General features: G+C 47.2%; 4 protein-coding genes across 7 annotated transcripts; all 4 read right to left on the bottom strand.

The window, feature by feature from the left end:
• Window positions 1-975: 975 nt before the first annotated feature.
• Window positions 976-2,404, bottom strand: LOC122370529 (piggyBac transposable element-derived protein 3-like). Its single transcript, XM_043346193.1, has 2 exons — window positions 1,317-2,404; window positions 976-1,018 (listed from the first exon to the last, which is right to left on the bottom strand). The coding sequence occupies exons 1-2, from the start codon at window positions 2,402-2,404 to the stop codon at window positions 976-978; spliced, it is 1,131 nt and encodes a 376-aa protein (XP_043202128.1).
• Window positions 2,405-31,816: 29,412 nt separating this feature from the next.
• On the bottom strand, window positions 31,817-38,459 carry LOC122370532. The gene is made up of 5 exons (XM_043346196.1): window positions 38,310-38,459; window positions 35,441-35,729; window positions 34,439-34,841; window positions 33,610-33,793; window positions 31,817-33,267 (listed from the first exon to the last, which is right to left on the bottom strand). The coding sequence occupies exons 3-5, from the start codon at window positions 34,505-34,507 to the stop codon at window positions 32,726-32,728; spliced, it is 795 nt and encodes a 264-aa protein (XP_043202131.1). The 5' UTR covers window positions 34,508-34,841; window positions 35,441-35,729; window positions 38,310-38,459; the 3' UTR covers window positions 31,817-32,725.
• A 1,455-nt stretch (window positions 38,460-39,914) lies between these two features.
• LOC122370528 (dipeptidase 1-like) lies at window positions 39,915-58,977 on the bottom strand. Its single transcript, XM_043346192.1, has 12 exons — window positions 58,783-58,977; window positions 54,904-55,102; window positions 50,153-50,330; window positions 49,584-49,740; window positions 47,619-47,751; window positions 46,178-46,328; window positions 45,112-45,169; window positions 43,600-43,776; window positions 42,410-42,494; window positions 41,803-41,878; window positions 41,043-41,181; window positions 39,915-40,273 (listed from the first exon to the last, which is right to left on the bottom strand). Exons 1-12 carry the CDS (start codon window positions 58,975-58,977, stop codon window positions 40,160-40,162), a joined length of 1,662 nt encoding a protein of 553 aa, XP_043202127.1. The 3' UTR covers window positions 39,915-40,159.
• A 1,502-nt stretch (window positions 58,978-60,479) lies between these two features.
• On the bottom strand, window positions 60,480-66,695 carry LOC122370537. Of its 4 annotated transcripts, XM_043346204.1 has the most exons (5): window positions 66,529-66,681; window positions 65,392-65,518; window positions 63,146-63,567; window positions 62,616-62,818; window positions 60,480-61,942 (listed from the first exon to the last, which is right to left on the bottom strand). In XM_043346204.1, the coding sequence occupies exons 2-5, from the start codon at window positions 65,405-65,407 to the stop codon at window positions 60,661-60,663; spliced, it is 1,923 nt and encodes a 640-aa protein (XP_043202139.1). In that variant the 5' UTR covers window positions 65,408-65,518; window positions 66,529-66,681; the 3' UTR covers window positions 60,480-60,660. The 4 variants fall into 4 exon arrangements, with proteins under 4 accessions (XP_043202139.1, XP_043202138.1, XP_043202136.1 ...); XM_043346203.1 differs by lacking the exon at window positions 65,392-65,518 and having other exon boundaries at window positions 66,529-66,695; XM_043346201.1 differs by lacking the exon at window positions 65,392-65,518 and having other exon boundaries at window positions 66,534-66,643.
• Window positions 66,696-71,174: the final 4,479 nt, after the last annotated feature.

The following is a 71,174-nucleotide window of genomic DNA, read 5'->3' as shown; positions in this document are numbered from 1 at the left end:
TCCACCCAGCAGAGCTTCCTCCATCTCCAATGGTCTCTTACACTGGCGGATCTGCAGGGAGGGGGCATTTAGGGCTATGCCCCCTCAAAGGCCTAAAGTGGCCTGTTTGCCCCCCCCCCCCAACGATAATGAAACATAGTTCAATCAGTGCGTGGCCCAGGAGCCGAGTTAAACAGGGGGTGTTTTACCACCTCCCGGCCCGCAAAGGTTGCGACAAGCATCGACCCGGAGCGGGTTAACTGGTCGACAAAAGCAATGTGAAGTGTTTATACAAAGTGATATAAAGGCATGGGTCGGGTGGGTTACCATTTCTATATTTTTTCTTTCTAATTAAAAAAAAAAAATGTTCATCGTGTCAGGGCTGTGACGAAAAATAACTGGCCTAAATCCGATGAGAAAATAGGATTTGGGGTTACGCTAGGTTTGGCTCCTAGGTACATGAGTTGCCCCCCCCCCCCCCAAAAAAAATGCAAATCTGGATCGCTAGTCTTCCTCGCACGCAGCTTCCGTGGAGAAGCGATGTTCTCCGATGATTCCTGAAGCAGAGGAATGCTGCTAGCGCAGAAGAGTGTCGCAGAAGCGTGTCGGCCATGACGGCCGATATCATTGTCAGCCGTGCGAAGTCAAGGCTCGACCTCCCACTTATCCGGACAAAAAAAAATTGGAATGGAGTGCGCTCAAGAGCAAGACAGAAACGTAGAAAACGCCGTATATCATGTGTGTTGGCATTCTTACTGCATTTTACCTCGTCAGCGACATGGATATTAGCTTTTAACCCATTAGTGCCGGAAGTAGAATTACTTGAAAAATTACGTTTTCTTCTATTAAAACGGCGTCAACTACACCTACTTAACAGACATTTCGCCTGATTGTGTTTTTATTTGTCTCAGTTCCGGAAATATGGAGCGTCTATATTTAGTACTCTCGGCATTTACAGTACACAAAAATGGACGGGCTATATCCAACGTTTATTGTTCACACAGACATGACCGATTTGATGTACTGAGATATGATGCCTCTGCGAAACAGATCAGGATTCACCATAGGGGTCTCACACGGTTGACACTGCAGTTGAAAGTTGACACAGTTGACACAGTTCAGTCAGTTGACCTTTCGCTGTGCTTTACTTTGAGTGGTATGGGCGGAAGCACTTCACGCACAACGCGACGTTGCACTTGCAGCAGGCTGTTGAAGGCCGTGACTTGCAGGCCTCGCGTTTGCAACGCCTTTGAGACTCTGCCGGGACGACGTAGTGGTGCATGCCGTCATACCGGATGTCAGGGACGGTGGACCGTGATGCTCCCGTAGGTACTGACCTTGGCGGCCCTGTTGCGCCTTCTGTGCCGGCACCGCTGACATCTCGCTGACACCGTGTCAGCAGTGTCGTGGAGATCTGCCGGCGGACGTCTAGGAGGCTGGCGTGTTCATCCTTGGTACGGTGTACGAGCCACGTGTTCTGCACTGCTGCATCCAGCATCCATGAAAATATGGCCCACCACCACTTCTTGATCCTGATGTTTGTGCGATACGCATTGATGCTTTGGTCCATGATGTCCGTTCCGCCCATCTTCTTGTTGTACTCAGACACACAATGCGGCTGAGGCACCTGCACCATCTTCTTCTCCTTCGAGGACCACCTCTTGACTGTCTGAAGAGGTCCAGAGCCCGCCATGTTTGAGGCCACCGTTACAACAGAGTTGTCCTTCCATCGCACGACTGAAATGCCATTGCTAGTGTCTCCACAGACCGAGACTGATCCTCTGACCAGCGCCTTCATCGACTTCACTGCAGCTGCTGGACATGACTTCGGCAGTCGGTTGTCTCTGATCGTTCCAGTAGCCCCATATCCGCACAGGGTGAGATGCTTGATGAGAGGAAGGCTAGTGAAGTAGTTGTCGAAATACAGCTTCAGTGGTATCTTGCGGATGTGGAGTGGCAGCCTGTCAAGCGCATCTGCCAGGGCGGCGCCTCCCTTGCCGAAACGTTCTTCGTACTCGGCTCTACCACGGTACGTAGCTCCCTGATACACATCGAAGGCGATCAGATAGCCCTTTGCGCTGTTCAAACACCACGCCTTGAAGCCGAACCTGATGGGCTTTCCCCGGATGAACTGCTTGCACCCGTGTCTTCCGAAGTAGGCGATCATGCTTTCATCGAATGACAGCTCTTGCTCCACAGGGAATGCAGCCATAAACCTTCCCTCAAGATGGTCCATGATGGGACGTAGCTTAGCAAGCTTGTCCGATTTGTCCAGTCGCTGATTGTCTGCGAAGTGTAGAAACCTGAGGATTTCGTCAAACCGATCTCGACTCATAGCAGACGCGACCAGTTCCACGCCGATGTCACGTTCTCGCTTCCAGTACATGCGCCGCGCGGGTACAGTGTGATAGCCTGACAGAAGCATAATTCCGATGGCAGTTTTTAGTTCGTCCCTGCTGACAGCGAAACGTTCCCCTTTGCTTCCAGCATATCGGCAGCTTTCGTAAGCGATGTGATCTAGCAGGTCGTCATTGAAAAAATACTCAAATATCTCGGTAGGAGAACGTTGAGACAGGTCAACACTGCTCGGGGGATTTTCTTCTGATCGCAAATGCTGCCCGACCTTGATGTCCCTTTTGACCCACTTATACTCCAGCGATTCCTTCTGAGACTTGGCTCGTTTTTTACGTGGCACACCTTGATCTTGATCAGCCTGCGTTGTATCTGCACCTGACCTGTTTTCACCTGTTGACCACCCGCTGTTCCCAGGACCGACTTCCAGTTCTGTACCTGTACGTTCCTGAGACAGGGTGTCGCCGTTCGCCAAGACTACCTCCGCTGTAGCTCGTAGTTGGTTTCGATTTAGGTTGTCGAGATATCCACCGTCATCGTCATCAGCGGAATCCCCATCGGAGTCCTCTCTGTGACATCGGGAGGACAAATGAAGACAGCACTGACGTCTTTCTCCTCTTCCTCGAGCTTGTCAAGCGTTTCTTGAATACTCAGTCTGAGAAAAAAAAACGTAAAAACGTTATTGGCTGCTAACTGAAACTTCACCGTTTTTTGTATACCGTTAGTGCCGAAAGTACTATATATAGACTCTTTCAATAAAACGTCTATAACTGCAACACAAAATTCAGGAAATGTTTCATCTTTGGATAGCAGGTAAGAAAATAAGCAGGCAACACATCAATGAAGTATCAATCGTTTCAAAATCCACTGTAATATATTTTTACACTTACCCTTTTCCCGACGCCATGATGGCACGATCACCTCTGCCGCACCTCTTCACCCTGCCACGATTCAGGCGAGACTGGCTGCAGGCAGCCTGGTCTCACTCCCGCTTGACGCACGAAAACGTTTTGAATCGGAGCAAACGTTTAGAAACGTTTCTTTACTACCACCGAAGTCCGCGTCTATACACTGTAAACTCATTTTGACAAGGGGTTGTCGTACAACGACGAGCGTTTGTCAAAAATACTAATAAAGGTTATGTCGAACGACGAATATCTTGTCATAGTTGGTTGAATCAACAGGGCAAATATAAGTATCAGCCCCAGCACCTAGTCGACCATTCATAAAATTGACGAGGATTATGGAGGCTATTGTGGAAACTACCAGGGTCTTATTCGTAATATGGAACATAGATTTGCTTATGATTTGTAATTTATATCCTTGTCGAAAGAACCAGCTACACCATTGCAACAATACTGATACATACTTATGTAATCTATGTCCTTGTCGAAGGTATCAGCTACACCTTTGCAACACGGACTTAGTTACGCTAGTTAGACGTGTTAGTAGTAACATACACAAAGCTGTTACTTGTTATATAGGTGGCGCCAAAATCGTTTCCGGCCGTTTGATTTTGAAAGTTTCAGTTGCGCACCAACCGCCGTGCAGTGATGTGGCCTCCTGCGCACTTCCGTGAAAATGGTAAGTGATAACAGTGTTCGGTCGTTTTTGTCATTTTTTAATGAAATGTATGTCTTTCAACTGATAGTAATGCAGATTGAATCAGAGAAATTTGCTGAATAAGTGCGTGATGTATGAAAGTAAGCACAATGTGTTCTGCTGCAGGCCATATTGTTCTGCATATGCTTTAATATGGCGATGCTTTCTTTCAGGCTTTCATCAGGAGCGAAAGCTCCAGCTTGCAAACGAGGGTCGCTACACTGAAGACAGCAAACTGCAGAAACTCAAGAAGTCTAAAAATGAAAAAAGCACCTGAATTCCAAGGGGCTAATGAATTTGAATGCCCCTTAGATTCGAATGGGTTTGCCCCGTAAAATTTGTGTTCCGCAGACTTAGAAATAACATATTTCCAAATCAAGGCATTCCTCGATGTTGCGAGTCCCAAAACCAGTTATTGCGAGGCCTTTTCGCATGCGTTATTGCCCTTGCCCCTTGGGTCATCAGTGTCATCACCATTGTGTGTGTAATGTGTATGTACCATTTTAAATACATGACCTACTTTCAGTAATGTTGTTTTGCTGTAATAATGAGACTGCAGAGCGGCGACCTGCGATTTGTGGAGAAAACTGACGAATACAAGGGAGGTCTTTGTAAAACGTTACAAGCCTGAGACTAGTAGATTGCTTACAAGTACAGGTTTGCTGCACGTAGATATTACTATGCTAACTAAGATTTGCATTGATTTGACTTCACAAGTACACGGCTCAGCCCTGTTAAATGCAAACATGCGCAGGTCTTTACCTAGTAGCGGCATGATTATAACTAGGAACACAGTCGTTCACACAACAATGACAAAACAAACTTTGGTAGCTAGACTAACGAACTACATGTGAGTGGGTTGTAAGAACAGCTACCATGACAAACAATAGGGTCGTTCGATGACATGGCAAAGGGTGCGGGGATTTGCGCTAAATAATTTTCCTTGTAAAAGTAACAAACGTTTGTTGAAATGAGTTTACAGTGTATAAGTTGATCGGCATTAATGGGTTAGCATAACCTACTGTCAGCAGGATGATTATCACTCAGGTAGCAATTTTTGGATATGTTGCGCTAGGAAAGTGTTTTAGTAAATGTTTATGCAACAAATGTATTGATTCGTTGAAAGATCGCAAGCTGAAGCGAGAACGCATTTACACGGTTTACGTGAGAATAACACCGAAGAAAGCCTATGGAGACTGCAACGCCTGAAATTGTCAGGAAAGGGTTACAATAGACGAGGTGCGCTGGTTCTTAACATTAAATGAAAATTTTTTTAATCATCATTTCATGTCATAATAAGGCTAGATGCAAGTGGTTTTTGCTATAGGAAGTGAATTAATTTTTTTGTCCCCACTTTCGAGACACCCTAGTGCACAATCCTTCATATAAGGCCTACAAGAGTGTCATATCCATGTAGGGGTCAGTCAAACATATGTCAGGGTCAAGGTCAGGTCAACCAGGTAGGCACATATCCCCGAAAATCAAACTGATATTCGCAGCCTGTGACACATGTTTTATGGGTAATTTTGGGCGTAGAACACGATGGTGACATTAATTGTATCATATGTGCACGTGTTTGGTTCAAAACGTCAATTTAAGAAATGCATGTATCATGGTCGTGAAGTAGTCACGAGAAATTGCCAAGATCAGTGGCGGATCTAGGATTTTAGTTTAGGGGGGGCAAACATTGCGCCGCCAGGCAAGTCGGCGAGAATTTCAAACGTCCAGTCTTAGGAACAAAAAAAAAAACGAGCTACCCCTATTTTTCTCCTCGGATTTCGGGAATTATTTTTTTTTTGATTTTTTACATTTTTGTCAGTCCGGCCAAGCCAGGGCAGCGCAAAAAAAAATTTGCAGCCACCCTGACTCCGGGAGATAGTTAGAGAATAGCTCACCGGCGCTATGGACGGTCCGTCCTCTACCTCCCGCATCACCTCGGCAAGACCTCGTCCGAAAGGTCCGCCCGCGCCGGTTCTCAAGGGCTTCTGTATCCGGAGACCGATAAGGGTCGCAGCAGCAGGTTCATGTGTAAATGCCCACGACCAAAGGCCACATCAGCGTACCTGCGAATTGCGATACTATACGCAGTCAGGGTTGCCACGTAGTTAAACGTATTAACATTTGTTTCCGGTAATAGAAAATGAGATCAGTCGATTAAGAATCCCAACAAGAAATAGACGAAGAACAGCGCATTTGTTTTCGGTCCTGCATTTATTGATGCAATTACAATGAACATTCCTTAACTTTGGGACTAAACTTCGCGAGCTAGCAAAATTATACAATAAGTTAGAGCACTTCATGGGCCGGATAAATCCGTTATCCACGGATAAATCCGCGGACCGGATAGGATTGGATTCTAAATTTGTTAAAAAAGAACGGATATGGGCGGGCCGGATTTGGGAATTGAAGGTTGAACCCGGATCAAAACGGATCAAAATTTTAACATTCAACATTGAAGTTAAAAATTAACCTAATGTGCTAAGCGGCAGGATGATACCTAGTTTACCAATGTGGTGATTTTCATGTGGTTTTAGGTTTATAAGCATGGTTTTTGGAACCATGATGGTCTGTGAGATGTATGGCTGTCTGGTCCCTTAGATTGAATTTGTTAGTCCAGTTTTGGGTGAAACCAGTTATTGGTGAAACGGATTATTACGGATATTTTTTGGAAGTTTGGCTGCAATACGGGTCATGGGTGGGCCGGATTCTGATATTCAAAGAAAGGCGGATAATGGGCGGATCTGGATATGACTTGCCGGATATGGGCCGGGCCGGATCCTAAAAAGCCTATCCGTGAAGTGCTCTACAATAAGTGTTACTTTCGAGAGGAGATAAACGATGCTTCTACAGACTACATAGGACCACAGCGCAACAGCCAACGGAATCACACTGAACAGCGTTCCCACAACATACTGAGCTTCTCCAACACCTCGCCAACCAAAAGCTCTGACTGAGCCTTTCTGTGTTTGTCCCCGTTAGATAACGGTATGGCTCATGAAAAAGCCGCGATTGGTAATCTTCTTTACGTTATTCCTCTCAGAAACCTATCTCGCACAACCAATAGCGGATAACCACTGGCGGATCCAGGCGGGTGCCAGGGGTGCCAAAATCAGTAATCGGGGTGCCAAAACTGAGTTTGGCACCCCCTTTCGCTCCTTAGTCCTGCATACACATATGCAGCTCTTGTAGAGACTCTCGGACTTTGGCACCCTTTTGGCACCCCCTTTGGAAATGGCTGTATCCGCCTCTGGACATAACTAATGTAGCCACAGTGGAAATGCTAGGTACTAATGGATATTTAGACCCACCAATATTTTTTCAGCTCCTACACCAATGCTATCTAGCAATAAAATATTATGCAAACACTTCTTATATACCCATGCAAACCCACCACTGTCCAACCGCTCACCAGTGTGGTGACCCCTGACCCCACTGGCGTCTGGCGGTCTGCTGTTGACGGTTTGTTTACTTGGTTCAAGGTTTCAATAAATCGCGTTTTTTTTTTTGGTAGCAGTAGCAGTAGTAGCACTGCTGATGGATGATGTACTGACATTCATGGGGCGGAGGACTTTTTATCAGCTCACAACTTAACCCTCGCACGACCAGGCCATTTCTCATAACACGAACGACCAGGGGGGGTTGTTACGACCCCCCCCCCCTGGCGTTTCGAAACGGAAGGTCGTAGAGCTTAGCGGAAAAGACCAACGGATTGCTCTCAACGAGATCTCGCGATTGGTGGTATATTTTTTGGTCCTAGGTCAACATTTGACCTACTTTTGACCGGTCAAAGGTCAAATTTTCGGAAAAATAGACTTTTTCAACTTTCGGCGGCGATTGCGGCAAAACGGTGGGAGATATCGACTTGAAACCTTCACTATCGTGTTCCTTGATCAATTCTCTATCGTTTGGTATGTATTTCGTTTCCCTAGCTCTAAAAATGGCGCGTTGGGAGCGCCGGAAGTCGGCAAGGTCACAGTCGGCGGCAGAAATTCGAAAAATCAAAATTTAAATTTTTGAAATCTGATTGTATTTTTGGATTTGGGAGGTCCATTTGCTCCCTGTAGAAGCTAATATTGCTGCATATTCCCATTGAGGTGACAAGAATTAGCAAAATAGTGGTTCGGGCGCTTTTCAAAAATAGTACCGGACGCTGTTCCTCTTGTGACGTCATAGCTCCGTGACCTGACCTGACCCGGTCAAATTTCTTATACCATATGATAGCCAATACTTGCCCCAACATGCATGGGAAGTTTCATCACGATCCATCAACCGATGTCCGTACCACCGGCAGGAAACCTCGGGCGTTGGCACTCAGTTTGTGAAAATCCGGCCGGAGGCTGTACCTCTTATGACGTCATAACTCCGTGACCTGACATGACCCGATCAATTTTTTTTCGGCAAAAGATGCGCAAAGGTTGCCCCATAAGGTACCCAAAATTTGGCGGCGCTGCGCGCCGCCGTTTTTGCACTATTTCCGAAAAACCTCAGGGGGGGGGTTGATACAACCCCCCCCCCTAGGCGTTCTAGGGTTAATATCACGAATATGACAACCTTCTAGTCCTCCATTTATTTCACATTTTCTTTTCAAACACCATATTTTTAGTATTCAAGTTGTAGTTTTTTAGGGGGGGGCAAAAAGATATGTTTGCCCAGAGGTTTTCCGTTTAGGGGGGGGGGGCAATTGCCCATTTTGCCCCAACGTAGATCCGCCACTGGCCAAGATTCAGTTCAAGATTTTGGACAATGCGGAACGATAATCAAAAATTGAAGATGGCCATTTGATTGCTTATGGTATTGGCAGTCTAATGTTGTTTACGGCATGTCTGTACCTAGTCTTTTCCGTGATTTTATATGATTTATTGAACATATGCTATTTTTGGTCGAAAACTCAGAAATCATGACGTCACTAAAACCTAGATATCTCAAAAAAAAAATCCGACCGATTTTTTTTTTAAACTTTGTCACAATAGATTTCAATCAATTTTCTACAGGTACCCAAATTTTGGCGCGCCTGCGGCCCGCCGTTTTTATGCTATAACGCGGCGAAAAAAGTGGGGGCGTTTAATGCCCCCCCCAGCAACTCGCCGGTTAATAGAAGTGCCGGTTAAATGATTGATTGATTGATTGATTGATTGATTCATATTTTATTTATAAAAAAAAAACATTTTTACAGTCGTACATTCACACGGATTGGTGCAGAAGCGACTAGCGCTTATCTCTTGGCACCTCTCCCAGTTCCCTACAAGGTAGGGGGCACGACCACCGCCCCCGACCGCCCAGCCAGCAGACCAAAAGCAGAGCCGCCCGTCGCCAGTCCGCCTATTTTATACTTAGAGAAATTACTTCCAAAAGCGTGCCTTTTATATGAACCTACCACATGCCAATGATATAATTTTGAATGGCCCTGACCAGTCCCCCACCGTCGCCGCCTGATTATACTGATTTGAATACTGATAAAAAACTGATTTGATGTTGCTCCCATACATTAGGGTGGGTGTCAAGGTCACCTGAAGGTCAGGTCAGGTCATTGACCTTTGGTGACCTCGGCTCACTTTTTCGAGTATTACATATTTCTAGGCTAGTTTTTGGAGGTGATTTCGAATTAACCAACCATTTGAACATTTACGAAGTAGTTATGGTGCCTTCGTAGCATGTTACGAAGCTATCAGAGGTGGTTGACACGTATTACGAATACCCGTCACGACCCCTACCGGTTGACCTGACCTGACCTGACCCGACCTGGTCTAAATGCTTAACCCGCGCCCCACTGGGGTCTGCGTATAACACGCCCTACTGGGGGGGGGGGGGGGCTATTCATAGCCCCCGCCCCCTCCTAACTCTGAAACTACTGGGCCGATCGTCAAAATTCAAACGGCGTCTGATAGCCCCGGAAAAACTGTCGAGCGAATCCTAATTTCATTGACCTCGAGGTCACCGATGACGTCACAGGTCAGGTCAAAGTAAAAATTATTAGCATTTTGGCTTGTTCACGTTCTGGGCTCTGGCCGCCGTCTTACAAGTCAGATCAGGCTCATTTTTGGTTCACACACTCGTGAACAGATGCTCTAGATACCCTGAGGGTACCAAACTTGTACTTTTATTTTCAGGTCAAGGTCAGGTCATCACAGGTCACGAAAATATTATATCATGCGTCGGTCACGTGACACATGTTGTATGGTCAATTTAGGCCAAAGATTTCGAATTTGATGTCGTCTGTGTCATTCAAGGTCATTTTGAGTCGAATTTAGCTTAGGTCAGGTCACTTTCAGGTCAAAAAAGGTCAAATTTTGAAGTTATAATTTTTCAACAGAAAAGGTGACTATTGGATGCAGTTTGAGCTCAGTGTTTTTTTCTATTCGCCCCAGGCCGGGTCGATTGTCAGGAGGCTTTGCGAGATATGGTCGCCGATGCTGGAACCGTGTAATTTATGTCTTGCGTGGTGTTGTCACGTTGAGAGAGACGCGAGAGTGGGAGAGTGACGCGTAGTGACGCGTAGTGACGCGTCCATACCCCGACGTGCACTCATTTCGTTCCCCGCTATCCCAACCTCTCATAAAGAATCTTCTCCCGACCTATAATGTATTCATCATATACTACAAGGGGAATAGCAAAAGTAAACAGCGCGGACTCAGGCCGTCAGCAAACACTTCTATATACCTAGGTAGGAATACCGAAGACTGATCCGCGAGTAGCTAACAGCAAGTGGAAATAATAAAGTCTAAGGGTGCGACTTCTGCTGCCCGAAATACACCTCCAACCAAACAGACAACTGATCTGAGTGCAGTTACAGCGAGAAGAGCCGATGCCATGATAACGGCGGAACTGTATGTGCGCGGAGATATGTCAGGTGGATCTTGAATGTGGCTGTGAAGGCGGAGAGTGAGTGGAGGTGAGGGTATGCAATCGAAGAACACTCACATGGTGACGAGTTGAAGGTGCCAGGTGGTGTGTCGGTAACCCGAGCAGCCGTCGCCTGACCGAGCGGCCGCCAGCAGTCGTCGCCAGACCGAGAGAGAGCGGGTGAGAAAAGGCTCCCGAGTTCTCTCCTCGCTCCAGTTTTATGCCCGCTCCTTTCTTCGGTCGGCCCTGAGCCTCGGTCGGCCGTGAGTCTATAGCAGGACCCGGGAGGTGTTGCCATCTGAGGTGTTGATAAGTGCGTCCGGTAGGTGTCGGCCTCGTCAGTGCAGAGTAAACCCGCTGATCTTTCCCGTGTGTTGTTCCTTGTAAGTGAGGTTTATAAAGCTATCCCGTTCGCTTCGTATCATGGCACCGGCGTAGTAAGTCTCGCTTTAATGCTACGCTATACATGCGTATACATACACGGTTATATTCCGTCGGCAGCTCTCCTAGTTTTGACAATACGAACATTGATCGGCAGTGGTGTCCATTTCGGAATATCTCTTTATATCGCATCCGAGCGCTAAGCCACGTACATGGTTACATTCTGTCAGCAACACTTCTACTTTTGACAATACGAACATTAATCGGTACTTGAGCCTATTTACGTGCTGCTTTATAAGTGATGTGCTTGAAGACTGAAGTGGCAATTGACAATCGTGCACATTTCAACAATTTGCCCGATCAAAACGATTGCATGACCTACCTAAGTAACATTGCCTCTAACTTTTCTGTACCTTATATGAAGTATATGAGTCATTTTATTGACAATCACTCCGTCTCTAAATCACTGAATCTATTTCGACCAGCAGCCCCACTATCACTCGATTGTCCGATTGTCCTGCCCTTTCGCAACGTCGACCGCGTTTGTCGCCAGCGCTGGGTTGCTATCACCAGGCCGCGTGATAGCCATGCGCCGGTGGTTGCTCGCTCTTGGACGATCTCGGTGCATGATTGCTCCTCCTTCCCTTTGTTGCCATGGCGGTGTCTGGCGGCGGCTGCCGGTCGTTTACCGCTCCCTGGAGACTGGAGAGTCAGATGCAAATCACTCGCTTCTGTCACTCTGAGGGCAGATGGTTATCATCAGCGGAGCGGCACACGGTGGTTAATGGGTTGGCTCTGATCGTTTTTGTGTGATTTCTTGCTGTACCGCGCCTCCGGGAATTGAGGCGGTGGAACCGGCGACATTGTTTACGCAACTATAGCAGTCGAGAGCTGGCTCTGACCGTGAGGCTCTGACCGTGAAAACTGTCTCCTTTGGCTCTGACGGTGGCCGTCGTTTGCTTATAGACTAAATTACTAATGATATCAGGAACACGATGGTGCTATTTATATTAGCGTACGATGTCAAATACGTGGTGAAAAATTGATTGGAAAAATTAATAAATGTGATTTTTTTGCAATAATGTGTATAACTTGGCCATTTTTGAAGATATTTAGCTAAAACTTGCTAGAGTTAGTCATAATAACGCGTTCTATCACATATATTCCGTTTTTTCGAAAAGTTACAAACGTTTTGAAAAAATGTAAAAATGGAAATTTGAAATTTTATTATAATTTTTTTTTCATAATTTTCAAAACTTCGAAAATCCGAGATAGCAGTTTGATAGCGCATTCTATTCTGATTCCTCTCATGCAAAGAAATTGGATCTAGCTTAAAAACTGAGCCCTTGGGAGCGATTGCCGTGGTTCAATGTTTTGCGTCGAAATCAGCCGAACATGACGTCACTCTGACGTCATTTCCGGCCGACCTCTGGTAGCTATGAAGTTCAAATTTTGAAACAAGGTGTCAAATTGATGTAGCCGAAGGTACTGAAAGTTTAACGTCGATACGTCAAGCGGTTTGGAAGTTATTGCAGAAAAACGGGAGGGGGGCTATAAATAGCCCCCCTAGTGGGGCGCGGGTTAAAGGGAGTGTGCCACCTTCCAACGATTTCCCATGTTATTTTTCCTAGGATAAGAAGTTTCTTATTTTACCTGATATCGCAAAAAATCCAAAATGGGCCTGGAATAGTTATTTTTTTCGCCTAAAAGTTTCTCGGTTTTTCGATATGTATACCGCGCACCGACGGGGGTCTGCGCCAACTTCGTACCGACGGGGGGGGGGGAGCGGATGACCGCCCCCCCCCCCCTGAGATCTCGAGAACGAAGCAAGATAGCGACAAGCGGTAAACGGCATCGGATACGCACGGTAAAGGTCTATAATTTTTTGACAGGTCATTTTCAGGTCAGGTCAAATATCACGTCACAGGTGTCGAAAAAGTCAAAATGGCGGCGCTAGATATGGAGACAGTTTTTTTCTCGAATAACTTTCTAATTAGTCAAGATAGGAACAAACTAAGGGCATCATCGTGATCCTCTTGTAAATTCGCATCGAATGATATATATGTTGACCTCGAAAGGTCAAGGTCAAAGGTTGACCTCAGGTCACGTGACCTCGAGGTCATCATGTATATCATTCGATGCGTCTTGACGAGCTGAACACAATGAGACCATCCGCGTGGCTGTATCTTGTTTCTGTTCGGAGTTATTGGCCAAAAACCTTTGGTGACCTTTGATGACGTCACATGACCTTACAGCTGCCCAACAGCAAAACAGACCTCAAGGTAGTGAAGGTTGATCGTATATGAAGTCATGTATGGTATATGGGACCATTCCGACCCGTTTTAGTGGTAAAAGCAGGGAGTTGATTTTTTCCCCCATTGAATTATAATGGGGAGGTCGCGAAATTGACCTGACCTTAGGTCACCGATATCAAAATTCCGAGATGAACAAATTGGTGCTACTAATGACCTTATCACATCCTGTGACTTTCAAAGGCCTCCGACATCTACTGTAGCTCTGGCACGGTGACAAAGTTGGAAAAAAGTGACTTGAGGTTGGGTCATTCAAAGTGACCTGGTGACCTGACCAAGTTAGGAGGTTCAAACTTGCACACCATGTGTAAAATTGATGAGGGAATAGTTGTACCAAATTTCGCGGCGCTACGCGCCGCGGTTTTCCCGCTATTCGCGAAAAAACCCAGGGGGGCGGATATCCGCCCCCCCCCCGTCGGTGCGCGTGATAACAACTGTAGTGGGCTGACCTGCAAACAGGCGTCGGCAGCAATCGCGAATGCAGCGCACATGTGACAATAAGCAAAGGTCATTACGAGCGAGCGAGCGCAGCGAGCGAAGTGAGTCTTTTCAATATAACGGAAAAATCTCAGTATGAGCGGCCCGGCCCGGCCCGGCCTGTAACGCTTTTGAGAGGCTTATATCTCAGCAACCGCTACACTGAAAAAAAATTACACCAGAACTTTGGAGTAAATCTACGGTGCCAAAAAAAATCCAATATTTTCTGGTGAGTTTTTACTCCGGCGTAAAAACTCGAGTAAACTTACGCCGGAGTAAAAACTCACCAGAAAATATTGAATTTTTTGGCACCGTAGATTTACTCCAAAGTTCTGGTGTAATTTCTTTCTCTTTTCGAAGAATAATTTTACCACCCGTGGTAAAAATAGCAACCATAACTTGCACCAGTGGAAGAGTAATTTTACTACCCATGATATAAATAGTAACCTAATTAGCGTCAAAATACACCCCGTTTGGAGTAAAATTGCACCGTGCCCAAAAACTACACCAGCCCAAAAGGTATGAAAATAGCACATAAGCAATATAATAAACTTAGCATGTGAGAGTAAATTTACACTAGGGTGTATTTATATCCAAATTATTTTTTACACTCTTGGTGCAAAAATAACAGGGGATGTGAAATATCACTGTAAAAAATATTCACTAGCTAATTTTGAAATTAGGCATTTTTTACGAGTGCCTCCCTTGCTCCTCGTTACAACATATATGGACATTAGTAGTCAGAGCCATGCACGTTAACAATGCCGCTTGTGGAACAAATGCCTACGAGCGAGAACATGTTCAGGAACCTAATTTTGCGCAGTGTTAATGAACTACGCACAGCCTCACAGTGTTACCCGCCGTTGGCTTGTTCTCGGCCAGTTTTTAGCGTGTCCCTCAATTAGGTCATTTCGCTATTAGCTCAGCTGACGAGGCCCCGGCTGGCACCTACTAAACGGATAACCTTGCGTGCAACCCCGCTTGTTGTCACGAACGCCTGCAGCTGGTAAACGTGCTGGCAAGCTTGCGTGGTAAGCGGCTTCGGATGGCTATGAGGATGTGCCTCATAGCTATCCTCGTCGCATGTTACAACCTAGGAGTCTGTGGCTGCTTTCAGAAGGAGTCCCCCCCCCCCCCCGCTTCCGGGAGCCGGCGTCCATTTTGTGTTGCGTCGCCATTGCTGTGTGTGTCTGCCCAACTGCTCTTTGGCTTGATTGAAGGTGAGGCATCTTGTATCATTTGCTGTGTGCTCAACAAAAAGGTTGTCCATTTGTAAACAAAAGTTATTATGGTGTTGAGCTTCTTAGAAGATGTATAGTATCGCATAATGTTGCCCGTCGTTGGCAGAAGTGCGCCGGTATCGTCTATCCAAGTCAGAATAGCTATATGTTTGGGACTTAAGCTAGCTTGTGGCAGGAATCTATCACTTTATTCAACTTTAATTTAATCATTTTCCAGATTGGTATGCCTTATGATAATAATAATGCTAATATTCGTTTTTTCACCCATTACAGACTTCTCTGGTGAAGAATGGGGCCATGTATGTCCTGGCCTACCCATGCACCCCGCGACTGCCGCCGGTGCAGAGCTAATGAAAAAATCACAAATGTTTGATGGTGGTTATTTAAGAAACCTTATTGAAAATTATTCAGTTAGTTGTTGTTGTTGTTGTTGTTGTTAAAGTTATAGTTATTGTCCTGGCGTTGTTATTGTTCTCGTTCTCGTTCTCGTGCCCGAATAAATGTGCTGCAGCGCTACTCAGTCTGTTTATACTTGCGGGTGGCGGTCGAGAGTCGGGGGCACTGGTCGACGGAATTCCGTCGACGGAATTCCGTCGACCGTGCCTCGACCCCGAAGACCAGTAGTGGTACTAGTTAAATAGTGCCACTACTGGTCTTCGGGGTCGAGGCACGGTCGACGGAATTCCGTCGACGGAATGCTAGTACCATTACTAGCCTTGGGGGCTAGTACCATTACTGGGTATGGATTAGTAGGCAGTGGCTAGTTACCTTACCAGGCAGGGGCTGTTATGACACCTAGTAGACGCACTACCCACGCTATTTACGTGCGTGTTGTCAAACTAGGTGGAGCACGGTGGTCGTATGCATACGAGGCACAGCCTTGTCGAACAAGCTTGTTACTCGGCAACTAGCCTAAAATTAGCCAAATTTACACGCTCCTGCAATGTTATTTTTGCGCTGAGAATTCCTCTACGAGGGGCTTGTAAGTTTTTTTTACAGTGTAGGTATTGCAGTCGCATCATCCTGCATGGAGGGGCAGAGCGCATCCTTTGGAATGGACCAGTCAGGACATCCAAAAGATGTGCTCATAATCCCCTCCAGGCCTTCGGGATGTGCAACTGCATACCATGCATTACAGAATTCACAGCCCCTGAAATATTATACAAACGTCATTCAAGCAGATACAAGTGATAAAGCGCAGTGCAGGTGAGTGCACGGCGGCACGATCGACAAATTGAATACTATACTATATGAAGACTCTGCGCGTGATTTTTATCGAGTTGCAAAGGAAACAAGTTCAATGAAAGACCGTTTATTCTGAGCTTAATCACATGGTGCACGTAAACTCCTGAAGGTATGTACGTACGTTATCACAACCATTGCAACGGACTGAAACGGACTCATATGCCGTCTGTGTTTCTATGATATGCTGCGATATGATGCTGCGATAGCATATTCAACAAAAATAAAATATCAGAATAATATTTATCGGAGTAACTTGAGTGATAAGTACATATATATTCAAAAATAAAAATGCAAATATTTCGACACACTTTGCGGTAGTCTTTTTCAATGCAAATGGCACACAGTGCTAGTTTGTTAGGCACAACAAAAATCATCATTTTCCCATGCGATCGGTAGAGCCGGATCCTTCACTACGATTATTAACCCTCGCACGACCAGGCCATTTCTCATAACACGAACGACCAGGGGGGGGGGAGTTGTTACGACCCCCCCCTGGCGTTTCGAAACGGAAGGTCGTAGAGCTTAGCAGAAAAAACCAACGGATTGCTCTCAACGAGATCTCGCGATTGGTGGTATATTTTTTGGTCCTAGGTCAACATTTGACCTACTTATGACCGGTCAAAGGTCAAATTTTCCGAAAAAATCAAACTTTTTCAACTTTCCGCGGCGATTGCGGCAAAACGGTGGGAGATATCGACTTGAAACCTTCACTATCGTGTTCCTTGATCAATTCTCTATCGTTTGGTATGTATTTCGTTTCCCTAGCTCTACAAATGGCGCGTTGGGAGCGCCGGAAGTTGGCAAGGTCACAGTCGGCGGCAGAAATTCGAAAAATCAAAATTTAAATTTTTGAAATCTGATTGTATTTTTGGATTTGGGAGGTCCATTTGCTCCCTATAGAAGCTAATATTGCTGCATATTCCCATTGAGGTGACAAGAATTAGCAAAATAGTGGTTCGGGCGCTTTTCAAAAATAGTACCGGACGCTGTTACTCTTGTGACGTCATAGCTCCGTGACCTGACCTGACCCGGTCAATTTTCTTGCACCACACGATAGCCAATGCTTGCCCCAACATGCATGGGAAGTTTCATCATGATCCATCAAACAATGTGGGTATCACCGGCAGAAAACCTAGGGATTCGGCGCACACGTTTGGTAACTGTCGGCCGGAGGCTGTACCTCTTATGACGTCATAACTCCGTGACCTGACATGACCCGATCAATTTTTTTCGGCAAAAGATGCGCAAAGGTTGCCCCAGAGGGTATTGAAAATTTCAGCCCGCTACGACAAGCCGTTTAGCGTGCACTTCGAAAAAACCTCAGGGGGGGGGGGGTTGATACAACCCCCCCCCTAGGCGTTCTAGGGTTAACACGCGCAGTGGAAGGGTTGCGAGTACTACGCCCAGTGGAAGGGGGGGGGGCGGATGTCGCCCCCCCCTAAGATCTCAGCTCCCACTGGAGCTAGAAAGACGAAATTTGGAGGGTAGGTGGGGGCTATGGGGAACTCTGTTGTGTGTGAATTTCATGACCCTAGGTCAATATCTTCAAGGTCAAATGAGGTCAAATGTGGTCAAATCTGCCATATTAGCGACTTTTTTGCGTTTACACGCCGATAACTCAAAAAGTTACCGGCCGATTTTTTAAATCTTTCACTATATGAAAGAGCAAACATTTGTGAGTATGTATGGTGAATTTCTAGATAATCCAACAATAAATATGGCAGTTAGAAGCCTGATAAGGGTAAGATGTCGCCGGCTGAAGCGGCATCGGCCGACGCGGGAAACGCGGCAATCACAATTTTGTGTTTACACACTCATAACTCAAGTTGTTACCGGCCGATTTTCAAAATTCTTTGACCATATGATTGCCTGTACATTTCTCAGTCTTCTCACCGAATTTGACGCGAATCTAATATAATCAGCGGTAAGGAGCGCGATGTAAAGACGGAACCGTCCCGCCCCGGCACAGTCTACAATTCAGGCGGCGCGTAACGGCTAGCGCCGGCCGCCGCGCCGCCGCGCCGAATCGGTTCACAACTTTCCTAGTAATAGCGGTGTAAAGTCAAACATCCTGCCGCCGCGGCGGCGCGGCGGCGCGGCGGCCGGCGCTAGCCGTTACGCGCCGCCTGAATTGTAGACTGTGCCGGGGCGGGACGGTTCCGTCTTTACATCGCGCTCCTTACCGCTGATTATATCAGATTCGCGTCAAATTCGGTGAAAACACTGAGAAATGTACAAGCAATCATATGGTCAAAGAATTTTGAAAATCAGCCGGTAACAACTTGAGTTATGAGTGTGTAAACACAAAATTGTGATTGCCGCTTTTCCCGCGTCGGCCGATGCCGCTTCAGCCGGCGACATCTTACCCTTAGCAGGCTTCTAACTGCCATATTTATCGTTGGATTATCTAGAAATTCACCATACATACTCAAAAATGTTTGTTCTTTCGTATAGTGAATGATTTGAAAAAATCGGCCGGTAACTTTTTGAGTTATCGGCGTGTAAACGCAAAAAAGTCGCTGATATGGCAGATTTGACCACATTTGACCTTATTTGACCTTGAAGATATCGACCTAGGGTCATGAAATTCACACACAACAGAGTTCCCCATGGCCCCCACCTACACTTCAAATTTCGTCCTTCTAGCTCCAGTGGGAGCTGAGATATTAGGGGGGGGCGACATCCGCCCCCCCCCCCTTCCACTGGGCGTAGTACTCGCAACCATTCCACTGCGCGTGTTAAACTTATTTATCACATCAGCGAAAACTACACTATTTACTACCATATCTACATAAATTTAAATACCTGTGACTCCAGTCACAGGTACTTGTCCAGGTCCATGTCCAGGTACTTAAACTTAGATATGGTAGTAAAAAGTGTATAGTGTTTTCGCTGATGTGATAAATTAGTTTAATAATCGTAGTGAAGGATCCGGCTCTATCGATCGCATGGAAAATGATGATTTTTGTTGTACCTAACAAACTAGCACTGTGTGCCATTTGCATTGAAAAAGACTACCGCAAAGTGTGTCGAAATATTTGCATATATTTTTTTGAATATATATGTACCTATCACTCAAGTTACTCCGATAAATATTATTCTGATATCTATATTACTACATCTATATTTGTGGTGATATATATTATATCTATATTACTACATCTATCTATATTTGTGGTGACGTAGTTTCTGTCTATTAAGAAGGTCGCGACATGGTGCTACGTAGCGCGGGTTACAGGTCACACCGTTGCACCTACCGCGCTGAAGTTTGCGCAACTCATAGAACAAGGATGGACAACGTGCCTTTGATGGGTCTCAGTCTCAGCTCGATCGGATCGATAGCGAGCGCGTGGCGCGTGCCCAAAAAGTGCAAATTCGCGTCATAGACTTTACATGTATTAATCGGCTGGCAAAAACGGGCGAAAACAGCCAAATTTGCCCGACACGGGTCCGGTTTCCGTGCAATATCTCGGTAACCGTGCGCCCGATCGTCACGGGGAAAACAGCATCGTGTAGGGAATCGAACGGGCTATCGAATGGTGTGCAGTGCAGTGGATGGCACGCGCCACGTGCACCCGTGAGGGCACTTTTGTTTGAAAAATTGACGTTTCGGACGGATTTGGGATTTTATTTTATTTTCACGTGACCGTCAGACCGAGAGAGTTAAAACAATGCCTATTGGCAAGGGAAATGTACCGCCTCTCACGGAAAAATTGTGAAAAGCTAGTTGATCAAAAACAATGTGGAAAAAATTGCTGAATTAAATGGTATTTGTCCAAAATGTGCCACTAAATAATTACACGGATTTTGCTGCTTAACCTGATACGTTTGACAATTGAAAATGCTATCATTGGAAGGAGCATTCAATTCTCTCCAAGATCCAATCATCACGTTTGCATGACAAGCAACACTATTCTTAAAAAAATATAAATGTTTCAAACCTCTGCAAAACGATTTTTAGTGAAAATTATCTACGCCTTTAATTTGTCATAAAACTACGCGCCTAAATTATAAAGCACATTTGACAGATTCTGAAGTGGAAAGCATGCTTATCAGACACGGGCACCTCGATGCGGTGGATATTTTTTCCACAAACCAAAACGTTTAGCCGTCAAAAAGCAATCGACCGAAATGGATAGATAACCCAACCGACACAAGAACAACCGAACACCCGCCGATCGAAAATATCCCTTTTCGCGTTGCGGAGCACGCGGGTCACCCTAGTATAACCTACTTGAGTAAAAACAAGATGACTCTGAAGTCGTATAAAAATAAAATAGGTACCGTAAACCGGGGTCACTTTGAACGCCTAGGTGACTGAACGCCATTCCAGTGGCGGCACCTGGCGGCCGGCAGAGACAGAATTTTGCCTCTCATGTTGAGAGGAGCTGCTCAACTGGGAGATAAAATCTCGTCTCGACCGGCCGCAATGCGCCACCGCTGAAAAGGCGTTCAAAGTTACCCTGGTTGACGGCATGTACAACACAATACACGTAAGTATCCTGGCTGTGGCCACTTTTGTATGGCCCTGGCTATCTATGGCTACCCGCGAACAGTTCCAGTGATCATCACGGCAGGGAGGTCGCGAGCTCGATTACACTGGCGTGTTTGTTTCGCACACTCGCGTTCACCACTTTATTTGAAGATATATTCCCAGAAGAAAAAAATATATATTCCAGGTGATGGAGCTAACATTCCGTGATCGAGGTGATGGGCTCACATTCCGCGATCGAGAGTTGTTTGGTAAACGATGGAGCGTTTAAATACGGAAGGTGAGTTCCAGAACCTGGGATGTTGTTTTTTCGGGAATGTACCTTTAAACTCTACATCCCCTGAACCTACTCCTACACCGTTCCTACACTGTACTCCTACACTTCCACACCGAGCACTTTCTTCGCGGCCTTGCTGAGCGGAATCCTGCCTTTCACCGCCCTATAATAGATGACCTCCATCAGGGTTTTGGTAGGCCCTCTGAATGGGCAGTAGAAGACCGCATGAGCCGCAGCTGCTGCGGCCACAGCTGCCAGCGGTGCCTCCTGATCAAGCGGGAGTTCCGCTCCCTGAACCTCCAATCCTGAACCCTCAATGCATCTCACCGCATTCCGGGGGTCCGCCAGCTCCCCCACCGTGGTGCCGCAGCCGTGGGCGAGGAACGACATGAGTTCTTTGTCTGTGAAAAGCGAGAGAAATATAGATGATTCCAATGCTACTTTAAACGTTGCGCTATCCACCAAGGTGCAGAAGTTTTAATGGAGGATGGAAGAGGAGTTTCTATCCAGAGGATAACTAAAAACGTTTTCCTGGATAACCTGACGGGGGACAGTTAACCTATTCCGAGATATCCCTTTAACGCAAGCGCGAGCGTTTAGCGATCGGCATTTTCCATTTTCGACTGAGCGCTAAAAGCCGCGTCAAAATTTTTGTTTTATATAGGGCATCATAGGTGCAAAATTTGAGCGAATTCGAAGGGGTCATGGTGTATGTACATTAGCGTGGGGCGAAAAACACTTTTTTTGGAAAGTGCAAGGTATAACTAGTGAACAACTTGGGCCATAGTTTCAAATGAACACATGCAAAATCTTAAGCCTATCGGTCAAGCCTACTGTTAACGCCAGACCCCTTGAGACCCTAATTTTTCGCGATTACTTTTAAATGCGTGAAGGAATTTCAACCAAGCTCAGGACATGGCCGTTTCAAGACAGACCGAAACTTTTACAATTTAGATATTTTATCGCCATTTCAATATTTCAGGCACTTGTCATTGACTCGTAATGTTAAATTTCGAGCAAGATTTTCATCCGGTGTGTAGAGGCTATCACCAGTCAGTCTGTGATACGTTATGACGTCACAGCTAAGCCCCGCCTCTGTGGTCTTGGCCTGCGACGGTTTCGGGCCGGCGCGCGGTCACTCTCGCTGTGGCGGGGAGCGGGGACGGGCGACGGTCGAGCGGTGCCGAAAGCCGGCGGAGTTGTGCGTAGCGTCTTGGCTGACAGTGCCCAGAGAGCGACATGATGACTAAGGAGTCATAAATGCTCAATGCGCATTGCTTCTACAATGCTGATATGTTCGCTGATATTTTTTTTTTTTTATAAGCTGCAAATGACGGGCAGATGGCATATAACTGACATAAGGTTAGGAAATATTCACCTGTATTTAAAGCCTATGGCGTTGCAGATAATGCGATAATGGGATGTCGGATGTCACCAAGTAGCTGCCGATTTGTACATCGCTATGCAACCATCGAACAACGCAATAATAAGTTAATTGCCTGAGCTTCACATCATACGGCTCGCTCGTATTTCAAACAGATACCCTACATCGAAAATCGTATTTGTTAGGAATCGTTAACGTTTGTTCGAAGCACGACTGAGTAGTAGGTTGAGGAGTGATGGTCCTCTTGGTCCTATATACAAGAGTCAACAAGAGCCTAACATTTACTTGACCGTCTGCTGCAATTGACTCATAGCACGTGAAGCGTCAGCGAAATTCATAGTCCTTCACAGATGGCAGAAGTGTCGTTTGTACAGAGGTCGCTGATGGGCACGGGTCAATGCCGCAGTCGTGGGCGGAGCCTAATGTCATATGACGTAGAAAGCCTCTATCCAGGATGGAAAAACAGTTAACATTACGAGTCAATGACAAGTGCCTGAAATATTGAAATGGCGATAAAATATCTAAATTGTGAAAGTTTCGGCCTGTCTTGAAACGGCCATGTCCTGAGCTTGGTTGAAATTCCTCCACGCATTTAAAAATAATCGCGAAAAATTAGGGTCTCAAGGGGTCTGGCGTTAACAGTAGACATGAGCGCATTTGCGATGAATGAAGGTCTGCAAACGCTTTCAGGCGTTGCAGTCTCTTATGCTAAGGAGCCGTTGCGATTGGTGTGTAACACCGGAATAAAAGCGATTCGCGAGAAAAGACGAGATCAGTGGACTAATTATGGCGTATTTCATCAATACTGAATCCCACGGGCCGACCCAGGGTCCCTTTATCATCAACATGGATCCGGATCCTGGATCTACCGGATCCCTGGATACAGGATCCGGATGTCTACATATATCCTCCTTATATTATGTTTTCAAAGTAAATGCATAGGCTAATTGTTCATCCGTGTATGCCGAATCCTGGATCCAGTGGATGCCGAAACCTGGATTCAGTGGATCCCAGGATCCAGAATCCAGGTAGCTACATTCGTTCATTTGCTGTGTCATCAGTGATAATGCAGATAGAAATTTGCCTGCAAGTACGAATTCTCGCAGAACAGGTTGGCCAAACGTTTGCCCTCGAGACTGAGAGCAGCTTCATTCGCCAATATCAGCGGATCCTCCAGCCTCTCGAATTGGGCGGGGATTTGCTGTCAGCTGCTGGTTGTCCTCATGCCGCTTTGCGCCGATATGACCAACAGCGCGGTGATGCCTTTCGGCTTCCGGTAGCACAAACGACACGGTTCAGCTGTTCAGCTGCCTTCGATACACCGGCTTGAAATACGTTTTCAGTCTGAGGCTGACTGGATTCCGCTTGTGTCTAGTCCTTGAACAGGTTGTTTTCTTCGTGCCGCTTCAACACTACCGTCAGGGTGAGCCCTGAGCCGTGATGTAGCTGGACACTTGTTGTAGTCATCAGAACTGACTGTAGCTTCAGCGGCTCGATTCTCTCTGTCTCTCTTCATTATGAGCCATTGATGATCCATGTCAGATAATATGTGGACGGCACCGGCTTTAGCACACCTTCTCCCTTGATACTCGAATGGAATGGACCGTGCAAGACGTTAGTCGTAGCCGGCTCTGCCGCCGCGTGAGCCTCGGGATGCGAGTGCAGACTTTCATACTGATGATGATTATCGGTAAGCCCGTGTCCACTGCTTCAAGCATAACAGAGACGTCATCGGCGTTCGTCACGGTGTCACGATGACTCTCAAGGCCAACGTTATCTGCACCGTGTCACCTGCCTAGTGTCCCCGTGCCGGGTCTGATGTTCCTCCAGTTCATTGGCGTCTACTGAGAGCACCGTCTCGTCTCAGATGCGAACTCGGCTGACTGTCCTGGGGTCTCGACAGCCACCATGAGATTACTGTATGATTGAATAATCAATAATCATAGACTGCTAACCATGGACTGCTTGTCCTTCAATTCTGAAGTACGATTAATAACTACAATTACGTGAAACGTCATTTCCTTTAGTAGATGCCAGTGAAGCTGGGGCAATGGAGCAGCATCACTCACGGGACGGGGACACAGATGACTGACAGGTAGTTAACGCGGCGCATCTGACGGTGCCTGGTAGGTCACCGTGACAGCGAACGCCGATGAATTATCTGTGATGCTTGATGCAGTGGACACGGGCTTGCCGATAATCATCATCAGTACGAAAGTCTGCACTCGCATTCCGAGGCTCACGCGGCGGCAGAGCCGACTTCGCCTAACGCCTTGCACGGTCTACTCCATTCGAGTCTCAAGGGAGAACGTAAAGTGTGCTAAAGCCGGTGCCGTCCACATATTATCTGACATGGACCATCTGAATGGCTCATAATGAAGAGAAACGGAGAGAATCGAGCCGCTGAAGCTATACAGTCAGTTCTGATGACTACAATTGTGTCCAGCTACATCACGGCTCAGGGCTCACCCTGACGGTAGTGTTGAAGTGGCACGAAGAAAACAACCTGTTCAAGGACTAGACACAAGCGGAATCCAGTCAGCCTCAGACTGAAAACGTATTTCAAGCCGGTGTATCGAAGGCAGCTGAACAGCTGAACCGTGTCGTTTGTGCTACCGGAAGCCGAAAGGCATCACCGCGCTGTTGGTCATATCGGCGCAAAGCGGCATGAGGACAACCAGCAGCTGACAGCAAATCCCCGCCCAATTCGAGAGGCTGGAGGATCCGCTGATATTGGCGAATGAAGCTGCTCTCAGTCTCGAGGGCAAACGTTTGGCCAACCTGTTCTGCGAGAATTCGTACTTGCAGGCAAATTTCTATCTGCATTATCACTGATGACACAGCAAATGAGCGAATGTAGCTACCTGGATTCTGGATCCTGGGATCCACTGAATCCAGGTTTCGGCATCCACTGGATCCAGGATTCGGCATACACGGATGAACAATTAGCCTATGCATTTACTTTGAAAACATAATATAAGGAGGATATATGTAGACATCCGGATCCTGTATCCAGGGATCCGGTAGATCCAGGATCCGGATCCATGTTGATGATAAAGGGACCCTGGGTCGGCCCGTGGGATTCAGTATTGATGAAATACGCCATCATTAGCCCACTGATCTCGTCTTTTCTCGCGAATCGCTTTTATTCCGGTGTTACACACCAATCGCAACGGCTCCTTAGCATTAGAGACTGCAACGCCTGAAAGCGTTTGCAGATCTTCATCCATCGCAAATACGCTCATGTCTATGCTTGACCGATCGGCTAAGATTTTGCATGTGTTCATTTGAAACTATGGCCCAAGTTTTTCACTAGATGTACTTAGCACTTTCCAAAAAGTGTTTTTCGCCCCACCCTAATGTACATGCCTTGGTGATCATGTCCAGGAACGCTCCTATAACGGAATGATTATACACTTACCACTGTTCGGTCTGGAATCAAGACCTAGAAGCAGTCGACTGGCAAACTCCTGGCAGAGCCGACGCGTCTCTTCAGTTACCTCCTTCTTCAGCGCCTCTTCTTCTTCGACGCCCCTTATCCGGGCCAGTTCCTCCCATAGCTGAAAAGAGGGGAACAGGAGGTTGGACTTGGCACCTGCTAACTACGATCCTGCCTGCAGCCCGTACATTCATAACTCGTTTGGTTTGGCTTTAAAAACACATACAACGATAAGAAAATCGCACTGTGATATTGAGAATACCACGCTTGAAGGCCAAAAAGTAAAAGAAGACATGCTAATACAGAACAACCATACTCTCGGTGATATATAAACACAACTCATGAAGTTGCCTCGACCATTTTTCGCTTAACCCGCGCGGGGCTGGGGTCTCCAGCCGAACGCGCGGGGCTGGGGGGGGGGGGGTAAATTTTACCCCCCCCCCTGTTATCTCCCGAACTAATGGTCCGATTTGGAAAATTCAAACGCCAATCGAAAGCTCTCATCACGAACTACTAAAAACATGTACTTAATTTAAAGTTTGAGGTCAAGGTCAAGGTCAGGTCAAGGGTACAAATTGCAAGTTTCTACAGTATCGGCCTTGCACCGTAGTTGCCGAAGAATGGAGTCATGGACTGAGACTGATCGCCCAAAACGTGTTCTTAGGCTACCAAGACAATATTCGTTGCATACAATATCATTCAGAGGTCAAGGTCAAGGTCAGGTCAGGTCAGGTCAGGTCACCAAAAAACAAAATATAGAAAAGGGCATGTGCGACACATTTTTTATGGGTCATTTTACTCATAGAATTCAATAGGCACACTCAATAAGTGATATGGACCACCTCTGGATGAATTTCAGGTCGAGGTCAGGTCAAGGTCAGGTCAAGTGAGGTCAAATTTTGAAGTTGGTTGTTAAGGCCTAAAAAGGTGTCTATCTGATGCAGTTTTTCACGGCGAATCGAATGGTGCTATTTTTGTTTCCGTACGAGGTCTAGAACTTCCAAAAAAGTCATTTTTCAAAAAATTTGTGTGTCGTGACGTCATAAAATTTTGAATAACTCCCACATTTTTGAACCGATTCTTCTAAAATTTGGTATGTAGGTGCACATAGACCACTTCTCTGACATATATTCCGGTTTTTTCGATAGACTCAAAATTTTGGATTTTATAATGATTTTCCCAAAATAGTCAGTTTTTTGAAAAAATTTAGGCCAAAATCCAAAATTTTCAAAAAACCGAGATAGCCATTTGATAAACAAAGTAAAATTACGTATAACCTTTTTTGTTACGTCTTGATTCCTTTAAAAATGAAGATGTTAGCGGCGTTTGAACTTTTGCCGTTTTTGAGGCGAAAATGGCGAACATGACGTCACTAAAACGTCAATTTCTCAAAAATTTTCCGACGGATTTCGCTCAAATTTTCAGGGAACGTGTCAAATTGATGTAAGAAAAGGTACTGAAAGTTTGGCGGCGCTGCGCGCCGCCGTTTTTGACATATCGCAAAAATTCGCGAGGGGGGGTAAAATTTACCCCCCCCAGCCCCGCGCGGGTTAACAGGAAATCCCAGGCAAAAATTGACTATTTCGGACATTACCGGATAAATGCAACCGTAACTCGAAAACTGTAAAAGTTAGATTGACCGCACAACACATTCGACATGTCTTGCGAACCGGTTTCGAAAATAAAAATGCATGAAAAGTTGGTGGGACAAGTCTCCTGGCGCCGATATTACCCAATTTGGTGGTGAGAGTCTCCATTTTGGAATTTGGATGTTATATTGATTTTGTCCCATTTAGATGCACTTGTTCGTTGAAAAATGCCTAAAACGTGGTTTAAGCATTATTGTGATAGATTAAAAAATCAATTTAGGTACTAGACAAAAATGTGGCCTGGTAAATAGGGAAAGACTGATTTGTGATGTCACAGATGACAATTTTGAACAGAAGCTGAAGCCTGCAAACCTAAAAATAGAAGCCAAAGCCCTGATTGAACACCTCACTTAGCTGCGTTCCTGGATCATTTCCCCTAAATAGCAATACATTAATTTGAATTAACACCACATCTCAATCCCAATATCCACACTTTGACTTACCTTCGCAGTTCGACTTGTTGCCCTTCGCAAAATCACCGTTTTACACTGCGCAGTGAGAACCAACCACCTTGCCAACCGCAAACTGAAACACCAGAAAATGGCGGCAACCGGAAACCGTGCTGCGCGCACGTGCTACCTATAGTGCAAATTTACAAATATAGGTGCAAAATCAACTTTCAAAGAGTAATTTCACTCCACCCCATCGCCATGCTGGTTTGCTTTTACGCTTTATTTCAGACGTTCCTGACGCCCGGTATATTTTTATGTCTCAGATAGAAATTTTACATCTGAATATGTTCTAAAAATACTCTGCTTACCAATCATGGAGTAGAATTACACTAGACAATTGGTGTCAAATTACGCTTCGTTGAAAATAACTCTAAGTGGAGTTTTTATGCACCCTGTGAAACAGAGCGTACAATGTATGAAAGAGTGAAAGTACACTTCTCTTTCCTCTGTATTCCATATAATGGAGTAGTAATGCACCCAGGTGTAATTTTGCACTCACTTTTTCAGGAAAAGAGTATAAGTACTCCTAAAACTGGTGTAAACCGGATAAAAATATCTTGCATGACGGGTGGTAAAAATGTAACCCAGGTGTACTTTTTTTTCAGTGTAGACCGATTGGCCTGCGGACTTTTTTGTTGGGTAGCCCCATCCCTTCTACCCCGTAATGGACTACTTTTGATACATCTCGGTGACCGTCGTGGCACGTGCCACGTGAAAAGTCAAGGGTGTTCAAGCAGTTTTGCAAAAGTAATGATTTTGAGAGGCTCATATCTCAGCAGCGGCTTGAGCAATTGTCTTGCGGTAACTTTTATAGGGTAGCAGCATCCCTTCTACTCAAAATAGGATACTCTCGATGCATGTGGGTCATCCCCAGTGCACGTGCAAAATACAACAATACGAGGTGCCAAATTTGTTCCCATTTCGGTAACTCGGTAATTACTGGGGCGATTTCGCTGAAACTTGGCATACAGGTAGGCACCCACCAGGCAATGCATTCCCATGTGTTGCGGTTAGGGTGCTACTGCACGTGCGCACGTGCAGGGGGCGTTTCCAGATCTCGAGTACGGCTGGGCCGATTGCGCTCAAATTTGGTACACGGTTGGGGACCGGTTAGTAGGGTGCCGTGCAAAAGTCATTTTGGACCCCATTTGCACGTGCGCACGTGCAGAATGCCGCTTCCAGATCTCAGGAATGGCTGGGCCGATTGCGTTCAAATTTGGCACACCGCTATAGCGACCGATTAGAAGGGTGCTTTGCACAAGCCCGTTGGAAGTACCTCTCGCCCTTACGCACGTGCAGGGCTCACTATCTCGCTCGCTCGTTCTTCGCCCAAAAGGCGTTTTACTGGTAGGTATTGTTTCTTTAGTTTGGCTGTCGAACATTAATTTATGGTTTGAAATATAATTTTATGTAAAATAATTGATATGAAACAGCCGTCTCTTAGCCCGCGCCCCGCTGGGGGGGGGGCAGAATCTGCCCCCCTCCCGTTTTCGCCGATAACTTCTAAACGCGTTACGCCAGCAACGTCAAACTTACAGTACCTTATCATACATCAATTTCACACGTTCCCTGAAAATTTGAGCGAAATCCGTCGGAAAATTAATGAGAAATTGACGTTTTAGTGACTTCATGTTCGTCATTTTCGCCTCAAAAACGGCAAAATCTCAAACGCCGCTAACATCTTCATTTTTAGAGGAATCAAGACGTAACAAAAAAGGTTATACGTGACTCTACTTAGTCTATCAAATGGCTATCTCGGTTTTTTGAAAATTTTGGATTTTGGCCAAATTTTTTTTTCCAAAAAACTGACTTTTTTTGGGAAAATATTTATAAAATCCAAAATTTTGAGTTTATCGAAAAAAACGGAATACATGTCAAAGAAGTGGTCTATGTGCACCTACATACCAATTTTTAGAAGAATCGGTTCAAAAATGTGGGAGTTATTCAAAATTTTATGACGTCACGACGCACAAAAATTTTGAAAAATGATTTTTTGGAAGTTCTAGACCTCGTACGGAAACTAAAATAGCACCATTCGATTCGCCGTGAGAAACTGCATCGGATAGACACCTTTGTAGGCCTTAACAACCAACTTCAAAATTTGACCTCACTTGACCTGACCTTGACCTGACCTCGACCTGAAATTCATCCAGAGGTGGTCCATATCACTTATTGAGTGTGCCTATTGAATTCCATGAGTAAAATGACCCATAAAACATGTGTCGCACATGCCCTTTTCTATATTTTGTTTTTGGTGACCTGACCTGACCTGACCTGACCTTGACCTTGACCTTTGAATGACATTGTGTGCAACGAATATTGTCTTGGTAGTCTAAGAACACGTTTTGGGCAATCAGTCTCAGTCCATTCTTCGGCAACTACGGTGCAAGGCCGATACTGTAGAAACTTGCATTTTGTACCCTTGACCTGACCTTGACCTGACCTCTGACCTACTTAAGCAAAAAAATTTGGGCTCTTAAGATCCGCCTTGTTGAGAGCTTTCGATTGCCGTTTTCCCCGTCTTTCTACGACCATCGGTTCGGAAGTTAGACAGGGGGGGGGGCAGAATCTGCCCCCCCCCCCCCAGCAGGGCGCGTATGGCTGAATAGCCCAGCGGGGCGCGGGTTAGGTTATGAACCCATCTCACCACACGAAAGTGGCAGAAATGACAATGATCAGATGACGCATTTTTCTTGGCCGAAGTCAGAGCGCGCGGCCCGACGCACCACCACCGCACCACAAAGTATGAGCAGAAGCCACCTAACAGGCGTGTTCGAAACCGCAGGAGATGATGATGAACGGGTTTATCGAAACTTGATTGGATGAGCCTATCGGTAATAGCGATTTTAGTGCGTGCATTTATTGTTCATAGTGGTGTGAAATGTGGTTGGGGTGCGACCGACAACCCGTCAGGGCGAATTTCGCACTGGGGTACTCAAAATTTGAAGAATTCAAGACGTTTCCATGAGTTTTGAAGGTTTGGATAAGTTCTAAAAATCTGGTTCTCCTTATCCGGGTCATTAACTCCATATGGTCCAGGAAAGCTGGCACACTACCTTTTAATTAAAGGCATCATCTCTGATCAAAACTAACACGATATTCGTGATCAGTACCCCGGAAAAACCCCATAGCAGCCACACTTTACGACTTTCTAACAGGTCCCGATTTTCCCGATTTTCGAATCATTGACCTGACTTGGAAGGTCACTCGATGACCTAGGGCCTTAAAATTGGATATCATCGGCTTCCTCTCGTGACGGGCAGCACGCTCGTTTTTTTTCGCGAAGCTCTAGCTCGATCAGGGGCCAAACGCGGGGGGGGGGGGATCGCACCAACTTGTATGTACCGTCGAAGGACGCAAAATGGCCTGTGCCGGCGAGGGTTAAGTCGCACAAAACAAAAGACAAAAATTTTCGAGGAGGTCATATAGGTATTCTAATGAATGATGCTTCCTACATACATTCATCATGCTCTTCGTAACAGCTCTGAACGATTTACGAAACTGTGAACTATTTCCTTTAACATGAAATGAAGTACCTAAACACGAGAAGCTAGCGCCACTGTCATTTTTTTTGCAATGCATTCGCAAAACCATTTGGAGGGCGCTCGGTACTCCGCCCCTCACTGATGTTCCCCAGCAGTGCGCGTGCTAGATAATACTGGGTTGGAAAGCTTAGTTAAACAAACTTCAGCAGTAGACTTCGCCTAAATACGTCATTTATTTCGCAAAAATCACGTGCATTAGGATGGTTCGCATAATTATTTATTGGATAAGCGGAAACATATAGGTACTAATCATCAAAATAGGTTTCACGCGCTTAAAGTTCTGTAAATATACCAAAGTATATAAATATCTTACGTAGGAAAAATATATTGCGAGAATCAACATTCGCATTTATAATATTATACTTCGCTGTATTGGCAATAATACATTCTAATACGTAGTTGTGTCGTTAACGGGCGGGCATAGTTTCGCAAATTTGAGATACTTTTCTGACACTGAGATTTTTAATACGACTCATTGCCCAAAGCTGATATGAACAGCGATATAAACAAAAGCAGTAATGCATGCATAGGGCGCGATCAGTGTTTTAATGTGTAAAGAGCATGATGCGTATATATCTGCGACATAACAAGCAGAATTAAAGTATGCTTCAAGCATTTCATGCATCCCATTCACCATATGTTTCAAATGAAAGTCGAATTTCAGGACGGATCTAGGTGGTGGGTCGGTGTGCTTCTCTCAGATTGGTTCCATCGCATAACGCTTAGATTGTAGAACGCTCGCTCTTATCAATCCACATCAAGCACGATCATTTGTCCGATGTAGTCGTCAGATATATGAAGTTTCTGGCAATGGTCGGCTGTCTTGGTCAGGCCACTTGTCTGGAAGGTACATACGAATAGGCGTCTCGGTGGTGCCCCCTGCCGCGGGTCGCAGCAGCCTCAGTGCCGACGCCACCTGACGCCAGGCCGTGCAACGACAGCTTCCAGACGTCGGGTCGAGCCTTAGCGTCGCCTATACAGTTCGGCGAGCAGCTCCGCCACTCGAGGAGAGCGGTGTCGCCACCTAGACGTCCGGTCGCTGCCAGCCGGACGGAGGGTCATCCGTTCCCAGCTCGTACAGAATGCGCTCGTTGACCTGCAGCACACGGTCGATGAACTTGCGGTCGCTGAGGGCGTCCACCGACCGCTGCAGCAGTTTGCTGCCACTGGTCGGGCGACAGGCGCAGCTGTCTGCCGGCCGCCTGCAGGGCCTCCAGCTGCGGCTCCGTCAGCAGCTCGGGCTGCGACAGCTCCGAGAGCGGCAGCCGACAGCGGCGCCGCTGGCCGTCCGTGCCGTGCCAGAACACGGTCAGCGCCGGCGCGCCGTGACCGGCCGGCCGCAGAGAGAAGTAGAACCCGCTCAGCAGCCGGCCCTCCGGCGAGCGGCGCACCCGCGAGCGCAGCGTGTGGAAGATGTTCCGGTACTCGGCGAACGCGTACGGGTTCTCGAAGTGGCCGCCGATGAAGATGCACGTGCGGTCGGTGCTGGTGGTGCCGGCGGCTGTCGTGCGGTTGATGGAGCAGATGGCGAACTTGTGGTTGGGCGAGAGCTCGTAGCCGTGGGTGAGCTGGCCCGAGAGGCAGTCCATCGGCAGTTCACCTGAGGACAGGAGCGCCTCTGGTTAGATGGGATAATCACCGACTTTTTATTCCACACAGTGCCACTAGTTCGTCATAATGTTCCATACGCTGCGTTTTTGTTGTTAAACGTACCCTTGTTATCAGTCGATGCTGCATTGCGATATGGGCCTTGTTCCAAAATCTATGTGGCATGCATTCCTTCATCTACTAATAAGTATGCACCTAAAGTAACCTCACCTCTACAAATCCATCTTTGTGGGACCGGTGTCCCCCCTCCTCCACCCACCAGTTACGACCCATGTCCCTCCTTTCGACCTCTACAACTCACCAGCATGGGACCCCTTTATCTCTCTCTACTCACCAGTGTGCGGTGGCAGTCTGTCAGCCATGACGCACACAGTGCGCGGCACGTGGTAGCCCGAGTCGATCAGCAGCACTCCGCGACGTCCGCTGACGCGCACCTGACACGCCATCAGGCAGTGGTCGTTCTCGTTCCTCTCCGGAGGCCGGCAGCCGGCGACGTACTCTTCAACGTCGTCTATCTCCTGAGGGAGGAGAGGGAGGTAGTTAGAGACGAGGGGTAGTCAGCTGTCCATGGGAAAACGGGGAATGAAGACATTAGGAAAGAGGGCATGAAATTAACGGAGGTATGTATGTACATTGTACCTACAGCGATAGGACGGCAAAAGGAGCCATGAGTATCGTCACTAAGGGAATCATCGGTTCTAGTATAGCACAAGCTTTATTTAGCTACTGAGAACTTTGGAATATGATACTGAATTCAAGGACAAAACTATAAACAGGCAAACCGTTAAACAAACCGTGAGCTCAACATACTCATTACTCAAATAGCATCGGGCATCAAGATCAACGTAAATATTTGTAAGATCGTAACCTAAAACTGCGCAGCATTCCCTCATGTAGGCACGATTAATGGTCATGTAACCAAAGTTAGACGGTTGAGTATACCAATGAACTCGGTTCAACGTCTACGACTGCCACACAGAGCTCACATTGAGTTCAGATTGTTTATCAATACTGCCCTGGCACGGGCTCAGACGCGTGTCCCCGGGGCCGGGCAACACCCGGTCACGTTCCGGGGGTCGTGACACGGCCCGGCCAACCAACTACGCACATCCTGTTGGACTGCGCCGCAGCGGGTCCTTATCTGAGGGTCCTTCTAATCTCACCTCCTCAGCCGAGGCCACGTAGAAATGCGAGGCCACCGTGCCACCGCGCGCCGCCACCCTGGCGAGCATGTCCTTAGTGAGTCCGACGCAGGTCAGATGGTTCGGCTCGGGGCTGATCTCGAACTGCTGGCGCCAGCGCTCGAACGAGCCCGGCGCGCCCGCCTGCTGCCAGCGCTGGTGCGCGCTGTGGAAGCGCAGGAACACGTCCACGCAGTCGTAGTCATGCTGCGCCAGATGGTGGGCCAGCAGGCGGTCCAGCTCGGCGCAGAAGGCCGTCAGCGCCGCACTGCTGCCGAAGGTGATGGCCGGCGGCGGGGGCGACCAGCGCGGCGCCGGCAGCGGCCAGCCCGGCGGCCAGCCGCAGCCGACCGGTTCACAGCAGCTGGACTCGGAGTCGCCGTCGCTGCCGACACAGGCCGACCGGGTGAGAGAGACGCCCTATTTTTATTTTAGACAATGACGGAGACACATGGCAGTACAAAATGCTGAGGAGATGTGGGAAACAGACGGGATATTTATCCGCGCTTAAGACGAATTAAATGCGGACGGAAATTTTGAACGGACGAAGTGAATGAAACGCAAGAAACGCAAGTAATTTTCTAGCTTGCCAGTTGCCAGCTAGAAAATTGGTCACAAATACTCGTGCTTGTTATTGTGTTCAATCCTTTGTCAACAGATTTTAGAAGTTCGGAATCGGAAACACCATTAGTCATCGAGATATTGCGTCGCTTCTCTCGTTTCCAGTCGCAGTGCTGTTACAGCAGTCAGCCTGGAAGCTTCCGCGAATGCGATGCAGCACAATAACGACACCAATTACCGCTATTCTGCAGGAACCCATGGTAGTTAGCTCCTACCCGTCTGACTCAGCGGACTTTCCGCCTGCGTCGCCGTCTGGTCAATTCCGGAATCGATTCGCCGCGTTTCGTCCCTCCGACGTGCCCGTTCCCATGGAGGAGGGAGGGGTGGGGGAGGAGGGATGTGAAGTCAGTCGGTTCCTCTCACCTCTCGTCATCGTCAGACGAAGACGCGGAGAAGTAGTCCGAGTCGGGCCAGTGAAGGTCCTCTTCGTCAGAGGCCGACTGTTTGGCCGGGTCCGCGGCGGTGGCCGCCGCCAGCTGGTTCTCCCGCTCCTGGCTGAGTCAACTGGGCCAGGTGCTGGCCCAGCGGCCCAGCAGGCGCGCAGAGGCCAGCGCGTCGGTCTGCTCGCAGCAGCCGCTCTCCGGGCTGGCCCCAGCACCGCCAACCCCTGTCTCGCTCGCCCATAATGTGTTGTCAGACGGTTTGTGACGCTCTGAAACGCAGGCATGCATGAATGGTCAGACGATATTAGTCAGTTGGACTAGATGTGACATTGATCATACAGTACAGCAGGGTTTTCATCGGGGCAGATTTATTTATGTCATATATTTATCTAACACAGTGTATAGGATAAGCTCATCCTCGAGCTATTTCAATCAATGACATAAATTTGCTGCTTTATTCGCGGTCTATTTCGGACATTTTAGGAATGTTATAAAACGATTGCATTGCGATGCAACCGGATCCTCTATATCTCGATCGGATCGGATCGGATCAGATATTTAGCTGCGCACATCCACACCCGGGGATCGAATGAGAGCGCCGGAATGAAGCAAAAACAGCTGCTAGTTGCGAGAAACAAGTTCACTTGATGCCAACAAATGTTAAGCGTTGCCTCACTTTTTGCATTATCCCATAAAAAAGAAAGCTGAATACAAAACAATGTTGCATTAGGATCGACGCCTTTTTGGAACGGATCGCATGAAGGTGTACCTAATTTAGATTACTTGGCAAAATGACATTCACGTTAACCCATATTTAGATTTTGTCCTCTGTGATCTCGCAAACTTTGTGCTTAAACCGTTAAGAACGCATGCAGCTGCCATGCCAGCTATATTAGTTCCTCCTGGCATGAATGCCGAGCTTCAGATTTTAATGCGATGATACTCAAGTGCCTACTCAAAGTAGTGTGATATGGGCAAATCCGCGAAGATAAAGTTTTCCAGATAATTCAGGCTCGCACCAGACCTGACAATCCTCAGACGTATCCAATTATAGACGTGAGCACGCGCTGTTGCGCCCCGATCTGGGAAGGTCGCGCGTTTGGGGTACCCAGGTCCCATTACCGTGTACCTGCTGACCCTGGTCAGGTGGTATGCGCCGGTCAACTCCAGCGAAAACCGGTCAATACCGGATCGAACTGAACCAGATTTAGCCGGAGCAAACCGACCGGCCACGGAACCTCATCCGTCACCGTGTTTGCGCGTATGTCAGGTTTTCCCCGTATGACAGCTTACGTTACTCGCTGGAGAACCGGCCACACATTGCATCACAGTGGCCAATGATTGCACCATCGAGCGAAATTTGGCAGGAAGCCAGGTCACCGGGCGGTCGACGCTACAGGGGGCGGGGTTTGGAGAAGTGTGACGTATAGCCACGGACCGGTCCCTGCCAGTTCGGCGACCAACGCCCGGCCCGGCCCTGGCCTGCGGAGAGGCCTGGGCGGACTTATCTAGGTCAGTTCCGGACAATGTCGTCACTGAGTCCCTGACCGAGCATGCAACAGACGGAATAACATTGCGTTCTAGTGTACGAGGGCTGGTCCAACCTGTTGCATCCAGACGCACAATCGAACTTTGGCAAATTCGCTTCAGATGATGGTGGAGAGTTGGATTTGTGCATTGGCACGTTACTCATGCAGCGTGCCATGAAAATGCAATGAAAGCGCACATGAAAATGAGTCTCTGGAGTCTGGATTGACATTGAGGCCATGAGGTCATAAGGTGCACTGGTGCCTGGCATGAGTCTGCCAAAGATGAGACAACGGGGAAGATATCGTGTCTCTTAAAGGAAAAGGGCCACCTTTAACATGGGGATTGAAACTGAGATAGCCATCTTGTAGCCCGTGTCCGAAAACCAGTCTGTCTACCTCCTTACGGCCGATTTCGGCCTCCATTCGTAGTTATCGGCAATTTTAAAAGAAAATACGCCAGGAATGCGTCCTTATCCCAGGAATGCGTTCTTATCCGACAATACAGCCACCTGTGGCGAGGCTTTGGTTTTTTACCAATCAGCTCCAACCAGCTCAGCTTTAACCAATCAGCTTATCTGACACAATCCGACGAGTCTGTCTTCTGAACGCTGATTGGCTTGAGTGTGACGTCATCGCTATGCCATCATACAGTAGGTGCCGCGCCGTAGAGAGTATCAACATAGTACCAATATGTTAAATAGTTTTAAATACTTTTTCGCGAATTGTGCACTTCTGGCACCAGTTTTAAAAAGAAAATGAAAAATAATAATGTCAAAATGAGAAACAACGATATCTTCATATTTCACGAAGGTGGCCCTTTTCCTTTAACAGTATCCAAACACTACGAGTAAATGTGTGTTACAGTGTAACAGTGTGCTACAGTGTAACTTACATGTGTTTTGTAACATAAGTGTAAATGTGTACTAAACGTAAGTGTTTATGGAGATAGACTTTCCGCGAGTAAAGCTTTACCTACTAATCCATATTGGAATGCCAAATACTAAAACATTATGTCAATAACCACCATGCAGTAAAGTGGGTCGGAGACGACAGAAGACACAATCGATAAAAAACACTCGAACACAGCGCATTGTAAAAGGCACCAACACCGTTCCCTGCACAGGCATATGTGAGCAAAGAACAAAGAAACTGAAACCACACAACGAAACGTAGTTCTTTACGTACTGTGTGAACAAATATATCGATATCTTTTTATTCACTAATTGATTCAATAGATTTTCCCACAAATACCCCGAATTCCACACAGCTACGCCAGCCCATAGCAACCAATCCCCAAAGGCGTCGTGCTCCTGTACTCACCCATGCAAGTGACGCGATCCACTGCGACGATGGGTCGTCGGTTGACGTCGCTGGCACCCGTGCGCATGCGTCGCTGCCGTCGGCGGCTGACTGAGCTGATCGGCGCGCGCGGCCCGCCCGCTATATAGGCGAGCAGGCGGGCGGCGCCTCAGCTGGGCGATCCGAGCCACGTCATCCCCCTCCTCCTCCCCCCCCCCCCCCGGTTGGCGAGCTGCCAGCGATGGCAGCTGGGCGAAGTGCGAACCCACACAAAGACGCCACAGACAGGGCGCATACCTCGAGCGGGGGGGGGGTAGTATACTGGGGAGGGGGGAGGAAGGTGTCCTCAAAGGCCATTATTGTTAGAGTCGCAAAAAAGCAACAACCACCGTGGAAACGACAAGCTAATTAGCAACCATAATCAAAGATCGATCAATGATCAGATCCATCCATCAATGTAGCTTGTTATGTTTATCAATGCTCACCTACCTTATAGTGAAACATGGGGCAGCCAAACCATTCCAAGCAATGTTTATTGGGACCAAATAGAGCTTCTCAAATAAATCACCAGTCATTTATGATAAGCACCATCCGTCGACAACGGACAAACAGCCTCTCCTAGTTACTACTGCTAATACAGACACTGTAAAGGTGGGACATAAGTCAGCCATCACTCACGAAGCTATATCCAAACCATATACGTTTGCTTTGAAATAACAGAGCAGGCCAGCTCAAATAAATATCCCAGCTCGCTGCCTCTTTCACTCAACTTATTGTGGGTTGAAAATAAATAAAGAACCACGCTATCATGAGGTAGGGGAAGTTGTGGCAATGCCGGAGTTGGGGCAAAGCCGAAATTCGAGATATTTCTAAAACCGTACGACATGGATGCCACGTCTCAGTGATGCTCTGAAGCTTAAGTGACTACAATTATCGCATGTTTGTTACGAGTTGTCATTTGGAATACTTCGGCTGTGAGGGCGCCAAAAGCGTTTTCAAGGTACGTTTCCCCTGTACTACATGCGCCTTTGAAGCTGCATTTCTTACTCATTATGCTACCGTTTGTCTGGCCAACGGTCAAGTAGTCTTCAGCATGTCTTTGCATAAGTGTGCTGCCTATTTGAAATTTATACAGCACGTTTAAAAGTTATGGGCCTGCAAATGAAAGTATGGCTGGCTGGGGTAATGCCGAAAACGTGCAATTACGCACGTTAAAGCACGCTACGTGGACTTTACTGCTGTAGAATAGCAACGCGTATTTTTAGTCAAACAAATTACACTTTCAGCCGGCCTGTTACCTATAAGGAATGATTTACCTAGCATTTTTTATTATATCACACAATTATAACTTCCAGTGTGCACCAAGCGCCCTCAAGCTCTTAAAACGCGTGTCAGCTTTGATGAATTTTGGATAAAGTTTGAGATAAATTGGCAAAACATCAATGTCAGCATTCCTCGTAGATCATTTATCCCATTTTCGGCTTTCCCCGCAGTCCGGGGCAACGCCGAAAAAGTCAGTTCTTTGATATTTTTAGTTTTTGCGCTTAACGGTATGCGAATTCATCAAATGCGCCTGGTATGTTTGAAAGACAAAAGACTGGCCTCTCGAATGACGCCAACAAGAATAGCTTATGTTGTCTACCTTGCGTGCTACGGGCGTCAGAAAAAAAGTATTCGGCGTTCCCCCAACTTCCCCTATATCAAATACTGGCACCCATTCAGATCACCATATACCACTTAGAAGTATACATGTCGTAAATGTAGTGGTCTGTGGTCTCACAGTTCTCAGCACACTTCGAGTCTATATCAAAGCAGCGCGTTCTAAAGGATACATTCTCGCCCTCATAACCTCCAAACGTATCACCTCCGTCTCAGTGCGTGTGAAGCGGCACTCGATAAGAACACGCGCTGGTGGGTTGGGCGGGTACCTCCGGGGTCACCCTGTCCAGCGGCAACGGCTCCTCAGCAGACAGGCGGTCCCGCACCTGCCGACAGGAACCGGTTACACTGGCAGTTGCATCATGCAAACACACGGTGGATCTGGTACAGAGACACCCGCAAAGGGGTCACTGTGCACTACACAGGCCGAGCAAAGATAACTGAAGTGACAGCATGACGGAAAACGATGTTTGCAGAGGGCGGGATGTAACTCATGTAAGAAGCACGCTTCTTAGTCTCGTCGTGTGTGTAATGTATCGGACGTGTTTCAGTAACCACAGCAGTTAATTAAAATGATTACAGAGGTTGCCTGTTTATTAATGTTTATTTTTTTGCGCTTATCACCAATGCAGGAACATGCCCGACTGACAGACGAGGTCAAGAAAACTAAAGCCTGCTAAAAAAGTTTAATATCATCGGATAATCGGTCACGATGTGACGTCTAACGGACGAGACATTTAGCAATACACGGGAAAGCAAAAACATCTGCTGCTCATGACAAAACGATTTAAACGAACAAGCTAGAAAAGGCAGTTTCCTTTAATTTTAGGTGGAAACATAGGACCACTTTTTACCCTACCTCATCTTAAGACGTACAGTTAATTATAGGATAGGACCAATAAATATTGAAATTAAGCTGCAACGCTTACATTTGCTTTTCTCGAGCTTCTCGATCAAGCTCATCTCGATTGTTGGTTGATTGCAGACACTTCTGACGACGAATTTTGATATACTATGGCCCTCTATGGGTCAAATCTGCTCTAGCCTCCTGAGACCCGGTTCGACTATTCGAACCTCCCTCAGATCCCGGCTCACCTTTTCCACTTTCCTAAACACCCTGAGGAAGTTGAGGCCAACCAGTGCCTTGACGTCCTGTTCTGACCAGCCCGGTCTGGCCAACAGCCGAGTCACTAGCACCGGATAGGAGGAGGAGTCCGGAAGGCCGAGAGGTACCCTGTCACAGCGAACAGAGGAACCGTCAGTTGGTGGGTCACACTGATAGAAAACAGAGACGTTTTAGAGGACAGGGCACTTGGCAGTGAGGACACTTGACAGTGAGTCTTGACCAGTCACCATAGAATAGCCGTTTTCACGACGGGCTATCCGGCGAGTGCACCAAATTTGACCAAATCTGCCCCTAATCTCTTCTACAGCAAATATCTTTATTTTATGAAGTTATTTCAGTGTTTTAATCGATGATTCTCTCTGATTATAATAAGACAAAGCAGGCATATAAGCAATTAGTGCAACCCTAGCTGATAGCTACAAAGGGACACTGAACCTAATTTGACCAAATCTGCACCTATTCTCCACCAGATGTGTACCAGATGGCCGTCGTGAAAACGGCTATTATGTATTGCTTGAGATATAATTATAAAATATTTGGGGTTTCGGCGCACGGATTGTAAAGATCATCAGCAAACATGATCGCTTGAGATGCCTACATTTGCACGCTCGAGCACATGTTTTATGGCGTTCTGCAATTACACACAGTTCTCCTCCTGCCAGCCTTGTTCCACAGCCACGGTCTGGTTTGCTCTGGTTTGTTCTGGTTTGATGGTTTCAGTGCACCCACCGGTTGATACCGTCGTAGCCGGCCCCGAGACCGACGTGCTGAGGTCCGGCCACCGACCGGATGTGCTCAATGTGGGCTGTAGACAGAAACGGAACGGAAAAAAAACGGGGTTTGGGTGAAATGGAACGGGAAAACGAGGGTCGGGTGTAATGAAACGGGGAGCGAGGGAGTCAGACAGAATGGAACGGGAACGCCGGGTCCGGCGGCAAAACGGGAAGCCAGAGTCGGTTGTTGTAAATACAAATCGGGAAATGGAAATTGGGTGGAACCGATGCGCACACGGGGGGGGGGGGGCATACACTTTGATATGACAACCGATGTGCAGATATAAACAAAACGGACAGAGGCAGAGGAGACAGGAATGATAAAGAGAATCGGGACGCATACGGAAAAAGGGGGTTAGTCATTGTCATAGCAACAGAGACATTCGATCGACGCCGAGTGAGCATTGCTAACGTCAATGCTGCCGTCATTTAGCGTGCAAAAATAAACCTGGGCGCGGGTCTTAGTGGCCATAGCTTCATAATTAGATTAATATTCATAAATTACTTATAAAACGTGCATGCATTGGTTGTTTCAAACCAAACATCAGTCGATGGAAACTTACCGATCACATCGTCCACGGTGGCAGTGTCGGAGCACGTAAGGAAGCGACTGTAGAAGCTGACCATCACCAGGCCGCCCTGCAGCGCCTGCAGGGTGCAGCAGGGCCACACAGCCGTCGGTATATTGGTTTATTTATTCGCAATTCAATATGAAAAGTGGGCACAGCATTTAAGGCCAGGGACCAGGGTCAAGACCTTTTGCAGATCAACTCATATAATGACACATAAAATCGCATATTTATAGGGTGCAAATATTGAAATCCAACCGTTCCTGCTCCACCACTATATCTCAAGTCAACCAACCCTTGTAAACAACTGAGTTGTTACGTTGGTACACAAGGCGCCACCCCATGCCAATAGGTGGGCCTGTGTATCGTCAGACCGACAGCATTGATCAGTAGCGCACGGGGGCCATCCATTACAATCAGCATCAGTTAGCGGGCCGGTCGGCAGGCCGTCGGCACAGCCACCAGCGCTGTCGGCGAGCGTGTCAGATTACACCCACGGGGAGCGGCAGGGCAAAGGGAGCGGTCGAAACATGCACAGCGGCCGTTGGGCGAATCGCGACTACGTGACTGGTTGCATGGTTGCATGGTTGCATGCAATACATGACCCTTAGTGAGATACCGCCGGTTTTATCATTTACATGACGTCATGGACGTAGCAATGACGCAAGCTAGCCAGTCTTAGAAGTAAAACCAAACGTAACGCGCGGTGTTCATGGCTAGTCATAGAAATAAACCGCGCATAGTGATAGCGACGAATCATATCTGAGACCACCGCTCATTAGGATCGGATACCTAGATAAGCTCGCTGCAAGATTGTTGACTTTGAGTGTAGCATACTGCTGTCAGATGTGGCCTGGCTATATCTAACGTTAAGCTAATGACTCGTGATCTCATGCACATCGTGATGCTCGGATTAATGGCCACCACAAATCACGCCTCCCCTCCCCTGCCCTCTTTCACGTCCGCTGCATGTCATCCCACCACGTCGCATGGGGTCCCAACGCCCACCAACTTCTCCGTCCTATTACATCCCACCGGCCACCACATCCCACAAACTCCCAGCCCACCATCCCAGACCAATTACCAATCACCAATCACCAGACCCTCCCACCATCCTTCCCTCACTTCACTTGAATGCCCAACATTACTACAATACAGAAACAGCTGAGTGCCTATCTACTCACCAGTTGTCGTAAGATAACATCGGGCACGTTTCGCGAGATGTTGCAGAGCGACTGGGCGGCCGAATGAGAGAATATCACTGGTGCCCTGCTCACCGCCAGTACGTCCCGCATAGTCTGCAGACTGGTGTGGCTGAGGTCCACCATCATCCCCAGACGGTTCATCTCGCGAACCACCTGCTGTAGAAGAGCAGAAAGGGATGAGAGATGAATTGTCGGTGGAGTGGAGGGTTAGGGGCTAGGGCTAGTTGTTTGTATTGACTAGTGAGGAGTGTTAGGGCGGTGCATGTCTTATGTATATGAAGAGGAGGACTAGTATGTGCTGATTTGTGTTTCTTGAGGAGGGGCGGTGACTTGTGGGGATGGTTCATTTGTAGTGACGTGTCGAGAAGATAGTTCAGAGACCGTCAGTGGTCTGTTCCCCCTGCGTTTCGGAGGGGTTTCCGGTGGTAGAGGAGCGAGGAGTGGCGCAGGCGCGCACAACGGCGCATAGAGACGCGGCTCCTAATTAGACTTTGATTGCAGTAATTTATCAGCTGTCGGACTGAGTCGACACTGGGCCCAACGTCTCAGAGTCAGCTGCCGAAGATGCCTCGCAAGTTAGACATTAAATGCGCTGTTGTACGCACATTGAAGCGTTACTGAAATTATATAGGATCTTCCCAGTCATCATGACCGATTTGCCCTTGAGTGACTGCATGTTTCTTCCTGATCATTTGCAACATGATGATCAATTGATCAGGTTGCGGGTGATCAGTGCAACACATCACATCACCAACATTCCAAGATCATTATAACGATTTCTTTAAAAATTGGATATCAATGGGTGAATTCAGGAAGCAAAACACACCAGTCTGTTGCATATAACTATTGGAGTTGGTTGATAGCCCTGATTCTCAGTTCAACATGGCTGCAGCACTTAACCCAAATTATTGACATTTAATCAAAGCGGACAGCGATGAGTGCTCTTCGGCTCTAAAAGCATGCCGGGAATAGGGACCCACTGCGCGGAAACTACCAAACAATGTGGATCGGCTCCTTCAGAACTGAACAAGTGACGTGGATCATATAAATAGGCATGACATTTAAAACTGAATTACCATAAATGTATTAATTCAGCTCATGAGTCCCTTAAATCTCTTTTTTGTTAATTTCCGGTCTTATAAAAAAAGCAAAAAGCACAGCAAAGTAGAGAGACTGAGGGAGGATAAGAGAGAGAGAGAGAGAGAGAGAGAGAGAGAGAGAGAGAGAGAGAGAGAGAGAGAGAGAGAGAGAGAGAGAGAGAAAGAGAGAGAGAGGAGAGAGAGAGAGAGAGAGAGAGGAGAGAGAGAGAGAGAGAGAGAGAGAGAGAGAGAGAGAGAGAGAGAGAGAGAGAGAGAGAGAGAGAGAGGAGAGAGAGAGGTGAAGGAACAAGAGTGCGCTAAATAAGTATGCACTATGCATATCATTGCTAAGAAATTGATGCATACCATTGCACATTTAACATCATTCGACGCATTGTTACGGAACTCTCACCTTTCCAATGCCTGCAAGTCCCTTCTGGTCCATCGGTGGAACCTCGGAATGCTCTGACCTGCAAAACACCGCAACTATCAATGAGTTCATCAGCGTTTGGGGGGGGGGGGCAATGTCATATGAAATTCATCTTATGATGACTTTGTTCTGTTACAGTTGAGCTGCAAGTCTGTCCGTCATTCGGATCATCAGTTTTTTGTTGTTGTTGTCAAAATGTCAGTTTGACTTATTTTGGATGGGAAAATATTTGGGTTTAGGAAATTAGGCCTACATCAGTTCGGGACAGCTGAAGAGGTATCTGTGACCCTGTCGTCTGTTTACGCGACTCGGTTCGTCAGTTTGGTCGGGCTAATCCGTTAGTTGGAGGGCTGCGCAATCAGTTTAGGCCTGCATAAGTCAGTACGTCAGTTGAGTAAGTCAATCTTTCAGTTGGGTAGGTCAATCCGTCAGTTGAGTAAGTCAATCATTCAGAACGGGTGAGTCTATCCGTAAGTTGGGTAAGTCGATTCGTCAGTTGGGTAAGTCAATCTTTCAGAATGGGTGGGTCTATCCGTAAGTTACGCGGTATGTCGATCCGTAAGTTGGGTAAGTCAGTTGGGTGAGTCAGTCAATCAGGTCGGTGATTTGTTCAGTCAGTTTTGAGTAAGTTTACACAGGAAAGGCGCCGTCTGACATGACGGATAGAGATTAAAACACTTCGCCAATCGACACAAAGTGGATCCACATTTCCATCACGTACTCTGGTAGCAGGCGGCAAAAGAGAACGCTTCGAACCTGTCAAAACTTGAAGAATGGTGACCATTTGTCAAAGGTCGTTTCAGACATCTTGGAAAATAAGAGTTACAGTTCTGAGCTGTTTTATTGCCGAACAACTGGACTTTCTTCATCATCATGACATTTGACTGTGAAAGTAATAAAATGATTCGTTACTATCGACAACAGGCATATGAAAATAGCAAGGATACAATAAAAAAATGTTTCGCCAAGCAAAGGAAAATCAATGGTCTGATGTCGCCGCGCGGGTTCAGATGACATGCACCGGACGCCCAATGAACTGACTACTGACCACGGGGTACTGCAGGTGTGTGTGAGGGTCAGGTAGCGGGCACCCAGAGAGTAGAGACTCCGAAGCACCGGCAGGCTGTCTCCGATAGCGTGGCCTCCCTCCACACCCAGAAGGCTGGCCATCCTACCTCGGGCGTGGATCGCCATCACCTCTGGAGAGAGAGAGAGAGAGAGAGAGAGAGAGAGAGAGAGAGAGAGAGAGAGAGAGAGAGAGAGAGAGAGAGAGAGAGTCGGTTAAAATTCAGACCTACGAATATTGGAGACAGAATCGGCCAGACTTACTCCGAATTTCACGGCAGACATCGAGAGGCTTGAAAGTTAACCCTCGCCCGTAAACGGTGTTTTGCCACCTTCGCCCATGCAGGGGGGGGTTGGTGCGACCCCCCCCTGGCGTTTGAAAACGGAGCGTCGTAGAGCTTAGCGGAAAAGACCAACGGATTGCTCTCAACGAGATCTCGCGATTGGTGGTATATTTTTTGGTCCTAGGTCAACATTTGACCTACTTATGACCGGTCAAAGGTCAAATTTTCGGAAAAATCTAAGTTTTTCAGATTTCCGCGCCGATTGCGGCAAAACGGTAAGAGATATCGACTTGAAACCTTCACTATCGTGATCCTTGATCAATTATCTATCGTTTGGTGTATATTTCGATGTCATAACTCTAAAAATGATGCGTTGGGAGCATCGGAAGTCTGCAAGGTCATTTGTGCATTGGGTCACGTCAGGCGTGTGACGTCACTGACCTGGCCCTGACCCAAAATGGACTACAAGAAACAACCGACCATGCCTGAAATGGATAGCAAATTCGAATTCAGGGCATCAAAATACCCCGAAAAGGCATACAAGTGCAAGAAGTCATTACAGGTCAACCGAGGTCACTGACCTGACCTTGACCTTTAGTAACCTTGAAAAGGTCAACGGACATTGTGCCAATGTCAAATCAGCCAGTTATGATTCTAAAACAATCCATCAGTGTGTCAGGTCAGTCGGCATTTATACCAATGTGAAGCAATCTCCAATTTAGCGTAAATCTGGCCGGAGGTTGTTCCCTTTATGACGTCATAACTCCGTGACCTGACATGACCTTGACAATTTTTTTTTACCAAAAGTTGCGCAAAGGATGCCCCAAAGGGTACTGAAAATTTGAGCAGGCTATCTGAAACGGTTCGGCGTGTAGCTAAGAAAAACCTCAGGGGGGGGGTTGCACCAACCCCCCCCCCCTACATGGGCGAGGGTTGGGGCTAAGAGTATTTGAGCCCATGTAACCAAAGGGTAGTTAAATAAAATTTCATATGTGTGTAATATTTCCGCACATAATATTTAAAGAAAGTACTTGAGCTAGCGTAACAGTTGAAGGCTATCCTGGCAGCAACCACTAAAACACTGGCCTAATAAGTAATAACCCCCCCCCCCCGTGTCTGTCGGTTCCGTCCCGTCCTCACCGTCGGCTGTGGTGGCCATCTCGGTATGATCGGGGTACCGTCCCACCATCCGTAGTATGGTGTCCAGCTGCTCCAGCGCAATCGGCACAGCGTCCAAGTGCTGGGCACCGCACGGCACGTACACGCTCCAGAACTGTGGGAATAAACGGCACGTAGGCGGTTCTCAACACTGTGGGAAATGGCGGCCACATGCTACCTAGACGTTTCACAATTGTGGGAATAAGCGACACATACGATCCAGCATTATGGGAACGTATGACACAACTCGACGCTCCAGAACGGCAAAAATAGACGCCTTATATGCGCTAGTGCTGGGTTCAACAATCAGCATATCACAGCTTAGAAATGTTAAACGAGACGGCATGATCCGCTCTAGAATTGGGCGATGTGTGATCGGTATATACGATCGATAACTGACACATGGACACGGATAACAATGGGACGTTATGTAAGCTATGTAATTGCGACACATCGACAATACAGGATACGAGACTGGCCTCATCATTGCGCACCATCATCTGCCCTCGACCGTCCCGGACGATCCAAAACTGATCCCCATCTCAAACACCCCAGCGCACACCAGCCCCGTCCTGCGTCTGTGGCTGATTGGACGCCAAACCCCGGGGCTATGGCGGCTCCTCCGAAAGCGCCAAGTCAATTGTTCGATGACGGCCCAATATGAGGGCTCGTTCCCAGAGGCAGCGCGCGGCCGTGGCTGGAAGTCCCTCAATTGGAGCGGTGTTTGTCTTTGGACAGCCCTGTGCGAGGCTGATACACCACAGAGGTCGTTCAGAGCTGCTTGTGGGTAGGAGAAATGATAACAAAACTTTGCGGTTATAGGTACTCGTGGTCCTGGCCTTCGCAATCGGCCTTCGGTATACGAGTAAAGGCCTAAGGCCTTACCGGAATTATGGCCGTGACGACGGTGAAGCTGGTACATACTTGAAACGCATTGTCAATCAACAATGCGTTTCAAGTATGTACCGAACAATGCGAGCTAGTCTGAAACAATGAATACAATTTCATGGCATTCGCATTTCACTATTCGCATATTCTCCCCATTCGCATTCGCACCTCGACCCATTCCAGCGGAACGTGATGCGTGGGAAGACTTCTCCCTTCAATGTTGAATATATTCCGGGAACTAAGGAACGTCCCGAAGGCTAACACTTTCTGAGGCGTCAGCTTCCATCTAAAACAGGCCTGGTGGGTTCGCAGCCGTTGAATTGGCGCGATTAAAATTAACGTGGTGCGTCGTTCGATGCCGTTCTGATGGTTCCGGCCGCCTGGGACCTGACTGATGGCTGACCCGAGACGATGCCGAGCACAGCAAAGGGCATGGGCAGAACAACGGTGATGTTCTGTACATTTTTTTCAGGCATGAGGCGTGTGTGCCTGGGAGCGGGGAATTCATAGCAGTAAGGGATAGCAAACGTTTCAGAAAATGCAGGGATACTACGCCTTATCAGTATTGTGTCGAGTTTTATCCACGACAAATCACCTATCACTTACATCGGTGCCTCGTTGATGGGCATGATGGCAGTAATTCATTTTGCCTGCGGTAATGCTGTTGCACACCTGAGGAGCTTCGGTCCTAATGCGACGTGTCTTTCGGAATGTCAAGCGTCATTGGTGCCGTCATTCAGCAGTGGTGTATGCTGTCGGTGATCTTGATCTTCCAATACCGCACATCAAGGCATACAGTAAAGTTTTATGACATAATTGACATAAATTGGACTGCTGCAAGGGAAAGTGGTGTCCACTAGTGACCCAAGATTACTACAACATAGTAATAAAGGAGTGACAAGGAGTGACCTGTGAAATAAACATCGAGGTAGACATCGAGTAGCTCAAAATGGACATCTCCAAATCAATCTTATCAATAACGCTTTAGATAAATACCATATGAACGATACGCCGGTGGATCCAACCACCGGCGTATCTGCCCTGTGCGACCTGACTGACCTGGGCGCCGACCCTGCCCTCTCGCAGCCGGGCCAGGTCCGTGTGCGACCAGACGCTCTCGTTCCAGGGCCGCACGTGCCGCAAACTGGACGTCAGGTTCACGCTCTTCAGCTTGTTGTAGACAAAGCGGCGCGCGTTCCAGGCAAAGTCATTGTGTCTGAACCAGAAAGAAAGTGGTATTGAAGTTCAATGAGTACAATAACAAAAAAGGGTGATGTTCAGCAGAATGCGAAGATAAGTTTGCTTAGCTAGCATAATAAAAGAGCACAAACTATGAGTTGAATTAAAGAAACTGTTAACCGAGCAATATATGTATATAAAAACACAACCTAAAACATAAACTAAATTACAGAGTAATGTCGACATGTGACCGGATTCAGTCACTCCAGAAGAGCACATGCAGTCGGCAGTCATTCAGATAGAGACACAGACTATATCGAATGGTCTCTGATCGCTGCTGACGTCACGCCTGACCTATGTCCCCACCCATGACATCACACTCACCCGTCGACCAGCGGCATTTCAGTGAGTCGCAAATGACGTCCCATCCTTCATGATGTCACACTCACCCGTCGACCAGCGGCACTTCGTTGAGGAGTCGCCGAGCAGCCATCAGATGACGGCTGGCTGCCGAGGGATCCATGTCTCTCACCACCAGAGGCACACTGATGAGGCCCGAGGCAGCAGTCACCAGTAGCAACATGGCCACGATACACCAGTGTCGGTGCTGCAGGCGACTGGTGTTTTCTGTAAAGGTGGGAGGGAGTAACAGCGGGCAGTGAATGGGTTATACGGTGAACAAAGGTCATTAGCAAGCCGTTGGAGGTGACGACTCTCATATTGTTGATGCTATAAGACATAGATCTCTGCATGATTCGGTACGTACCGATATCCATGGGCAAAAGGATATATGCACTAGGCATACTTCATAATGCAAGGAAGAAACGTTGACGAATGACGCATGTAAGCGATTCCAGTCCACGAGTGTACTCAACTACTCATCAGAGTTGTAAATTGTATTGTGTGCGACGCATCTGATCCACCTAAATAGCACAATAGCGCCTCTCCGCTCTTATTACTACTGATACTTAATTATTGCACAAGGACTTTGATGATATTTTCCCATATCTGCTGACGATGCTAATTGCTGAACCTATCGGAGACTTGGAATACATGCCTTCTATCGTGGATTAGATGCTTGAAAGCCGTTCAGCCCAACTTCCGTCAGCAATTTTTCACTTCGAACAGCCTGCAGGCGGCGTCGTTCATTTCAGAGGAGGATAAAAAGTTAGCAGAAATCGCGCTGGGAATCACTATCGAATGGAAGGGCGGCTCCGCTGGGCAGCCGAAAACTAAACTGTATGCACCGAAACGATGTCAATTGTGTTTTTATACATGCAACACAAAGACAACTATGAAAGGGTGAATGTAATGCTGCAGTGGTAGTCGTAGCAAATCGAGATTGTGTTTATATCTTAATTTATAATCATATACCTATGTATTATGCAATAGCTCTTAGAACGTCTTGTTTTACGGTCTTCCTACGCTGCGGTCCGTTTTTGATATTCATTTTTCATCAGCGTCAGCTGTTCGGTGGTGCGCGAACAGCTTTCTCGCGAGATTGATGTGCGTGCGATCGGCCGCGACCTGACACCGCGGCCTACTCTCGTCGGCGACTCTCTGGACCATATGTGCCCTCGGGAGACGACAACCTAATGGAAAATGGTCGCCGACGCGCCGTCAATAGGTACACGACTATTGGCGAGGGATGACGATAGGTAGACTACAGGGTACCAGGGTGGAAGGGAAAAGGGTTGGGGAATTGGTTGTTAATTGGGTTAAGGTTGGAATGAGCTGGGCTGAGTTGTGGCGTGTCTTGTGTCAGGTTTTTAGGGTCGACGCTAGCTCGGCGTTTATAGGCCCACGGCGAGGGCGGCTGGGAGTGGGTCAGCCCATGTGACCAGCCGGATGACAATCGCCGCTGCCTCCTTAGAATACAGAGCAGCTGAGACCGGGTCCCAGGTGGTGGTTAAACAGGGCCCAATGTGTAGTGGGGCTGTGAATAGCTAGTCTGGTGACAGGATGACACGACCCCAGGGATGAGATAAGGAAGCGCCGCAGAAGGTCAGATGCATTACAAATTTAATGAGTCAGCTGGGTAAAGTGAATACGAATACATAAAACAGCCAATGAGCAAAGCTGTGGTACTCGTCAATTAACGACTAACCAATTTCTAATTTGACCCTCAAATATACATACCAATGCAGTTAGAGCTATCTATTCCATTCGAATCTGCAGTTTGAAGCCTAGCACTTATTAATCATTATGATAATTGAAATAGTTACGAATTACTCATCACCACAGAAAGTGTTAGGCATCCTATATAGGTAGGGGAGAGTGGGGTAATTTGGCCGGTGGTGTAAATTGGCCGCCCCCACCTGTACGATGTCTAATAAAAGTGAGTGAAATAACTCTAGTCTCTATTCATTTGTTATGGGTAGAAATAACTGGAGGACAAATGTCAAAACTTTGCCCCTCGTAGTTTTATTCAAAATTAATAAAACGTTAATTTCATTAGAAAATGGTAACTTTTACTTCTGTTTACAAAGTTGTAGTATTTGGGCTAAAAACGAATTAAGACATTATAGCGCCATTCTTGGGGGTGTTCAGCGGTTCCAAGAGCAATTTCATCTAATTCCGTATAGCCATGATGACTTTATACACAAAAATGTTCAGAATGGCAATATTAGGGTAATTTGGCCGGGACTAGCGGGGCAACTTGGCCGGTGCGCTCATGGTCACTATGCTGGGACGGCCGAGTTTTCATGGTCAATTGTACCATAAATGACATGATTCATGACCAACTTTGACTACTTTGATGCCTTACTTCCGATTGGTCAACTGTCAGAGCATGTGACGTCATCAAAGGTTACCAAACGTTTTTTGCTAATAAATCCTTACATAAAAATGGTACAGCCGCACAAATGGTCTCATTCTGTTCAGCTCGCCAAGGCGCATCGAATGATATGCATGATGACGTTGAGCTCACGTGACCTTCAGGTCAAGCGACCTGAGGTAACGTGACCTGAGGTCAACCTTTGACCTTGACTTCTCGAGGTCAACACATATATGTTTCGATGCGGAATGACGAGAGAATTACGATGTTACTCGAAGTTTTGGCCTAGCTTGATTACTTCAAAAGTTATTCGTAAAAAACTGTCTTCGCATCTAGAGCCGCTAATTTGGCTATTTTGACCCCTTTGACCCCATGAGTCAACCTCCAAAATGTGGTAAATGCGTCAAAGGACACACGTCATTGCTGAATCTGAAGCTGACTCGCAATATAACAGAAAATCCCGACCGCAAACTAACACCGGCCAAATTGCCCCACAACCTCGGCCAAATAACCCTGCTCGTGGGGCAATTTTGCCGCCTTGCAGACCTTTGTAATGTACGTCACAATTTCAATATAAGTAATTACTCTATCATTTCAAGTTCACTGTCCAGTAAAGTAAAATGAATGCTACACCTGCCAGCGTTGAGAAAATGCAGAAATGTGTCGTCAATTTTAAGTTACATCGTTTTCTAAAAAAAGCGGCCAAATTACCCCACTCTCCCCTACCTCCTGTGTTTTTCGTGCGTGTGACCATAGTTAGACCCGCAAAGCTCTATGACTTGACATCATCATACATATTTTTGAATAAGTCACTGGAAATTGTTTCAATGCATCCAGCCATCCATTATATTCTTAGTATCGCAATGCCATTGACATGATAAATTACTGGCTCTATCTCGTTCTGTCATACCCTGGTGAGGTGGGCGGACATCAAGCGTTTTGTTATTCAAGACGCAAACACTGATATCAGTGTTAGAAGTCCCCGGGCGACTAATGAATATTTGCTTTCGTTCGAATTATTCATCCGAATCTAGAGTTTATCCGGAACCTTATATTGGATAACATCTTCGTATCTATAATTTGTATGGTAATGCAATATAAGGAGGATAAACATCCTTTATCCCTCGCCCGCACATGCCATTTTCCCATCCTAGAACGCACATGGGGGGGGGGGGTGGTTGCCACCCCCCCGCGCCATTTCGTTCCTGTTGGAGATAGAGCTTAGCGGTAAAGACCAAAAAGATTCTTTGGGAAGAGACGAATCCAATGATACCCAGTTTTACCTTCTCAGGTCACTCATTGACCTTCCAGGTCAGGTCAAACTAAAAAATGTTGCTGTTTTGGGTCAACGTTGGATATCAAGTGCGCTGCTTATCAAATACCGATGACGATGCTGTTTTCTGGTGCCAAGCCAGCTAGAACCTCTTTGTCACACTATCCGACCAGAATTTTGCTGCTGAGGTCATTTCAGGTCAAGTTAGGTCAAGGTCAATTATATGTGTTTGTATGTCTGTTTGTGTCTGTGTGTATACTGATGTGTGCACCGATTGTTTTTGGGTCCATATCACATGAAATCATGATCTGAGAAGCTTTTACCAAAAATGCAGTCAAAAAACTTCACAAAAAGTAAATTCAGCTTGCCTAAAACGCAATTATCTTAGATGACCTAGGTTGACCTTGACCCTGACCTTGACCCCTGTACATCGTCGAACAACATGTTCGATGATAGGTGGGAGGTAAGACTGGCAAAAAAGGCCGAAATCAGGGTGTCAAAAGCTCACAAGGCCCATGGCAAACGCAAGATGTTGAGAATTGGCCATTTGGGTCATGACATGACCTGAAAAACAAGGTCATATCTCCGAAACCAAAAATCACAGAAACTTGAAATTTTCAGTGGACATCAAGAAAGGATAGACGAGCAGCTATACGAAAAATCAGCCTTCTAGCTTTAAAAATGTTGAGTGCAGAGCAGAAAGACTGCCTGGGGGGGTGGCAACCACCCCCCCCCCCATGTGCGGGCGAGGGTTATTGACCTCGGTCTACGATTGTTGGATTGCACAGAATGTAGACCGACATGTCATTTGAATCTACTCAATAAAACTGATCGGATGTGATTTCCCTTTCCACCTACTACCCGAATACCTACCCTGCAATGTGTCCCTCTCGAAGAGTCTCGAATGGAGTCCGAGCCGAGCCGGGTGCAAGGACAGCGTGATTTGAACACACCATGTGACATAACTACTGAATGTAGATAAGGATACATATTTTACATCATGATATGCTAGCATGGCCGTTCGCAAATTCAGCACACATCACGCATGGATGCAGGTCAAGTAAATAGCATGCAGGTCGGAAACAACTAAGACATAGCACATTCAGTTGCAAGCCACAAATCGTAGAACAGCTGGTCGATGGATCGCCTACCTTTGTCATGAACCTGGCGCTCCTGACCAGGGCTGTGATCGGACGGTGCATCCGGTGATAGCCCCGGAGAATTCAACAGGTCAAACGAGGTCACCAGTAGGTCAGCAGGCGGGCCGGCCTTCGAACACCTGATGACCCGCTCGACAGGTATCAGGTCCACCGGCTGTCCCTGTGACCGGTCAACGATCAGTTGAGTCGGCTGAAACACGTCAACGAAGCAATAATTCAATCACACACAGTGGATAAATCATGGCAATTCACATTGGCCGACTACAAAAGTGCGAAAGTGCTTAGACATGCCGTTTCCGCAGCATGTAAATAAGATTGCGCTAACCCAGCGTGACTGAACTGCAAGTGCAACTTGAGCCATATTGAAGCCAATTGAACTGCAATTTGAGCCATACGTTTAATGAACTGACTGTCATAATATCGACCAAAGGCATCAAACAGCCCTATTTACACTTTCAAATGATGCTAAGGCGATTTTCCCCACAATCGCGAACACGGAAAGGCTTTCGTTCATAACTCAGCATTAGCCCCACAGCTTATTGAATGTAACACCGCCCTGGACGTCGAGCCCCCCAGCTCGACCATTGGCGCCCATACATATAACCTTATCCCAGTGCGGGCGAGTGCCAGAAAACCCCTTAGGTATGTATGAACCGGAGCCCTGTGCCAGTGCACCTTACGCTGGCAAATCCCTCCGGCTACGACCAAAGCTGCATGCCGACATTCCATGCAATTTCAAGTAGGCGAAATTGAACAATATGGCCATAAAAACTGCATCGGAATGAGCTATTTGCAATAACGTCAAGGTACGGCCTAAGTAGGATCCTCAGAACCTTACAGTAAATGTCAGCGAACCATGTGGATGAAGTGTGTGACCTGGTCCAGTATACAGTGATTTGACTTTTTATATCAGCTTCGGAAAGACGAGTATGCAAAAGCTGTGCCGAATTTATGTTTATATGTTTAAAGTATAGATTTTATGGTTCACAACACAACAAACATGCACTTCTTTTTGTAATGCTCAGCTAGAAAAATTACATCCTACAGCGTGTCAGGGAACGTTTACATTTATGATGTGCCGAACTTTTCACGTGTATGAGCTTACATGGCTGCTACTAGATGTCTCCGCAGTGTGCGCCTGAAGTTATGCTGTGCCGCACATCTCCAAGTCTATGTTGTACTGCTGTCCCTAGATGTCACTACAGTTCGCGCCTGAAGGTATACTGCACCGCATGCCATGGGAACGATGCATAACGTTGACATGCTATATGAGCGCCGGTCCAAATGGACATTCTTCCCATGAATGGAAGAATAGCCCTGAAGTACAATAGCTCCCAAACAGAGCAGACAGTTATTGAATTTATTGATAGAATAACCGTAGCATCCCCACAGGGCGGATCACTGGGTTCCTCACAATTGGTACGGGCATATGCCTACCGGAGCAGCCAAAGCCCAAAACGGGGAAACTCAACAAAAGCCCGAGGCCGTTGAAAGGGCTCAGATTCTTTGCTGGTGTCTTAGATAGCAGAGTAGTAGAGCAGTGAAGGGTGCATTACTTAACCCGCGCCCTGATGGGGGGGCCATTTTGGCCCCCCCCTGTGGTTTTTCTTAAATAGCGAGAAAACGGCGGCGCGCAGCGCCGCCAAATTTTGGATAGCTTACCGGGCATCAATTTGACACCTTCACACAAAATTTCAAGTCACAGGTCACCTCAGGTCAGGAGTTATTGAGGTCAAACTGAGGTCATGTTCGAGTAAAAATGAGCAAAAAACATGACATCTTGAAACGCTCACCAATTCTACAGTTAACAAGCAACTTTAAAGTTCTTTATGTGGTTGTGTAGAGAAAGGTCGGCGCTACAAAATTGCTATCTCGGATTTTCGAAATTTTGGGATTTTGACCCCCAAAAATCAAAAAAATTGATTTTTTTAGAAAAACTCAAAAAATTTCCAAAAAATTTTCGAATTTCGAAAAAAACGGAATATATGTGATAGTCCCTGCGCTCTTCGATATACATACCAAATTTTAGATCGATACCTCTTTTTTTTGGCCAAGTTATAGCGAAAAAACTGTTAAAAATTGATGACGTCAAATTTTTGAACTCAATTTTTTGCCATTCTAGAGCTCGTAGCGCAAAACGGAGACCACCATTGACCTCCCCGTGACGAGCTGCATCAAATCGATACCCATTTTATGCAAAAATATCAACTTTAAAATTTGACCGAATTTGACCTGACCTTGACCTGACCTTGACCTGACCTTGACCTGACCTTGACCTGACCTTGAACAAAACATGACCTAAGCTGGCCCTTAAGTCTGTCTGACCCACATAATCGCATTTGTCATGTAAAATGGACCATAAAACATGTATCACACGACACTTTCAAATTGTGACCCCCCAGTGACCTGACCTCTGTGACCTGACCTGGTATCAGTGACCTCAAATAGCAAAATATGTGTTTGAAGAACATTTCCCCATCGATGATTTTCAATGAAATGCATTTTACACGATTTTACAACGCATTTCTTGAAATGCCTGTAAACGGTGAAAATTCGACCTTTGACCTGACCTGTGACGTCATCGGTTTGACCGAGGTCAATTAAATTGGGTCACAAGGTAGTTCCCCGTTGGGGCTATCCAACACCGTTTACCGCTTGTCGCTATGTTGCGTGGTTCTCGAGATCTGAGGGGGGGGCCAAAATGCCCCCCCCCATCAGACCACGTTGCTCGGCAGACCCCATCTGGGCGCGGGTTAATAGATATAGGTACCAGTATAGCGCCTTTTGGGGCGACTAACGGAGCGAGCGAGGGGGTGAGTCTTGCACGTGCGAAATTTCGAGGGGGTACCTCCAACTGACTTTAGCACGGCACCCTACTGACCGGTTTCTAGCGATGTGCCAAATTTGAGCACAATCGGCCCAGCCGTTCTCGAGATCTGGGAGCGGCACCCTGCACGTGCGCACGTGCAACATGGGTCCCAACTGACTTGTGCACGGCACCCTACTAACTGGTCCCTAACCGTGTACCAAATTTGAGCGCCATCGGTCCAGCCGTTCTCGAGATCTGGAAACGACCCCTGCACGTGCGCACGTGCAGCAGCACCCCAACTCTGGCACATGGATATGCAGTGCCTAGTGGGTGCCTACCTATATGCCAACTTTCAGCGCAATCGGCCAAGTAGTTACCGAGATATTGCAACAATTACAAAACTGACACCTCTTCGTTTTGCACGTGGCACGTGCATAAGGGGTCACCCACATGCATCGGGAATAGCCCAATACTTGGTAGAAGGAATGAAGCTACCGTACAAAAATTACCGCGTGTAAATCGGTCAAGTGGTTGCTGAGATATAAGCCTCGCAAAAGCGTCCGCACGGCCGGCCGGCCGCTCATACTCAGAAATTTCTGTTAATCTAAGGAAAGACTACGCTCGCTTCGCTCGCTCCGTAATAAAATGCCTCCTCCCCGCCTCGTTGCTCTAAGGGATCCATGAACCTGTTTTCTACACATAGCTAGGTACCTACGCCCCGACCAGGGCTGATAGACTCCCCCCCCCCCATCGGCAACTGTGTTTACATTGTTACTCATCCTTGTATCATGGCACATTTTTGGCCCTTTTGAGCGGAATCGGCCAACTTACCGAGTAATCTACATGTGTTCCCATCCGCAGTTTTTTTTTACATCTATAAGTCAAAGTGGGATTTCACTTACCGGATAGTTCATATAGTTGACATACACATGCGCCGGATGCGTATGACGGAGCAGAGGTCCAAGATGCCGGCCACACTGGTGAGGAGGCCGATCGCACATCAGTGTGACATCAGTCTGCACATCAGTCCGATCCCACATCAGCGGAATATCACCCCTCACGTCAGAGCCGTTTGTCGGGTGCAGGCGGGTCATTTCGAAAGTTTCCGCTCCGTCTGCGACGCTTTGTTCGTCTCTAGGACCGTCTCCGTGAGTACCGCCGAACCGGGAGCGGAGGCGGTCCTCCAAGCCGCCTCCCGTGGTGCTCCCCGTCCGGAGAGTGCCGTTACAGTGTCCGTTTTGGCGCAGTGTGGCCATCGCTCGGCTTAATGGTAAGCCAACGGTGGTGGTTCAAGAGAAAGGAGGCGGCCCCCGTCGATACAGCATGGCTGTTTTAGTGTAGCAGTGAGCCTATATGGCACACATCAGCCGGACAGGTTTTCTGTTGCAGAGAAAAGTTATACTTCGGCTTGTATATCTCGCGATATCGAAGATATCGTATATCTCATGCATCGGTTCTGGCCCCTAACTGAGGTTCTCAAATTCTGGCCCTTTCAGTTGACCGATTAAATTAAAATCTTCTTGACTAAAAGTACACAATTGCGTCCAATGTTACCGACAACGCATTTTGTTTGAACTCGAACTTCCTAAATCATCGACCTCACCAGCCACCGTCACTTCCGGTCACTGCTGTCACTTTCAGTCTATGGACTAATGCCGATCCATGCCGTCGGTCATTGACCAACACCCTTCCAATCACTCGACCGAACGTCCCAACAATAATTCGGCACTCATCAGCAACCACCCGCTCTTGTCAAATGTCCACCTGGCCACGCGATTCCCGCCACTACCACACGCTTCCCTCCCCTGCGACCTCTGACCGGCGACTGGGCGCCCACCTCCGCTCTCCCCGACCGACGCGACGGCTCCGACGAGGGCTCGAACGCGCCGCGGTCGGCAGCACGAGGGACGCCGTTATAGGAGGCCCCCTCTGGTCGTGAGCTATTGACACTTACACGGCGCGGCTAGCTGAGAAAGAGTGCGAGCCAAGGAGTGCAGTGCCCACTTAGCGATAAAATAATTGTGTTGGTTATTTGAATTTTAATAATGAAATATATTTAACAGGTGGGATCAGGGTGACACAAAAAACCGGTCATCACCAAATTTCGAATAACTTCGGAAGTTTTATTCAGATCATCACCAAACTTCGGCCACTTAAGGTCACACCTATGTAGCATACATCCACCAAGTTTCAAGTCTTCACTACGAATACTTTTAGTACAGTGTGTGTTTTACTGACGCTCCACAATGTGCTCCAGGAGCGCCACGGCGCTGCAGGGCGTAGGCACACTTGCATCCGGCGGGCAAAGTTGTCGATAACCCGATGGCTGTGCACTTTACATAGTACAATGGCCTCTGGAGACAGTGCTCAGGGGGTGTGCTACCCCTGAAACGTTATTCTTATCGGGTTATCGGCAACTTTGCCCGCCGGATGCAGGTGTGCCTACGCCCTGCAGCGCCGGGGCGCTCACCTGGAGCACATTGTGGAGCGTCCGTAAAACACACACTGTACTAAAAGTATTCGTAGTGAAGACTTGAAACTTGGTGGATGTCTGCTACATAGGTGTGACCTAAAATGGCCGAAGTTTGGTGATGATCTGAATAAAACTTCCGAAGTTATTCGAATTTTGGTGATGACCGCTTTTTTGTGTCACCCTGTAGGATAAAAGTAAAATCAACACGAAGAATATTGAAAGTCGGCACGTTGCGAGAATTTCCTAATCATCCATAACCATAGATAACATTTGTTTCAGCAACAATTTCTCAAATATCAATCATTTATTAACAAAAATAGACGCAATGGTTGCATATAAAGCTGCGGTCACCTGCCGCACAAGTTAGCAACAAAAACGAACTAATGAGAATATCACATACGATCAGACCCCTGGTAACACAAAAAGACACATCCATAATAGCACGTGAGTCCACGATATCACCAACTCAGAGCGCTCCGGCCTCAGGGCCCCAGCAGTCACACGGTCCCAGACACAGCAGACACGTCTGTGTTTCCATGTGCGTCACGGGGGCCGTCTGCGTGTGCGACGTGAGCACATCAGTACGGTCATCGCTCCACCAGGGTGTCTGAGTCTGCGAGTCGTCCGTTAACCACGGCGTCTGCGTCTGTATGTCCGTACCGGAGAGTTCAGAGAGCTCGGGAAAGAGCAGCTGCTCTTCCTCGGAGCGCAGCATGTGTTTGATGACGTCGAAAGGATCCTGAGTCTGTGTCTCCGCCGACAGCATGTCCGTCTCGGTCTGAGAGCCGGCCGCTGGAGGGACGCGGGTCGGTGCGAGGAGGGGCTCGGATGGCCGCAGCTCGGCCTGCTGTCGCCCGCGCTGGGTTGAGAGTGGCTTATGTGGTGGTAGTGAATGCCTGTCAGCCTGCTGCGCCTCCCAGAGGAGCTCCTCTAGTGGCACCGCTTTGGTTTGCTGTGCCATTTCCATTTTAACCGGCTTCCAACCGCCTTCAGTCTGTGTCTGACAGTTGGTCAGGCCCTCCGTAGCGACCTGCGACTCCCAGAGAAGGTCCTCCAGCGGTACGGACTGGGTCTGCTGTGCCGTTTCTATCTTGACCGGCTTGGACCTATACTCAGTCTGGGTCTGGCAGCTGGTCAGACCAGAGGAATCGGTCTCTGCCTCCCATAGTAGCTGCTCCAATGGCACAGCCTTTGTCTGCTGTGCCACTTCAATCTTTACCGTCTTATACCTCTGCTTAGACCTATATTCAGTCTGGGTTTGACAGTTAGTCGGGCCAGATGTGCCAGTCCCTGCCTCCCAGAGTAGCTGCTCCAAAGGCACAGCTTTCGTCTGTTGTGCCATTTCCATTTTCACTGGCCTGGGCCTGTCCTCCGTCTGAGTCTGACAGTTGGTCAGACTAGCTGCAGCGGCCGGCGCCGGCCACAGCAGGCCCCATACCAGCGGCGGGCCCGCCTGTGAGGCTGCCGACGCCGCTGCCACCGCCACACACTGCGAGCCGGCCGTGCGACAGGCCGGCGGTGCCGTCTGCCCGGCCGTACCGCTCGTCAGGCGCGTCTGTGTGCCACTGGAGCGGCCACCGCGCGGGGCACGACGAGCTGCAGTCTGGGTGGCAGCGTCACATGTGTTCACTTGACGAGCGACTCGGGCAGGCAGGGCGGCCAGGGCGATACTGGCGAGCAGGTGAAGGGCGTCCGGGGACGGCTTGGGCGCTAGTCGACGGAGACCTTCGGTACCCAACAGCTGCGTCCTGCCGGCGAGAGAGAAAAGATGACGCCACTGTACCTCGGCGACCACCGACAAGACAGAATACATAGCTGAACGGGCCGGCCGGCACCGAGCAACATAATTAAAGCAGCACCACGACACAGCCCAGCTGTTACTGTAAGTGATGACCACAAACGGATGAAGCCAGATTTCGGCAACACAATTTAAACGATGTCATTGAATAAATGAGCTTAGGGAGCACATGGTATGCATACTGAGTGGACAGACAGGGAGACATTTCCATACATATGGGTGCAAAGCCGATTAAACTTAATGCTATAGCCAATAACCATATTGCGTTACTTTCTGTCTAACAAACTATGCACCGAATGACAACCATACAACATATATCAAACCGCACAAATACAAATGCCTGTGGAAACAATGGACGGTCATTGTAGTCCCTTAGTTAGCCCATCGCTTATGAAGTTAATTCCTCACCCGACTCGCTATTTTGTGGTTTGCCCACCTAACTTCGGTGCGAGCGAATCCGTATCTCTGCACAAATTACGAGACCGAGTCACGTGCTAGGTGTAACACAGAAAGTGCAACGTAACTACGATACTGCAGGGCTGGTCATTTGATCCTGTACCTCGTAGACCAGACATACATACGGACATATCCCAGAAGTACATGACGTCCGAGTGATCGCTCACCTGTCTTTCAGCGTCGTGCTGTGACCGTACTTGGCCGCGTGGCTGCGCAGTGAGCGCACGTTGGAGTACTGCGCGCCGCAGCTGCACTTGAACTCGGCAGCGCAGAGGCGCCAGTGAGCGCGCATTAGCGCCTCGCTGGCGAACGACGCCGTCTGGCACTTGGGACAGAGCAGCGTGCGCGGCGCGTGCACCTTCAGGTAGTGCTGTGGGGCGGGACACAGGGGCTCGTTATTGAAGGATATCAGCTTCAGTGGACATTAGCCGGCTTAGTCTGCTTCCTTGTACGACGAGAAAGGCAGGACAGTTTGGCATGAGCAGCAGGCCAACTCTAACCAGATACAATGGATTCATCAATAATATTTGGCAGAAGAATGAAGTTTAATGGACTGAGCTGAGAGTGCCCCACAGTTAAATTAACAAATATAACAGCGAATGATCAGCGTCCACTGTACAGCATTTCTAAACGCTAGTGCTGATGAGTCTGTAACACCACGTCCTGCCCGCGCCCGTGTACCATCTCCACAACACACCTGTTTGAGCGCCTTCAGTGACCCGAACTGGGCCTTCTTGGACACACCGGAGCTCAGACAATCCGGCTCCGGACATATGAACACAGCCGTCGGCGGCAGGGCGGTCGAGCTGCCGCGTATCGCCCTCTTCCCGTGCCGGCGCAGCAGGTGGAAGCGCAGCGCGGACGGCTGCGGCATGCGGCGGCCGCAGCCGGGCTCCGGACACAGCAGGTCGCGCTCCGGAGGCCGCAGTAGCTCCTCGGCAGTGGGTCTCACCACCGGACCCACCGGCTCGCCGCCGCCCGGGTCATCCTCCGAGCACATGGCTGACGCAGATGGTGCACCTCTGTTATGGTGTGGTGTCCACTTTCCAGATAAGAGAGTGTCCACTTTCCAGATCAGAGAGCACAAAAAGGCTGGATATTGTGAAGAGTGGCTGAAGGCTGGAAATAGAAAATAGTGGTAATATCTCACATAGCTTGACATAGGTGCCTGTTGGCAAGGAATATAGCCATGGCCCATAAGAGAAGTGGGCCTAACCTAAAGGACAGGCAACTGGCCGTCCCTCTGTTAACCCGCGCCCGGCTGGGGGTCCTGGATTTCCACGCCCTGCTGGGGGGGGGGGGGGGTGTGTGAACACACACACCCCCCTTCTAACTCGACTCCTGGGCCACGTAGCGATACGCGGAAGGCGGCGTTCGAAAGAGCGCCACAAATAATGACGAAATCACTTCGGTCAATTTTTTGGTCAGGTCAAAGGTCAGGTCACCAGAGGTCATTGAAGGCAAAATTTTGCCGATTTCCAGGTCGAATGTCGGCAATTTCCAAGAAGCCAACGCATAACTCGGGAACCAATAGAGCTACAGCGCCGCGGGAAAGCGCATTCGATAGCCCTATTAACGTCCTTTCTGAGTAATTTTCTCAGATTTGACCTAACGTCAACAGTTTTGCCTGCAGGGGGCAAAAACTGCAAAAAAGCCGATTTTTTTCGGAAACAGTTTTTCTGCAATAACTTTTGACCCAAGCCTTGTACGAGCTTACTTTTACCGGCATCGTGTTCCTCTTGTCAAGACGCATCGAATGAACTATAACTTTACCTTGAAAGGTCAACTTGAAAATTTGACCTCAGGTCAAGGTCATGACCTGACCGGAAAGGGTCATGTTGCATATCAGTCGATCCGTATCGTCGAGCTGAGCACATCTAAGGCGTGTTCATCGCTCTAGCATGCCTCTATCAAAAGTTATTTGCGAAAAACTGTTAGATACCATTCGTGACCTAAGATGACCTCAGGGACATAAACAGGGGTCACAGACACCATTTTCATGTTCAGTGTGTCTAAACCACTTGAAATTCAGTGTTTGGGAGTGTTTATAATGGCATTTGTCCAAAAGAGGCGCATTTCAATTTTCTCCCTGTGACTTATAATGGGGAGGTCGCAAAATTGACCTGACCTTAGGTCATCGATATCAAACTTCTGAGATATACATTTTGTACATGCTATTGCTCTTAGCAATCGCTAAAAGTTTCAAAGCGATCGGTCACTCGGTGTAGCTATGGCAGACATTGAAACTTTTTATGAGGTGAGGTCACTTCAAGTGACCTGGTGACCTGACCTTGAATGACCTTGGTCTGAACTTTTCACAACATGTGTAGAATTGATGTATGATAAGGTGTACCAAAAACAGCCCCCCCCCAGCAGGGCGCGGGTTAACAGTCACAGGTCACTCCACCAAAAGCATGAGTCTGCTCCAAATGGGAGTTACTCATAACCCAAGTTTGATGATGGTACTATTCGAGCCCTGGACAGCTAATGTTTTGGGCTCTGAGCCCTGAGGGCATGTAGGTACAATACATCTTGAGGGTAAAGAAGAGATATGAGACAATATATCAATATCAACCTTGAATACTAAAAGCTACAGCCCACATAACTGATGCAAATACTTGGTAAATACATTGACAAGACAACAGCTCTGAGAAAATATTATACTTAGGTACTTTCAGATCAGAGGGATAGGGACAATTTAGGCACATTTTTTATATTTTTTATAAATTTAGTCCAAACCTTTTGATGGGAAGGATTCACAAGGACAGAGCCACCACTTAGCGAAGCTCGTTGCGATGACCCTGCCCTCTACCCTCCGATCGCGCAATTCCGATTCTATGGCAGAATTTAGAGTCCAAAGTTTAACGTGCGCACAAAGCCGCGCACGGCCGGTCCCCTCGCTGACTTCGCCTGGCTACAGCCTGCCACCAACCGCAACCATACCTGTCAGGAGGCCCATAAATGTCGAGCGCCCGTCGCGCTTCGAACCCGGACTGTTATAACCGGGAACGCGTGCTCTCACCACGCGGAGTCCAACGCTCTAACCAGCTGAGCTACGGGACTGGCATATCTGTAGAAAAATGAAAGCATCAATAGTTGATTTTAGATGCCCATTTGATGGCTGGAACTTGGAAGTGAGGCACCTAATGTCGCCTAGCATGCTGCAAACAAACAGACAGCCAAGCTAAGGCCGCGTTCGATGTCTCTTCGGACGAAGAACATTCCACGCAGAATATTCTATTTTGCGTTCGATGAAGCACACAGTCGGACGACGAGACCGGCCATTTTATGCGCCACTTACACAATGTGCGTCAGTTTCGAAAAAGGTCCAAGTTTACGTTTCCATAGAGACCGCGCACAAATGTCAACAACTTCTGCAAACAGCTGCTGCGCCGCTTTTGAAATACGCGCCACCATTGCCTCTCTGCCCACCGTAGTACGCTCAAAAGATTCTGCGCGGACGGCAAAGATTCTACGTGATGTCACGTAGAATCTTTGCTGTCTGTGTGACATCGAACGCCATTTTGGGCCCAGACGGCATAGAATCTTCGCCGTCCGGGAGACATCGAACGCAGGGTAAGGCCATCAGTCAGTGAAGCTGGGCAAATCAAATGTGGCACCAGCCTCCAGCAGTCAAGGGACCAGGAGCAGTGCGGGCTTTGCTGGAAAATCAAAAATGAAAATGAAATTGGTGGAAATAGCCCTATTATGACTTTACACTTTTTGTTTTGAGAATTTCTGCAGTTCTAGGATGGTGTTCAAATCTTTATGGCTGGAAACTTACTATGCTTGACAAGCATTTAGTTCAAAAATGTACAAAGCTATTTTTCAAAAGAACATCACACTGTGTCCTGAAAAGATAATGAGAATTGAGAAAGGAAAATATTTTATTTGAATGCACGCTTCACACTCACAGTGTGTAGAAGCTTACAAGCCTTTAAAATGAACGTGGGTAATTTCCTCCTTTTGCGCCATTTAATAACTTGAAAAAATTCACAAAACAGAGACATCAGAAGATTTAACAAATAACCAACTCATCCTTCTAAGGCAAAAAAGGTGAGGCTACACATCAAAACTTACGATACTTTTGTGATGATTTCACCAACGTCAGAGCTTCATATTGATATAGCAAGCTAACCAAATATATGACCAGCTATTTAGCCAATTTCACTAAATTGCAATATAAACAGACATAATATTAAAAACGTCGTGTGCAAATGCTTCAAGGAAACTGCTTTTACATAAATGGCGCGTGTGCTCCAAAATAGACAATGCAAAGGGGAATAGGACCACTAAAAACTAACTCGTGAGATATGTGCGTACTAACTGGCAATGTTCCTGGGTATTTGTGCACCATTGTTTTGATTTTACTGCAGCTAAATAAATCTTAAATACCATTTCCGAATTTCCTTTTGAAATCCTTGCTCACATGAGATGAATCAGCGCCAGCAGCCAAAAGACAACCGCCTTGTATTGAACGATATGCTGTACTTGGTCCAAGTTTGGTCCGAGGTAAACTTTGCCTACATTTCTTGTCAGAAAAAAAACACATTTCACTCGCCTCTAGGTCATAACAATAACATAGAGTCACTCAAAAGGTCCTCTGGATCGACGACACCATGTGTAAGCATCTGCATTGATCGATATATTATATGGAATATACCTATGGAATATGGATGCTGGGGTCCAGCCTCCAAAATTCTTATAGCGCCACCTACAAATAAATGTTAGTGCGTATAGTGCCCTCTACCAGCCACAGACTACAGCTGAAGGCACTCGCTCAGGCTCAGGCACTGCACAGTGCACTGGTATTATGCGGTTTTAACCCTAGCCCTGGCAGGGGAGCAGTCGATCGACCCCCGCCCCCTCAGTTTTTTTTTTGCGATGCGCGCCGAACTATCAGTCGGACCGTGCTGAAATTTTCAATAGCTTCTGGGTTTCATTAGCACAACTTTTGGGAAAAAAAAACATTTTCGGGTCATTTCATGTCAGGTCACCGCGAGCTCTAGGACGTCATAATAGGTAGATACAATGTCCGTCGTCCGACCGTTTTTGACAAAATCGTAGGTACAGCGAAACTAAACATTATCTCATCGTCAAGAACGAGTTACGAAACTATTTCGTGTATTTATGTCAGAATTTGATTGGACATGAATCTTTGCATTGTATGTTGACCTTTCTAAGGTCAAACAAGGGCAATGACGTCGCATGTTCGCACGCTGACCTCCGTGATATGAGTTGTTTCGTACTAGAAGTCAGAGACGGATCCAGCTAAGAGTTTTTTTTTGGGGGGGGGGGGGCAAACCAAACAATTTATCGATTCTTTCCATGCATCGTCCATAGGCGTAATGTTAAAATCATGCCGTTTGGGGGGGGGGGGCAAATGCCCATTTTGCCCCCCCCCCTGGATCCGCCACTGCTAGAAGTTTCTTGGCGTCCTGAATCCAAATCTGTGGCTCAATTTTCACAGAAACGCGTTCAAAACTGTTCCTTGACCTTTACTAGGTCAACCCAAGTCAGCTCTCGATATTCGCGACCGTCCTCGCCGGCGGCCGGTGTGACCTCCCATGTTCCCTGGGAATGCGTCACGCCAGTAATGACTGAAATGTAATCAACTGTACGTCATTTTCTTGCTAATTTGTTTAGAAACACGGTCGTGAAAGTTTTATGTCGCTATCTTTCATAGATTCGCCAATATTGCTTAGTAGTTAACTTGGAAAATTAGAGCTTTTCCCCGAAATTTGACCTTTGACCTGCCAAAACTGGGTCAAACATTGTGACCTAGCCCGGTGGTCTGTGTTTTCCGGGTCGTGCTGGGGGATGGGGGGGGGGGCGTTTTCACGCCCGCTTCTCTAACTCGGCACATGGGCCACGTAGCGACACCCGGTAAGCGGTAATCGAAAGAACGTCAAAAATAATGACGGAAACACTTATAATACTTTTTAGGTTAGGTCAAATGTCAGGTCAACAGAGGTCACCAAAGGTCATATTTAGTCCATTTAAATAATTTTGGAAACTGTCAACGGCTAACTCGGGAACCAATAGAGCTACAGCGCAGCAGAAGCGCATTCGATAACCCTTTTACACACCTTTCTGAATATTCCTCTCAGATTTGACCTCGTGCTATCGGTTTAGCTTGCAGCGGGTAAAAAAACTGTAATAATAGCCGTTTTCATGAAAAAAAAATGTTTTTCGGCAATGACTCTTGACTCAAAGAAGCTACATTACTACACGACATCGTGTTTCTCTCGTCGAGACGGCCGAATGAACTTTTTTTTACCTTGAAAGTTCATTTTGAAAATTTGACCTCAGGTCAAGGTTATGACCTGACCGAAAAGGGCCATGTTGCATAACCCAAGCATGACTGGGGGGGGGGGGCTCTACAGAGCCCCCTCCTGTTTTTCGGCAATATCTTCTAAACCGTTTCACGGATCAACACGAAACTTGCAGTACCCTCAGCGACATCGATTTGACACCTTGTGTTAAAAGTTCAACTTTCTAGCTACCATATTCTGGCCGGAAATGACGTCAGAGTGACGTCATGTCGGCCGATGTTGATGCAAAATATTGAATTACGGCAAAAGCTCTCAAGAGCTTAGTTTTAAAGCTAGATCCAATTTATTTGCATCAGTGGTCTACAAGTACACGTAGCTATCAAACTGCTATCTCGAATTTTCGAAATTTTGAAAATTTTGAAAATATGTTTTATTAGATACAAAAAAATATATTTTGTGTTTTTTTTTTCAAAAAAATAGCTTTTTCGCAAAAATCGGAATGTATGTGATAGAATACACACTGATGAACTACTCTAGCAAGTTTTAGCCCAATATCTTCAAAAATAGCCAAGTTATTTGCATTATTGTCAAAATTTTACAATTATATATTTTTCAAAACCATTTTATTTTTCAGCACGTTTTTGAAATCATACAGCAATATAAATGCCACCATCGTGTCCCTGAGCTCAAACCGCATCTGATAGGCACCTTTTTTGTAAAAAGAAAATGATTTTCAAAATTTGACCTTTTCTGACCTGAAATTGACCTGACCTCCGGTAAATTCAGCTGAAGATGACCTCAAATGACACACACGACATTATTTTCGAAATCGACGTGTAAAATGGACCATAAAACATGCGTCACGTGACCGATACATGATATACAATTTTCGTGACCGAGGATGACCTGGCCTTGACCTGAAAAATTTGAGGTTAAAGTTTGTTACCCTCAGGGTATCTAAGTCATATATCAAGGAGTGCGTAAACCAAAAATGAGCCTGATCGGACCTGTCAGCCGGCGGCCAGAGCCTAAATTGTAAACAAGCAAAAATGCCGATAATTTTTACTTTGACCTGACCTGTGATGTCATCGGTGACCTCGAGGTCAATGCAAATAGGTTTCGCTCGAAAGTTTTTCCAGGGCTATCAGACGCCGTTTGAATTTTGACGATCGGCCCAGTAGTTTCGGAGATAGGAGGGGGAGGGCTCTGGAGAGCCCCCCCCCCCCCCTCAGTCACTCGCGGTATGGAAAATACCCCAGTCATGCGCGGGATAACTGTCGATCCGTATCGTCGAGCTGAACACATCTGACGTATTTTCACCGCTCTAGCACGTCTCTATCAAAAGTTATAGCAAAAAAAAAAAACTGCTGGTGACCGCTAATGACCTGAGATGAGCTCAGGGGCACACAGAGGAGTCACATGTGCATGATTCAGTGTGTCATGTTTACCTACTGAACCGATGTTTGAGAGGGTTTTGAACGACATTCGTCCAAAAGAGGCGCATTTCAATTTTCTTCCATTGACGTATAATGAAGAGGTCGCAAAATTGACGTGACCTTAGGTCACAGATCAGATATCAAAAATCTAAGTTATATATTCTATACATACTGTTACCTTTATCAATCTGTGAAAGTTTCAAAGTGATCATTCAGTCGGTGTAGTAATAGCGAGCCTTTGAAATTTTTGTGAGGTAAGGTCACTTGACGTGATCTGGTCACTTGACCTTGAACGCTCCGGGTCTGAAATTGTAACAATATGTGCGGAAATGATGTATAAACAGGTGTACAAGAAACGGTGACGCTTCGCGCCACCGTTTTTGAAATATTCGCGAAAAACCTGAGATGTGGGCAAAAACGCCCCCAGCACGGCGTGGGCTAGGGTAAAAAATGTGCATATACCACCTATCGCGAGTACTCGTTGAGAGCAATCGACTGGTTTTTGTTGCGAAGCGCTACGAAGCTTAGCTTCGCAACACGAGGGAGTGTCCTGCCAGGGCGAGGCTTAAAGTTCGGGACATAATTGGTAGAAAGTAATTGGTAAGCAGGGTTGGTTTTCCATTTAACCCGGCCAGGCCCGGGGGTAATCCCAACCACCGCAGCCCGGGGGGGTCATTTCCCCCCTGTCTAACTCCGTAAATAAGGGAGCTAAGCAAACAGAAGCGATACTAAACGAAAGGTCCTTACGAGACGATTCCAAAGCACTCAAAATTTTTGACCTCAGGTCAATTTCAAGGTCAGAGGTCAAGGTCAAAGGCAAAAACCGGCACATGTGTAGTGATCTGAAAGTAAGCGTTCTAGAGGACGGCAGGATGCATAAAACCGGCAAAATTGGGTATCAAACGAAAGAAGAGAATTTGAGAATTCCGAAAACGTGCTCAAAATCAAAGATCAAGGTCAAGATCATGCTCAAAATTGACCTCAAACTTTGCAATTTTTTGTACATCTTGCGTGC

The sequence above is a fragment of the Amphibalanus amphitrite genome, unplaced genomic scaffold, assembly GCF_019059575.1.
Source record: "Amphibalanus amphitrite isolate SeventyFive unplaced genomic scaffold, NRLGWU_Aamphi_draft 001142F_arrow, whole genome shotgun sequence".
Lineage (NCBI taxonomy): Eukaryota > Metazoa > Arthropoda > Thecostraca > Balanomorpha > Balanidae > Amphibalanus > Amphibalanus amphitrite.
The sequence above is the reverse complement of the archived record's forward strand: the minus strand, read 5'-3'. Positions and strand labels throughout refer to the sequence as shown.

Coding starts and splice junctions, on each gene's coding strand:
- LOC122370528 (XM_043346192.1), bottom strand. CDS start 58,977: ATGGCCACACTGCGCCAAAACGGACACTGTAACGGCACTCTCCGGACG. Junction 55,103..58,782: donor ACCCGACAAACGGCTCTGAC/GTGAGGGGTGAT, acceptor GACGTGTTTCAG/CCGACTCAACTGATCGTTGA. Junction 45,170..46,177: donor CACACCTGCAGTACCCCGTG/GTCAGTAGTCAG, acceptor GGTGTTTTGCAG/GTCAGAGCATTCCGAGGTTC.
- LOC122370532 (XM_043346196.1), bottom strand. CDS start 34,507: ATGCTCGCCAGGGTGGCGGCGCGCGGTGGCACGGTGGCCTCGCATTTC. Junction 33,794..34,438: donor ACGTGGCCTCGGCTGAGGAG/GTGAGATTAGAA, acceptor CTCCTCCCTCAG/GAGATAGACGACGTTGAAGA. Junction 33,268..33,609: donor CAGACTGCCACCGCACACTG/GTGAGTAGAGAG, acceptor TCCTGTCCTCAG/GTGAACTGCCGATGGACTGC.
- LOC122370529 (XM_043346193.1), bottom strand. CDS start 2,404: ATGCTTCTGTCAGGCTATCACACTGTACCCGCGCGGCGCATGTACTGG. Junction 1,019..1,316: donor GGCGCAACAGGGCCGCCAAG/GTCAGTACCTAC, acceptor TCTGTTTCGCAG/AGGCATCATATCTCAGTACA.
- LOC122370537 (XM_043346200.1), bottom strand. CDS start 63,646: ATGGGCCATGGCTATATTCCTTGCCAACAGGCACCTATGTCAAGCTAT. Junction 62,819..63,145: donor CACTGAAGGCGCTCAAACAG/GTGTGTTGTGGA, acceptor CCCGCCCCACAG/CACTACCTGAAGGTGCACGC. Junction 61,943..62,615: donor AGCACGACGCTGAAAGACAG/GTGAGCGATCAC, acceptor TCTCGCCGGCAG/GACGCAGCTGTTGGGTACCG.